This window comes from Blastomyces dermatitidis, assembly GCF_000003525.1.
Source record: "Blastomyces dermatitidis ER-3 genomic scaffold supercont1.2, whole genome shotgun sequence".
NCBI lineage: Eukaryota > Fungi > Ascomycota > Eurotiomycetes > Onygenales > Ajellomycetaceae > Blastomyces > Blastomyces dermatitidis.
Genome location: NW_025544775.1, coordinates 4,908,176 through 4,980,264, shown reverse-complemented (window position 1 = coordinate 4,980,264; position 72,089 = coordinate 4,908,176). Strand labels below are relative to the sequence as shown.

At 30.1% G+C, this 72,089-nt stretch overlaps 3 protein-coding genes and 1 pseudogene across 7 annotated transcripts; 1 reads left to right on the top strand and 3 right to left on the bottom strand.

The window, feature by feature from the left end:
• Positions 1–23,703: 23,703 nt before the first annotated feature.
• Positions 23,704–23,784, top strand: BDCG_16477 (annotated as a pseudogene). The gene has a single exon. The product of its transcript is annotated as a tRNA-OTHER (tRNA).
• Positions 23,785–28,285: 4,501 nt separating this feature from the next.
• On the bottom strand, positions 28,286–31,933 carry BDCG_01910. 3 transcript variants are annotated; one of them, XM_045417455.1, is made up of 16 exons: positions 31,501–31,933; positions 30,930–31,429; positions 30,823–30,863; positions 30,689–30,761; positions 30,421–30,638; positions 30,229–30,365; positions 30,089–30,170; positions 29,828–30,026; positions 29,693–29,781; positions 29,456–29,625; positions 29,302–29,389; positions 29,144–29,191; positions 29,016–29,076; positions 28,938–28,967; positions 28,747–28,853; positions 28,286–28,685 (listed from the first exon to the last, which is right to left on the bottom strand). In XM_045417455.1, the coding sequence occupies exons 2-16, from the start codon at positions 31,144–31,146 to the stop codon at positions 28,617–28,619; spliced, it is 1,629 nt and encodes a 542-aa protein (XP_045279836.1). In that variant the 5' UTR covers positions 31,147–31,429; positions 31,501–31,933; the 3' UTR covers positions 28,286–28,616. The 3 variants fall into 3 exon arrangements, with proteins under 3 accessions (XP_045279836.1, XP_045279837.1, XP_045279838.1); XM_045417456.1 differs by having other exon boundaries at positions 30,930–31,420; positions 31,501–31,855; XM_045417457.1 differs by having other exon boundaries at positions 30,689–30,863; positions 31,501–31,898.
• Positions 31,934–32,064: 131 nt separating this feature from the next.
• BDCG_01909 lies at positions 32,065–34,841 on the bottom strand. Of its 2 annotated transcripts, none has more exons than XM_045417453.1 (5): positions 34,416–34,841; positions 34,026–34,359; positions 33,796–33,970; positions 33,422–33,708; positions 32,065–33,253 (listed from the first exon to the last, which is right to left on the bottom strand). In XM_045417453.1, the coding sequence occupies exons 3-5, from the start codon at positions 33,914–33,916 to the stop codon at positions 33,035–33,037; spliced, it is 627 nt and encodes a 208-aa protein (XP_045274258.1). In that variant the 5' UTR covers positions 33,917–33,970; positions 34,026–34,359; positions 34,416–34,841; the 3' UTR covers positions 32,065–33,034. The 2 variants fall into 2 exon arrangements, with proteins under 2 accessions (XP_045274258.1, XP_045279835.1); XM_045417454.1 differs by having other exon boundaries at positions 33,796–34,359; positions 34,416–34,691; positions 34,754–34,841.
• A 23,239-nt stretch (positions 34,842–58,080) lies between these two features.
• On the bottom strand, positions 58,081–58,755 carry BDCG_16476 (uncharacterized protein; the record flags this gene model as incomplete). Its single annotated transcript, XM_045425704.1, has 3 exons — positions 58,081–58,234; positions 58,475–58,532; positions 58,611–58,755. 3 exons carry the CDS (start codon positions 58,753–58,755, stop codon positions 58,081–58,083), a joined length of 357 nt encoding a protein of 118 aa, XP_045279834.1.
• Positions 58,756–72,089: the final 13,334 nt, after the last annotated feature.

The window sequence follows — 72,089 nt, the reverse complement described above, 5'->3', positions numbered from 1 at the left end:
ACTCTCTTTCACAATATTAATATATTTCAAGAAATATGACAGAGATTAATCAAGATTATTTATTCACTTTTATATATTGATGATATTAAATCTGAGTTAGTACTAAAATTATAACTAAGCTAAGAAATAAGATTATTTTCTCTTATATTAATTCTTCTTACACATATCAGTGATCAGTTATTGAAAATAAATTATCATCTTTCTTAAATTATTATCATGTCTTCTGAATTCACTTCTTTCACTTCTTTTACTTCTATTGAAGATTCACAAACTCTTCAAGAAATCACTATGAATTACAAAGTCTATATTGTTTACAATTCAATACAGAATATTCTTTTTCAATTATAATGAATAATCACTTCATTCTTCACATCTGATTCTAGGTCACAAAATTTATGAAAAACTCAACACAAACATTGAGATGAACTATAGAATAAGTATTAATAGATTGTATTATAGATTACTGAAGAGTCATCTCTCTACTGCAATCACTGTAACTTTATTCAGAAATATTCATTATAAAGTAATCATGACTCTGAAGAAATTTTCTGACATCTGAAGTCATCAGAATGCAGATAATAAAAGAAAAATAATCAGAAAATTACTACTGAGCTGATAAGTTACACTATCATATAATGATTTTTGATAATACTAACTTTCTAATTTGAAGAAAATCATACAAAAATGATCTTATATCAGTACTCTGATTTCATAACTCTTGTCTGATAACTTCTGTGAATAATTACTTTGTATATGTATATCTCTGAATCTTTCTCTTCAATTAATTAAAAACCTTAAATTCTGAATACTTCTTCAAATACTTAATTCAAATCTTCATATTTCATATCAATTCTGTCTTCAGTTCAATCTCAAGACACACTACAAAGTTAATATGAAATATCTAGAATCAGAGTTAAAGAATTATCAAAGAGTGTCTCTCACAGTGAATATATGAACTAGTACACAAAATCTTACATTTATAAGAATTATATATTATTACATTGATAAGAACTGAACTTATTAAGAGACATTAATTGAATTTGAATCATTGATCAGTAGTAATACTGAGAATTATATGATAGAGATATTAATGCCTGTGATTAAAAATAACTACTAAGATATTAGTCTCAGTCTTCTTATAATTACAACTGATAATGCTGTGAATAACTACACTATAATAAAGAGCTTGAAGTAAAAATTGACTTTGTATTTCTGAAATAATAACTAAGATCATATCTTCTATATTACTCATGTGATTCAACTTGTAATGTAAATACTGATAAAGAATCTTAACATTGAGATGAAGAATAATGAGATGACAGATTCTTGAGATAAGAATAAGATGAAAGTAATTACTCAAGTAACTTTTACATTCACTTTACAAAAGATAATATTTTTTGATAATACTTTTTCATATTGCTTTTTGATAATGCTTTTTAATAATACTACTGTTAATTTTGAATAGATTGACTAATAATTTAAATATCACAGATTTAAAATATTACTAATATAATTTGTATCTCTTCTAAATAATAATAACAATTTCATGATATTTAATAAATAAACAAATCAGTCACATCACTGAATATGATACAGAATATTAGAGTACAGTGAAGTTTAATATATGAGATAGCTGTTCAGACTCTTCAATTATGTTAGATGATTAATTATTGAGTGTAATACTCTGATTGAGAAAAGATTCAGATATTGAAACTTTCTGATATGAAGTGAACTCAGTTGAAATATGTGATTGATTTACTGTTTCAGTTTTATAAGATAATAAAGACAGTCTTAATCACTTGTACATCAATACTGCAGTCAGTCTGATAAGTGTATAACAGTTTATTTACTTATCTTGAGAAGCAGTTGAATCACTGAAAAAGAAATTCAGTCTGAGATAATGCTATAGTACAGACTGTTATTACTGTAAGAAATAAACTAGAATATTACTACAGTAAAATTGAACAATCTTTTGCAGAGTACTATACTATAGCAGCTCTACTAAATCTCTTTTATCAAGTTAATATCTACACTTCTCAAGATTGAACAGAGAAGGAATAAGACTTATATATTAAATTAGTTTAAGACTACTATAATATCAACTATCAGAGATTTGAATGAGCAGATATTTAAGATGTGAAGACAGTGAAATACAATTCTCTAGTAAGTAACAATCTTTAATAACACTTTATATCATATAGAACTATAACACTAACTTTGAAACAGAACTTGTATATATTGATTACAATTAAAAATCAGATAAAACTACATACTTGTAAAACTGAATTTAACTTCTATCTTCAAGATAATTTAACAAATTTATGCATCAAATGAATTCTAGAGTTATGAAAAATTATTGAGAGTATATATTCAACTATTGCACTGATAATATATGATATTCTGACAATTTCATTGACAGAGGTGAGAATGAAGTGAAAGTTCAACTCAAGTTGAGATATTTATCACTATTATTGAGAACAATTATAAGAAGAAACAATCAAGAAACTCATGATTGTAAAATATGAAATTATCAGACAGTTTAATACCTCTGATCACAGTATATTAGAGAAGTGTAGTTTTCATAAAAAAGTGAAGCATAAACTTACATAAGAATATATTTAGTTATTTTATAAGTATTATTAATAATTATTATCAAATTCTGATTATATAAGCAATCACTGAATGAACTAAATGAGACTGATTTTAATCTTCAGTCTCAGTTTCATTCTGATTTTGAAAGAATAATCATCTTTCACAGTTTATTCTGAGAAATTACTCCCATTTCACTGTTCTTGAATTAAATCTGGTCATTTTTCACATCATTTCTCTCAGAAATGGTTCATTTTCAGATTTTTTTGAGACTTGATCCTGGTAATACTCACACCAAGAAATGTATGAGACCAGATCAAATGAAATGAAATGTGAAATTCATGGTCCCGGCGGTCAGTCTATATACATCTCATTTCAGAGAAATTGAATGTCATAGTGAATTGACTGCAGCTGAGAAATATACACTATATATAATAGTTTCTTAAGTTGATCTCATAGTATTACAGATTTATTAAGGATTTTGTATGAATATCTGAATCACTCTCAGATCTCTTAAGAGAAATAAATACAAATCTGTGAAAGAAGAAGTTTCATTCAATTATCTGAAATGCTATGTATAAAGAGGCTTTTCTCACACTGACAGAACATGTAATAACATTCTCAGTGCTTATTCAATCATATTATGATAAATCTTTCTACATTGAGACAGACACATCTGAATGAGCTATTGAAGGCACTCTTCTACAGATAAGTAAGAATATCAAGCTGTATCTGATGATATATAATGATAGAAAACTATCAGACACTGAGCTCAATTACTCAGTGTATGAAAAGAAATTACTAGTGATTAAGCATGTGCTGACATTGTGAGATAGATATATTAATAACAGGTATATAACAATGATGATCACAGATCATAAAAGCCTCATCTATCTATAATTAATAATAAAACCTTTTAAATACTTAGTATATTGAATCTCAGAGTTTCAAGTGTATACTCTTTATATTAAAATACTGAAAGAGATCAGACACTGTAATATCTGATACAATAAGTTACAGACCTGATTTCATATGTGAGAGTTCTGTGAATTAAATATAAGAGAAGTTTGTATTAAATATGCTGAGAGAGTGTAAGAAATTGAAATGAGTGAATGCTATGATCTCTTACTTAAAGAATGACAAGATATCAGATAATAAGCATTCTATAAGAGTAGTAGAAGAGATACTTCTAAACTTCAAGCTGAGAAAATTGAAAAATAATGTTATACTTCACTGTGATCTAGAATATATAGAAGCTCTCTATCTAGAATCTTTATTTAGATGTGACTTGATGACTTACATGTATAAGAAATTCAGTCACTTAGAAAGTTCTGAACTCATAAGTATACTTAAATCAAGAGTATACTGATTAAGTATGACTGAGAATATTCAGATGTATACTTATGAGTGCCTGAATTATCAGGTTGTGAAAGAATCTAAGAAAGAATTAGAATATAACAAGTGCAATATCAGATGAAGTATATAATACAACTATTCAAATAATAAGAGATGAATCTCATAGACATATTACTACAAACATCAAATAGAAATTGTTGAATAATCACTGCTATCAATTACACTACTGACTGATCAGTTGTAAAAGCAGTTTCAGAGATAATAGAGAAGATAATAGTGAAGTTTCTATATAATGAGATCTATGTTAAGTATGAAATACTGCATGAGATTCTAACTGATAACAGTGTGAATCTTATGAGAGAAGCAGTGAGACATTTTATGAGCCAGTTACAGATAAGATATTATAGAATAACCTTATATCATTTATGAATAAATGAGAAGATGAAATGCTTGAATGAAATCTTGAGTAACATGCTGACAAAATATCTAGTGAGTAAGTCTATGAGACTATGAGATGAATATCTCAGATAGATGCTATTGATCACATGAATTCAACAGCATGCAGTCTTCAAGTGTTCATCATTCTATCTGTTGTATGAATTGCATCCGCGCATTCTGAAGAATGCTTCAGAAAAGATGAGAGAGAAAACAGCAGTTACAGATACAACAGTCATGAACATAACAGTCACAGACACAACAGTTGTGAACACAGCAGAAATAGCAGTTACAGACACAGTAGTAGCAGTTGCAGATACAACAGTCATGAATGAGAAATCAAGATTGAAAGAGATCAGTCACATACGTGTAAAAGCTAATAAGTTACTTCTGAACTGAGCAATTCAATTGAAAAGAATATGAGACTCACTAGTTAAGAAATCAAGTCTTAAGATAAGAATGTGAGTTCTCATATACAATAAGAGTTCTGAGAAGTTTTAATCTAGATAATTTAAGTCATATAAAATACTCAAATCACATTCTCTGAGAACATATACATTGAAAGAATCAGAGAGACAGATCTTATATAACTTAATAAATAATTCATAACCTATAAAAGTAAAGATACAAGATCTGAGTGAATTATAATCATCTACAGTACTATCATCAGTGTTGAAAAAGAAGAAACTTATAATTGAAAAGTCTTATAAAGTAAGAGAAATTATAGACACTTATGAATCAGATGATCTCACTTATTTTAATCTTTTCATAATTATAAGAAAAGAATGAAAAGCAATGAAGAAATCAGATGAATATCACACTTTAATAAGTGATAAGACTGTAGCTGATCATATGATAACACACTGCAGACAGTGAGTACATCACAGTAAAGAGCAATCTCAAAGTAACAGACTTGTATATGAGTCAGATCACAGAAGAAAAAGAAATTCAGAGTTGAATTCAACTGTTTACATCAGTTTAATTGCAGAGATCACAGAGAATAAACTATCTGAAACATCTGTGAACATGTGAGATCAAGTCATCTCAATCCCTGGAAATGCTCAGAGATCATGTGAGATTAGTTTCAATGAGCTGTTCACTGTAGTAGTCTGAATGAGTGAAGAGAGACAGTATAATGTGTGAGACAGAATTACAAGATGAAAGCTGCTGAACCTAGTTACTGAATGCTGTATCATATAGAGATTGTGTAAGAGTAGTGACTAGCAGACAAAGAAAAAGTGTAAGAAAAGAAAAGAAATAATGAATTGATCATCAACTGTAAGAGTCAGCTGTAAAAGATAAATGTTATTATACACATCTCATTCATTTTTATACATCACATATTAATCTATTTTCAATGTCATATCATCTGAAAAATGCTAAAAACAAAGGAAATCTCAAAACTCAAGATCTGTAAGAAATTTGAGAGCTGTAAGCTGCTCTTGTAACAACACTGTATATGCTTCTAATTTCTCTATCACTCTGTGTACAACATTAATGTCATTTATCACAAGATTGACTGAAATGCCAATATAGAAATGTGTATGTATATGTATATAAAAATTGAAGAAGAGTGCAGAACTCACAGAATCAGAAGTCAGAATAGAAGAGATAGAGATGAAAGAAATGAAATAAGAAGAAGACACAGAATCAGATAAACAATGACAGAAGTCATCTGAGATTAAATGCTTATAACTCAGTATGCACACAATCTTTTCTGCAGAGAAAAGAGAAGAAGTGATAAGAGAAGCTTGAGAGTAAAAGACAGTAATCTCAGCAGTGTTATCATCTTCAATTAAAATGACCTCTGATGCTGGAGTAACTAAGAACTATTATTAGTATATAAAACTGCAAAAGCAGGGATAATAATTACTGAATAAACACTTACTGATCTTAGAATTGTACACACAATTACAACTAGACTGACCGTGTGACCGTGTCTGAGACCAGAATCAAGCTTTACAGTTGTTATATTATCTAAAAGCATTACTTCTGATCATAATTTGTGTTCATTACATTGATCTTAAATCATGTTATTTCAAATATTAAAGATCTCAGATTCACTTTTCAAATAAAAATCTAGTCTCAGATAAAGAATATGTTTGAATTCTTAGTTACATTTTTATTCTGATCTTATTATTGAAAATGATACTAAATGAAATCATGAAATTATTTCTCACTTACATAATATCATAACATAGTGCTCATTTGTTGAAAATTCAATAGAGAGTATTATTAAATATTATTACTTTTCTAAACACAGATCATAATTAATATTATTTTAATTAAAAAAAATATAAAATACAAAAAATAATAAAACAATAAAAAATAAAACAACAAGAAAAAATCACAATAAAAAAACAAGAGAAAGAGAAAGAAAAAAAGAGAAAGAAAAGAGAAAAAAATAAAAATAAAAAGAAAATCAAGATTACAGAGCTGTAGCACTCTTAAAATACTCACTTCTCAGAGTCTTTACAATGTTTATTATCAATTATGTATTTCTTACAGTGAGAGTAACATAATTATAATAAGCTATTATCTTAATATTATCTAATAAATAATCAGTATATATCTATAACAATGTGAATAATTAGAAAATATACACTTAAAAAGTGTGATCAGAATGAACTCTGCTGTTACTTGAATGATATCAAGAACAGAACACTGAAATCAATTATTTCTCTTATCAATTTCACAGATCAGACATGTGAAGATGATCTTGAAAAATATAAGATTCTCTGACTTCTAGTAGAAACAGATCTTACAGAGAGACTCTATTTTCATCATATCAGAGACTGAGTATTATCAAAAAGTATTACTTCAATACATATGTACTTACTACAGTAATTCATTCTCTATACATGTGACTAGACTGGCCGCCGGGATCATGAATTTCACATTTGATTCCATTTGGTCTGGTCCCATACATTTCTTGGCGTGAATCCCGCTGGAACTGGCTATTAAAAAAACATGTAAAGTGACTATATATCAGATCTTAAAATGAAATCATGACTTGAAAAAAATGAGAAAGTAATCTCATTTGATCTCATTTAGTCTCATTCTTGACATAAAGTTACTATTTTTAGACATTTTAAGGTTTTTTTTAGACTATTTTTAATTTTTTAAAAAGTAACACTTTTTGATAACACTCAAATGAGATTTAAAGTCATTTAAAGCAATAAAAATAATTTAAATTGAGAAGTGGAAATCATGGTCTTATTTGGAAAATGTGACAAGAGTAGACAGTAAGTCTCACTGAAACAGTATGAAACTACTATCTAATGTTAAAACCGTGTAATGGGATCTGTCAAATTGGCAATGAGACTATCAAAAATTCTGGTCCTGATCTCAGACACAGTCACACGGTCAGTCTACATGTGACTAGACTGACTGTGTGCCTGTGTCTGAGATCAGAACCAGATTTTTTGATAGTTTCATTATCAATTCAACTGATCCATTACACAGTTTTAACATTAGATAGTAGTTTCATACTATCTCAGTGAGACTTACTGTCTACTCTTATCATATTTTTCAAATGAGATTCTGATTTCTACTTCTTAATTTAAATTATTTTTATTGCTGTAAATGACTTTAAATCTCATTTAATTGTTATCAAAAAGCATTACTTTTTAAAAAGTTAAAAATAGTTTAAAAAAAAACCTTAAAATGTCTAAAAATAGTAACTTTATGCCAAGAATGAGACTAAATGGGATCAAATGAGATCACTTTCTCATTTTTTTCAAGTCATGGTCTCATTTTAAAATCTGATATATAGTCACTTTGCATGTTTTTTTGATAGCCAGTCCCAGCGGGATTCACGCCAAGAAATGTATGAGACCAGATCAAATGAAATCAAATGTGAAATTCATGATCTCAGTGAACAGTCTACATGTGACTGAGAGTTACAGCTTTCTCACACTGCATAGCTCTCTCTGAAATGCTGCTGCTAATTTGTAATTCACACAGTCTCTCAGTTCAGTACACACTGCATATATGCAGCTCTGTGTGCTGAGACTGTGTTGATCATTATGATCTGATGTAATACTCACTTTTCACAGGCCATGTTTCATTTGATTGAGAGAGAAGAGAGAATGTGACTGCTGTTTTATTTAAAGAGAGATAAGTAATTGAATCTGTAGAAGATAATTTGATTTCTTCTGCATTTGAAATTTGATTAGTCTATACTCTTCAATTTGAGAGTTTATGAGAGTGTTTTAATAGTTTTCATATCAGCTTGAAATTAGTGATTGATTGAAGAAGAGAAAAGAGAGAAGAAAAAAATGAGAATAACTTATCTTTATAATATGAAAACAGAGAATCACTGCAATCATTTATTCTAGTAATAAAGATCTGTTTTCTGCATATATCTCTAATATAGATTATATAATAACTGTATACAAAGAATATCAACAGTGAATGTATTGAATGAAAATAATATTACTATACAACACTGTAGCTCTTTCTGTACATCACTGAAAGCTGTTAATATTTTCTTTAAGTGTCTTTATATTTGATAAGTTAGTAATATATTTCAATGCACTCTCTCTTTCATTATTATTATTATTATTATTATTATTATTATCATTATTATCACTATTATCATCATCATTACCATCATTATCATTCTTATTATTATTATTATTATATTATTTCTGATCATCTCTTCTGTCTTCACTTCTCTTCAATACTTACTGAAATCAATTATGTTATCTCTCTTCAAATATTCTGCAGTTCTGCAGACTATCAAGACATGTGAGTACTGTCACAGATTAAAGAAAGAGAAGAAGAAGATGTTTAAGTAAGAGAAAACAGATTATAAGATATATTATAATGTCTTGAAGAGACTCTGTAAGAAAGCAGAATAATAACAATTTTAAGTAATACTTTTGATAGATTTAGACTGAACTAAGTATAGAAATAATAAAGATGATACTGCTCATGAGAGATTGAAGAAGAAGACAGTGAAAAGTTTTATATAGTAGTGATAAGATCAGAAGAAGTTCTGAGAATGATTTAAAACTAAGATAAAAAGAGAGAGAGAGAAGAAGAGTATTACTATAAATAAACAGCAGTAGAAGAAGATTGAGAAAGTATTAAAGTGAGAGATAAAGAAGTCAAAACTGATAAGTTTTTTATTTATTGAGAGATAACAATTTTGAATAATACTTCTGTTCTCTAATTAATTAGCAGAAGCTGACAGAGAAGAAGAGAATTAAGGTCTTATTCAGGTCTTGAATGCAGTTCATAATTCAAAATATTAAGAAGACAGCTCTGCTCTCTGAGTATATAAATCTACTTATCACTGAGATGAAACCTGAGATAGCAGATCAGAAAATACAGGATTTTGAAGTACAGATTGATCTGAATAAAGAGAAGCAGTGAGAACTCTTCTCTGAGAAGATAGTGAAGAGAGATTTTAAGATAATTATCATCTCAGATGAGAAGAAGAAGAAGAAGAAGAAGAATAAGAAGTAAATTATAAAGAATAATAAGAAGAATGAGAAAGAGTAGAAAGATAATAAGTAGAAAAAGTTTTTTTCTTTTTAGTTTAGTTAGTTATAAGTTCATAATTATTAATAAGTGAAATTAATTTTGAGTTTTTAAAAATTATTGTACAAGTTGTAATCAAGTCAGAAATAATATATATATATATATATATTTAACTATCATGATTCATAAATCAATATAATATATAAGTATCAACATTTTTTCAATATTGATATTTATAATATTAATATATTTTTAATAATATTATCTGATAATATAATTTTATAACACTCTCTTTTACAATATTAATATATTTCAAGAAATATGATAGAGATTAATCAAGATTGTTTATTTACTTTTATATATTAATAATATTCAATCTGAGTTAGTACTACAATTATAACTAAGTTAAGAAACAAGATTATTTTCTCCTATATTAATTCTTCTTACACACATCAGTGATCAGTTATTAAAAATAAATTATTATCTTTCTTAAATTATTATTATATCTTCTAAATTCACTTCTTTCACTTCTTTTACTTCTATTGAAGATTCATAAACTCTTCAAGAAATTACTGTAAATTATAAAGTCTATGTTATTTACAATTCAATACAGAATACTCTCTTTCAATTATAATTAATAATTACTTCATTCATCACATCTGATTCCAGGTTACAAAATTTATGAAAAACTCAACACAAATACTAAGATGAATTATAAAATAATTATTAACAGATTGTATTATAGATTACTGAAGAGTCATCTCTCTACTGTAATTACTATAACTTCATTCAGAAATATTTATTATAAACTAATCATAACTCTGAAGAAATTTTCTGACATCTGAAGTCATCAGAATGAAGATAATAAAAGAAAAATAATTAGAAAATTACTACTGAGATGATAAGATACTCTATCAGATAACAATTTTTAATAATACTAATTTTCTAATTTGAAGAAAATTATGTGAAAATAATCATATATTAGTACTCTGATTTCATAACTCTCATCTGATAACTTTCATAAGTAATTACTTTATGTATATATATCTCTGAATCTTTCTCTTTAATCAATTGAAAATTCTGAATTCTGAACACTTCTTCAAATATTAATTCAAATGTTTATATTTGATATTAATTCTGTCTTCACTTCAATCTTGAGATACACTATAAAGTCAATATATAATATCTGGAATCAGAGTTGAAGAATCATTGAAGAGTGTCTCTTACAGTGAATGTATAAACTAGTACAAACAATCTTACATTTATAAGAGTTATATATTATTATATTAATAAGAACTGAACTTATCAAGAGACATTAATTGAATTTGAATCATTAATCAGTAGTTATACTGAGAATTATATAATAGAGATATTAATAACTGTGATTAAAAATAACTATTAAGATATTAGTTTCAGTCTTCTTATAATTATAACTGATAATACTGTGAATAACTATACTATAATGAAGAGCTTAGAATAAAAATTGACTTTGCATTTCTGAAATGATAAATAAGGTTATATTCTCTACATTACTTATATAATTCAACTTGTGATACAAACACTGATAAAGAATCTTAATATTGAGATGAAGAATAATAAGATAACTGATTCTTAAGATGAGAAAGAGATGAAAGTGATTACTCAAGTAACTTTTATATTCACTTTATAAGAGATAATATTTTTTATCAACACTTTTTAATATTATTTTTTAATAATGCTTTTTAATAATACTACTGTTAATTTTGAATAGATTAACTAATAATTTAAACATCACAGATTTGAAATATTATTAATATAATTTGTATCTTTTCTAAATAATAATAATGATTTTACAATATTTAATAAATAAATAAATCAGTCATGTCACTGAATATAATACAGAATATTAGAATATGATAAAGTTTAATATATAAGATAACTGTTCAGACTCTTTAATTATATCAGATAATTGATTATTGAGTGTAACACTCTGATTAGAAAAAGATTCAGATATTAAAACTTTCTAATATAAAGTAAACTCAGTTAAAATATGTGATTGATTTACTGTTTCAGTTTTATAAGATAACAAAGACAGTTTCAATCACTTATATATTAATACTACAGTCAGTCTGATAAGTGTATAACAGTTTATTTACTCATCTTAAGAAGCAGTTGAATCACTTAAAAAGAAATTCAGTCTGAGATGATACTATAGTACAGGCTATTATTACTGTAAGAAATAAACTAGTATATTATTACAGTAAAACTGAACAATCTTTTACAGAGTACTATACTGTAGCAGCTCTACTAGATCTCTCTTATCAAGTTAATATCTACACTTCTTAAGATTGAACAGAGAAGAAATGAGACTTATATATTAGATTAATCTGAGACTACTACAATATCAACTATCAGAGATTTGAATGAGCAGATGTTTGAAATGTGAAGACAGTGAAATACAATTCTCTAGTAAGTAACAATCTTTAATAACACTTTATATTATATAGAACTATAATACTAACTTTGAAACAGAACTTGTATATATTGATTGCAATCAAAAATCAGATAAAACTATATACTTATAAAACCGAATTTGACTGCTATCTTCAAGATGATTTAATAAATTTATGAATCAAATCAATTCTAGAGTTATGAAAAATTGTTGAGAGTATATATTTAACTGTTACACTGATGACATATGATATTCTGACAATTTCATTGACAGAGATGAGAATGAAGTGAAAGTTCAACTCAAGTTGAGATATTTATTACTATCATTGAGAATAATTACAAGAAGAAACAATCAAGAAACTCATTATTGTAAAACATGAAATTATCAGACAGTTTAATATCTCTGATTACAGTATATCAGAGAAGTGTAGTTTTCATGAGAAAGTAAAGAATAAACTTACACAAGAATGTATTTAGTTGTTTTATAAGCATTATCAATAATTGTTATCAAATTCTGATTATATAAGTAATCACTGAATGAACTGAATGAGACTGATTTTGATCTTCAGTCTCAGTTTCATTCTGATTTTGAAAGAATAATCATCTTTCACAGTTTATTCTGAGAAATTACTCTCATTTCACTGTTCTTGAATTAAATCTGGTCATTTTTCACATCATTTCTCTCAGAAATGATTCATTTTCAGATTTTTTTGAGACTTGGTTCTGATGAGACTCACATCAAGAAATGTATAAGATCAGATTAAATGAGATTAAATGTGAAATTCATGATCCCGCCGGCTAGTCTAATTACAACACACATGAGGCTTCTCAGAAAGAGAGAGAGAGACACAGAGAAATACAGAAAGCAGAACACAGTGTCTGAATGACTCATTCTCACAATAGCATCTCAGACAAGATGTACAAGCCTCACACTCACAGATGTAAAAGAGTACAACATTCACATTTCTATTTTTAAAAACATAAATATTCTTCATCTGCACTATGAAGTTGAATAACAGATATCAGAGAATAGACTGATACAGATCTATAATTCTGAAGAAATTCATTAGAGTGAATGTCTCTGTGATATTGAACTTTACAGTCATGAAAAGTTTCTTAATATCTGTGAATATTATAACTTTGTACACAGTAAAACTCATCATAATTTTTTCTAAGAACAGAAAAATCAGTGTTAGAAAGAAAAGATGAAAAAGAAAAAGACTTACAATCTTAATACTGTTAAGAGAGAAAGTGATTCTCTGATATAAATAAATAATTGCTTCATCACAAATATTTAAAATAAATGTAATAATTGACATTCATGACTGAGCTTTAGATAGTTATATTATACACAGTCTTCATACAATAAATTGTTCTAGAAGTTAGTAAGAATGATGAAAGTATATATACTGATAAACATGATTCATTAAGTCTATACAATATCTTCTTGAAATGAGGAGAGCTGATAATGAAAGCAGAGATGACAAAATCAGAAGTACTGAAAGTGAGAATCGCGGGAACAGAGGTAGCAGGAGCGGGAGAATCAGACACAGAGATAAGTGTAGAAGATTGAGAGAAGGCAGTAGAAGAAGAAGTAGCAGAAGAGGCAGAGAAAGACATAGAAGATCTGATTATATATGACACAGAGAATTTCTTCATTATTACAATCTTTAAGTTCTTGATCAATGATTTAATATTGAGTTTACTATCATTGATAAATGCAGATCTGTCAACATGTAAAGATTCTATACAAATAAAAACAAACATATCAGCATCTGCATTCATGCAAAATTGTGTCAGAAAACACAATCAGAAATTCACTGAGAAGAAAAACAGTCAAGAATGTATAAAATAATGAAGAAGATGTATCATTCATGATAATACATTCTGATAATTATTAGAAGATAAATAAGTTCTGATCACATTTTATAATGTATTACACTTACTGCTAACAAACTGCCTGATATGAGCATTACAATGACACTTGTTATGAGAACAGAGAGCTATTGTCAGAAACATGTATAATGTGATAGATAAACAGATAGAAAAGAGTTGAACAGAAGAAGAGATAGAAATCTTAAATGAAATAATAATGACATTCAATGATGATGATAATGAAGAAGATAATTGAAGAATGAAAAAAGTTAGTGAATGAGTGATGTAATATAGTGAAAGTTTCTTTATGAGAATGTACACAGAATGCTAGCTGAATCAGAGATAGATTACAAGATTATGAACACTAGTAACACACTAATTCACATGAAGCTAGAACAGATGTTATGATTACATAAGTGTGACTGAATCTGATGAGAGAGAATGTGATTTAGAAGAATGTATAACTGTCAGATAATAATGCAGCTGCTTCTGAACTTGCTTACAAGTGTAAAGAGGTCATACCAGCCACTAATTAATTTAGTGTATAATATATAAGAAGCCGGCGTACGCCTGTAATCATACGCTGGCTCAAGAAACCTTTGAATCACAAACAAATACTCTGAACATTTAACAGTGCTAAGAGACATTCTAGAAGTATGCTTTAAAAGTGAGCTCTTGAGCTCTAAAAGTGAGTTCACTGAGAGAAGTTACTAAAACAAGTCATTGAGAGAAGTCACTGAGAGAAGTAGACTGATCACTGAGATTATAAATTTCACATTTGATCTCATTTAGTCTCATCTCATACATTTCTTGGCATGAATCCCGCTAAGACTAATCATTAAAAAAACATGCAAAGTGACCATGTATCAAATCTCAAAATGAGATTATAACTTAGAAAAAATAAGAAAGTGATCTTATTTAGTCTTATTTAGTTTCATTCTTAACATAAAATCACTATTTTTAGACATTTTAAAGTTTTTTTAGTCTATTTTTAATTTTTTAAAAAGTAACACTTTTTGATAATGCTTAAATAAGATTTAAAGTTATTTAAAGCAATAAAAATAATTTAAATTGAGAAGTGAAAATCATGATCTCATTTGAAAAATGTGACAAGAGTAGACAGTAAGTCTCACTGAGACAGTATGAAACTACTATCTAATGTTAAAACTGTGTATTGAGATCAGTTGAATTAATAATAAGACTATTAAATATTCTGATTCTAATCTCAGACTAGACTGACTGCTGAGACTATGAATTTCATATTTAATTTCATTCGATCTAATCTCATACATTTCTTGGCATGAATCTCACTGAGACTAGTTATTAAAAAAAATGTAAAGTGACTATATATCAGATCTTAAAATGAAATCATGACTTGAAAAAAATAAGAAACTGATTTCATTTGATCTTATTTAGTTTCATTCTTGACATAAAGTTACTATTTTTAGACATTTTAAGGTTTTTTTTAGTCTATTTTTAATTTTTTAAAAAGTAACACTTTTTGATAATACTCAAATAAGATTTAAAGTCATTTAAAGTAAGAAAAATAATTTAAATTGAGAAGTGAAAATCATAATCTTATTTGAAAAATGTGATAAGAGTTGATAGTAAGTCTCACTGAGACAGTATGAGACTACTATCTAATGTTAAAACCATGTAATGAGATTAGTTGAATTGATAATAAGACTATCAAAAAATCTGGTTCTGGTCTCAGACACGGTCACACGGTCAGTCTATCTCAGACACGGTCACATGATCAGTCTAGAGAGAAGTTACTAAGAGAAGCTATTAAGAGAAGTACTGTACTCTGTAATAGCTGATCTGAGAGAAAGTGTTAAGAGTCTCAGAAGTTAATTCACTCTTCTATCAGTACTATACTGATAATGACTAAGCTTTTTTACCTCAGTAGTTTATAATAATACATCTTTTCTTGTAATTTGAAATTACTTAATTATTTATCATCAATTCTATAATTAATTCTTAATCAATTGTAAAACAATTCTTCTCTTATTTATAATTTTTATATATAAAGAAGACTTTACTAATCTTATTAATAATTATAATTTAATATTAAAATTATTTTTGAATCTGATAATAAATTAAATATTTATAAAATTTACACTTAATTAATTATTAACTGATTTTCAATTAATTATTAATTACTTAAAGATACAGATTAAATCTATTTTCATTACTATAATTAATTAATAATCAATTCAAAATCAATTCAAAATCAATTTAAAATTAATTTAAAATTAATTATTAAATATTTTTATTTTAATATATTTTAAAATTCTGTAAAATATCTCTTTATATTCTATATGAATTTATTTATTTATTTAATTGATTAGTGAATCAGTTATATATACTTTGATTAATTGATAAGCTGAGTGAATAATGAATGAATATGTAAATTAAAAGATTGAAAGTCAATTATCAACTGATTATTACTATATTATATGAGGTCAGAGTCATGATTATATAATAAGGCCAAGTGACGCACTTAGTGAGGTTAAGTTTTCTGTATATATCAATCACTTCATCAGTAGAATGTGAGAATAAGCTTATTAATTAAAATATAAAATGCTGTAATCTGTTGATGATTACTATACCTACTCTAGTCACGTGTCACTTCAACCTATTCATTTAGTGTAACTCGCGTAAATAGATTACACATATATAACATAATAATATTATTCTTCAAGAGGTTATAAAGCTCTTCATAAGCAATAAATAACTGTAATAACATGCTAAATTGACATCTTCATGCATCATTACAAGTGTGTCTAGATGATTTATTAATTAATTAAACTCATGATAAACCTGAGATCAGGTGAAAAGCCTGACTTAACAAAGAATTATATGTTAATATGTAGAAGAAGAAATTTATAAATATCTGAAGCATAAGAAGAATTGAGTATAAGCTTATTAACATCTGTAATGAACTGAAAAGTGACTGTCTCAGAGGTATTTGAGTCAGATAAAATCATCACAGAGAAACAGTCTGATAAGTTTAATAAATATAAAGACTCAGTTAAAGGCATCAGTGAGATATCAGATAATGTGAGAGACTTAAGTAACTGAAATAACAATAGCTCAGTAAATGAGAAGACTTGTATAAGGCTTGAAATTGCAAGACTTCAGCATAAGATTGAGTGAATAAAGATCAGTTAAGGTAAGATTCTTGTAAGTGATGAAATAAGAGTGAATCTGATAGAATATCTTTAATGAAAAGAGAAGATATCTGTTATAATAAAAGTTCTTGAAGAATTCAGAAGCTAAGTAAGACTTATCAAAAGATCAATAGTTCTCACTGAATTCATTAACTACTTAATGTAAAGAGAGAAAATTCTTTTGACTGTAGAATAGTCTGAAATCAATAATATTCTTTAAGATAATAATCTTAATGAGAATGTTACTATGAACATGCAACATTTCTGAAAAGAATACAATCTTTGATTATACAATTACATGTGATCTGTAATTATCTCACAGGCCAAGATTCATTTCACTATACTCAAGAAATTCAAGTTGTCTGCTTATACTCTATAAACTATCATAGAGAATAACTTTTCTGAGAGGCCTGCTATTCACAGAACTTGTCAGTTTGAGAAGCTGATTAGTATGACTGCTAAATTAAAAGACTCAGATCATACTTTCATTGAATATCTGATTGTTATAAGAACTGATTATATCTGTCTAGAATATGAGATTCTGAATGTCATGTTTTTTAACAGACTACTTACAGGAGTCAACAGAGATTGAGCCTCATTCATAAGAAATTGAATGAATTAAATTGACAAAGATAATACTCAATTCTTAGAGAATGATTTTATAAGTCTGTGCTAGACTGGCCGCCGGGACCATGAATTTCACGTTTGATCCCATTTGGTCTGATCCCATACATTTCTTGGCGTGAATCCCGCTGGGACTGGCTATCAAAAAAACATGCAAAGTGACTATATATCAGATTTTAAAATGGAACCATGACTTGAAAAAAATGAGAAAGTGGTCCCATTTGGTCTCATTTAGTCCCATTCTTGGCATAAAGTTACTATTTTTAGACATTTTAAGGTTTTTTTTAGACTATTTTTAATTTTTTAAAAAGTAACGCTTTTTGGTAACACTCAAATGAGATTTAAAGCCATTTAAAGCAATAAAAATAATTTAAATTAAGAAGTGAAAATCATGATCCCATTTGGAAAATGTGACAAGAGTAGACAGTAAGTCCCACTGGGACAGTATGGGACTACTATCTAATGTTAGAACCGTGTAATGGGATCTGTCAAATTGACAATGGGACTATCAAAAATTCTGGTCCTGGTCCCAGACATGGTCACACGGTCAGTCTAGTCTGTGCTGTGATATTCTTTTACAGCTCTCTGCTGTGAATGAAGTAAATACTGATATATCTAGAAATTCTATCAACAACATGCAAGATAAGAATAAGAAGAGCAAGAAGAAGAAGAAGTTCTCTGAGAACAAGGACAAAGATTTCATCAAGCTGGATAGAAAGAGTAATAATACTACTAAAATGTATTATCATTATCAAAAGATTGATCACATTCAAATGAATTGCTGATTGAAATTTCCTGAAAAATCCTCTACTAGCCGCGGTAAGAATAAGAATAAGGATAAGAATGAAACAGGCTCAGTGCCAGTTTATAATGTTGTCAAGTAAGTATTTCATATGACAGAGAGAGTCTATTCTACTGGTCAAACTGGCAAAGATACCTGGGTTCTGAACTCTGAATCTGATGCTCATGCTACACCTTATCAGGATCTCATATCAATAGTATCACAGAAGATTAATATCATATTAAAGATGACTGATAAATCAACAGCTTCTGTAATAGCTATAGAGAAGATGAATATATTAGTTGAAGAAGTGAATCTGCTGCTGCAGAATGTCTGCTATGTTCTCAAGCTGAAGATTAATCTTATAAGTTTTGAAAAGCTCATATATCAGAGTTATATATATAAGTAACTGATCTACAGAAACACTTATTCAATCTTACTAATCTCTTCTGACAAGATATTCAGTTTTACTGCTAAATTAAGTGATAAGAACATATACATTCTGGAAAAATGATCAATAACTAGAGACTTGATTTGATTCATAATACTAAATAATGAATTTAAATCTGTGAAAATTCTACAGTCTGCAGAGAAAAAGGATTTTCTGCTAGTATTACTTAATAAGAATATCAAGATTGTTGAACACATAATGTTACAATAATATTAAAAGCTTGGTCATCTTAACCCTGTGAATATTACTAAATTAGCAACAGATTCATGACTAGAAATGAGAATTAAGAATGAGAGAGCTTTGTCATTCTGTAAGACCTGTGTACAGGTAAAAATGACATATTCAATATTCATATCAATGATGAGAACTATTAAATCTGTAATGAGATTCTTTATGAACCTTGCAGATGGCGGCTGTACACTATATAATGAAGTCAACCTCTCTACTCAGAGAGAAGCTAATTATTGAATGAGTATTACAGATAATGCTACACACTTAGACTGACCGTGTGACCGTGTCTGAGATCAGGACCAGATTTTTTGATAGTCTCATTATCAATTCGACTGATCTCATTACACAGTTTTAACATTAGATAGTAGTCTCATACTGTTTCAGTGAGACTTACTGTCTACTCTTGTCACATTTTTCAAATGAGATCATGATTTTCACTTCTCAATTTAAATTATTTTTATTACTTTAAATGACTTTAAATCTCATTTGAGCATTATCAAAAAGTGTTACTTTTTAAAAAATTACAAATAGTCTAAAAAAAACCTTAAAATGTCTAAAAATAATAACTTTATGCTAAGAATCAGATTAAATGAGATTAAATGAAATCACTTTCTTATTTTTTTCAAGTCATGGTTTCATTTTAAGATCTGATATATAGTCACTTTACATGTTTTTTTAATAGCCAGTCCCAGCGGGATTCACGCCAAGAAATGTATGAGACCAGACCAAATGAAATCAAATGTGAAATTCATGGTCCCGGCGGCCAGTCTATACACACTACAGGTGAATTATTCTTATGATGTCAAAGAGTGAGATCACTGTGTATTTAATGACCTTTATTGATGAAATTGAGACTACTACTCAATGTTGAATTGGAACCCTACACTGAGATGATGAAGAAGAGTTCAAAAGTCAAGAACTTAAGATCTACTATCAGAGTAAAGAAATAGTGTATGAAATAACTATATCTGATATATCACAATTGAATGATTTAGCAGAACATGTGAATTAAATAGTTGCAGAGAAGATAAGAAGCTTGCTATTTAATAGTAAGCTGATAAAAGAGCTCTAGAATGAGACAATACAAGCCACAGTTATAATGATTAACATATCTTCAACATCAATGAAGATATTTGAATGTAAGAAAGAAACATCACTTACATCTTTTAAAGCTTGAACTGAGGTGCAATCTTCTGTTCATTGAATACAGAGATAAGGATGCAAGATCTACAAGAAGAATTTGAAAGTGTTAAATAAGCTCACAGATAGAACTGACAGCAAGAAATGACAGCTGATTGAATATCAATAATTACATCAATATTGTATGTGAGATTCTGTTGCACATTGTCTTGAGATTGCATGAGATGTCATATTTAATGAAGCTCTTGACATGAGTGTAAATACACCTGTAAATACAGTGAGAGACTTCAATACATTGTCTAATGAATTGAACATTCTGAATGTCAGAGAAGAATGACAGTACTACTTACTATAATATCTAATAAAGAAAAAGTCAGATATTTTGAAAATAATTATTAATGAAGACTTAAAGAGTGCAATTAATTCAATCTATCTTTTAGATAATAAGACACAGCTTGCCATGAATAAAGAGTCTGAAGACTCTGTTAATGAGAATGATTCTGTTCTAAGTATTCTGACAGACTGATTAACTACACTGACAGAAGTTAAGAGAAGCTCAGACTGAGACTATTAACATGAGATAATGAAAAAGATGATTAAAATATTTGAATAGAAGATGATATATATTATCATTGAGAAGGCTCTGAAAATGAATATTCTTACAGATAAATAAGTATATGATTGAAAATTCAATAATAAGAGAGAAATTATTCACTTTAGAGCTTGCTGAGTGATTAGAGAGTTCTTACAACAGCAGAGTATTCATTATACAAGAGTGTATACTGCAGTGATATCAGAGTCTACATTACATAGTCTATTCACTATATTAACTGCTAAAGAATGAAAGATTAAATTGATTGACTATATGTCTGCATTTTTGAATAATATATTACCTCAGAATGAGATAATCTATATATAACTACTCACAGATGTTAAACATGATAGAGAAGACTTAATAAGACTACTTCATCAGAGTCTGTATGAAATGAAGCAAGTTGTAAGAATATAATATTTTCTCACAACAGAGTATCTGACTATATTAAAATTCAAGATATTATCTTATAATGATGAATTTCTATATCATTCTGTTTACAAGATCTATCTGATATTATATATTGATAATTATTAAGTGATAGAACATCAAGAACAGTAATTAGACTGAGTATTAAAAGAGATTGTAAAAAGATTTAAGACAAAGAATATTAAAGAGACTAAGTTATATCTTAGAATGAAGATCAAATGTCAGAGAAATAATAATCTAGTGATTACACTGAGCTGTTATATTAAGCAGATTCTTGAAGATTTCAGTATGAATAAGATGAATCCTGCAGAGACCTCAATAATGACAGATATATAACTGAAATTTTCATCTGATGAGAATGATGAATTGAATAATGACTTTACAGCTATGAGATATCATCAAGAATTGAGATTATTACAGTATTTAATCTTAAGCAGTCAGTCAGACCTGATATTCATAATTAACTATCTCTCACATTTTAACTTACATCTGTACAAGGCATGTTGAGCAGTGTTAAAGCATGTTCTATGTTATGTCAAGAAGATAAAAAATTATGACATATTATACAGAAAGAGGATTGATGATGAAGATCTGAGTTCTGTGATATACTGCAATTCAGACTGAGTGAGAGTAGATTCTCAATATAAATTAACTATCAGCTACATTATATTGATTAATGAGTCACTGATCTCATAGCAGTCACAGAGACAGATATCTATCATCAAATCAATCACAGAAGCTGAGTATATTGCAGCTAGCAAGACAGCTTATGAGATAATCTGATTAAATGATATATTATATGACATCAGATTGATGAATGATAAAAAAGTGAAAATATACTTATATCTATAAGTTGATAATAAGACAGCAATTGATCTAGCAAAGAGAGAATTCTTAACATGAAGATCACATCACATCAAGACCAGATATCATATTCTTCATAATTTGATTAAAAAAGAGAAAATCATGATAAAACATGTTAATTCTACAGCAAACATAGTTGACAGCCTCATCAAGTCACTGATGAAGCCTGTATTTGAAGATTTTATCAAAAGAATTAACATTCAGAAAATTGAGAAGAAGAAATGATTGAATAATAATAATAATATGACAGATCAATGAATTTTGTATGTATCTCTTAATTTTTACAGTTATTATCATACAGACGCCTTTTCTAATAAGGAAATCAGGGTCTGATTGATGTAATTAATTATTATTGCATTTTTGAAAGATTTGAGAATGAAGAAGGCTCCGGGTGACGGCTTATAAACCGCGGCGTAGTAAGAAAGAGTCTTAGTGATTACTACACCTACTCTAGTCACGTGCCACCTCAACCTGTTAAAGCTACTATACAAGCTCTAACTCATGTGACTCACATACATATATTTAACTTTCACTAGCTACTAGTTAGATAATAATAATAATCAATTACATTCAATCTCTCTCACAGATTATAAAGCTCTTATACTTCTATAAAGTATTATAATTCTGTAATAATTATATAATATGCTTTTCAAATAGCTGCTTCTTTTATTTAAATATCTTATATTAAATATCTATCAATATGAGATTAATTAACTATAAAGAGACTTTAGAGAATTAAACTACTATATCTGAATTCTTTTCAATCTTAATAATTATAAGAAAATCATTATATAATAATAATAATTAAGATAATAATAATATGACTAGACTGGCCGCTGAAATCATGAATTTCACGTTTGATTCCATTTGATCTGATCTCATACATTTCTTGGCGTGAATCCCGCTGGGACTGACTATTAAAAAAACAGATAAAGTGACTATATATCAGATCTTAAAATGAAACCATAACTTGAAAAAAATGAGAAAGTGATCTCATTTAATTTCATTTAGTTTCATTCTTAGCATAAAGTTACTATTTTTAGACATTTTAAGGTTTTTTTTAGACTATTTTTAATTTTTTAAAAAGTAACACTTTTTGATAACACTCAAATGAGATTTAAAGTCATTTAAAGCAATAAAAATAATTTAAATTGAGAAGTGGAAATCATGATCTCATTTGGAAAATGAAACAAGAGTAGACAGTAAGTCTCACTGGGACAGTATGAGACTACTATCTAATGTTGCCAGCGTGGCCCAGTTGGTAAGACTGGTAACCAAGGCCGCACACATTAGAGGTGCGTGGGTTCGAATCCCACCACTGGCACCTGCCACTTCTTACCCATGAAAGCCCCCATGTAATAGGGGCTGAGCCTAATTAGTAAGGCTTGGTGCGGGGTAGAACTCTCTACTGCAAGCCAAGCCACTAGTTAAGTGAGATCCTGCAAACACCCACCAGGGCTGGCATGAGGTGCCAATGTCCCACTATTCTACTGTGCACCCGTCAAGGTTCTAACAATATAGAGCCAAGCCTAATGTAGTGATTATATACTACTTAAGCAAGTCCCTAACTAGGGCTGTCATCAGAGCCTAGCTTCCCCCAAATACAGGGAATGATTTTGAAAACCACTTGACTAGCAGGCCTAGACGCGCATCTAGGCCCTAGACAGGGCACCCTGATAGGCTCGAGCCTGCAAGCTCACTGCCAAGCCCTAATACTGGCAGGGAGGACTGCAGCATCAAGCCTATGATTAGTCCCTAACACGGGGCGAGGCCACGACAGCTGATTGGTAGGCCTATGGGCATCTAATGGGGCCGAGATCAGCAACTGGAAGCTTGGTGTGTACGCCACCAAGTGGGTGGTGGCAGCCACTAACTAACACCCCTGGAAATTAGTGGCTGGCCCGAGAGGACGGACGCGGTGGTCGGTTAATTATAGGGGGTTAAATGTAATTAGCTTAAGGTGCATCCTGCGGGTGGCTAGCGCCCGTAGTCAATTTTCTTCTTTAAATGTTGAAAAAGTTGATCATGAGAAGTTATCTCTCTGGAGAGAAAAGCTTGAATCTCTTATAGACTTACAAATAAGTGAACTATCAAAAGAGAAAGAATATGAACAGCATTTGAAGAGAATTTCTACAATCAATATAAAAGACTCTATTCTGGTTTATTCAGATGGCTCAAAAAATGAGAACTTGAATAGATTAGACACAGACATTGCTTATACTGAAGATAATATTAATTTTATCTCAGATTTCTGAAATCTAGACTTTGAATGTGAAGTCTTTGATGCTGAACTATTTACAATAGTGAAAGCTTTCAAACTCATTGAAATAAAATCTTATAAAAGAGGAAATTGTTTGAAAGAGATATGAATATTCTCTGATAGTTAAGCTGCTTTAAAAAGACTTAGAAATAGTCAGATTTATAATAATTAAATGAATCTTGAACTGATCTTAAACTCTGTTCTGAAAATTCAAAAGAGAAGAATATCAAAGCTGATAATTCATCTGCACTGAGTTTCTGCTCATATGAATATTCATGATAATGAATTGACTGATTCAGCTGTAAAAAAGAATGCAGAATTAAGCAGATCTATTCAAAAAATTGTGTCCTGATCTTTTATAAAGAGAAAAATAAAAGAATCTTGTTTAAACAAGTGAAATGAAAGCTGACAGAAACAAAAGAAGAGTATACATTATTCAAGATTTGAAACAAAACCCAAGTGAAAATCTTATTCAATTAAATGTAAAAAGAAAATATTCTCATCTATAATACAGCTGAAACTAGAACATGGCTATTTCAAATCTTATATACAAAGATTTGATGATAGATTTAACTCAATAGAATGCTCATTCTGCAATATAATTGAGAATTCTGAGTATATTGTAATACACTGTGCATTATACAATAGTCTCAGAGTCAGATTGAAAGAGAAGTATGATCTAAATCAATTAAATATGAGATTCTTATTCTCAACTGAGACAGGAATTAAATACTTAATAGACTTTCTATCAGAAACTCAAGCAGCTACAAGAAAATGACTAAATTCAGAATTATCTGAGTATGAAGAGGAGGAAATTAATCAGATATAGTCTGTTAAAACAGCTATACACTCTCTTTTAATAATTTGTTTTATTATAGTCTCTCTTTACTTTATCTTTTTCTTTATCTTTTTCTTTCAATTTCTTTCTATCTATCTACTTAATGTGTCTATCTTTGAGACTGTGTTCTTTTTCTCTTTTCTTTTGTCATGATATTGTCAAATAATTTCAAAGTATCAAAAGATGTTAAAACACTGCAATTTGTAAACAGTTTTTGTATTCTGAGCTGGAATTTTCTGATTTTGCATATCTGAAATTGATGAATGTATAATAGTTAACTTTACAGACATAGAAAAAACCCTGAGAACTAAAGTTCTCAGGTAGATGTCATAGTCTCTGACTGCATACATCTATAATTGAAGAATAATAATAATAATAATAACTATCTAATGTTAAAACCATGTAATGGAATCAGTCGAATTGGTAATGAGACTATCAAAAAATCTGGTCCTGGTCCCAGACACAGTCACACGGTCAGTCTAAATATGACTGATGAAGCTACTGTCTTAAGATAATATATTACTTAGATAAATGAAGAACTATATTAAATAAAAGCTTCTAATAATTCTACTACTATAGCTACTATTAATAATAATAATAATTTAAGCTCTGATCTTACTACTTATCTTCAGAATCACAAAGATATTTCTATATTAAGTAAAAATCTTCAAGAATTCTATGAATATATTAAATATTTTTAAAAATCAAATCTTCTTAAATCAGTATTTAATTATCTTATTTAAAAGAAAGAGATTCTGTTTATTATTAAATAATTTTATATAAAAGATATTTTTATTAATAAACTCTTAAAAAATATCTCAAAGAATATGAAATAATTCTAAAAGAAATATAACTTCTAATTATATAATTTTATATAGTTTTCTATTTTTATTAAAGTTAAATCTCTTTTTACTATATCTTAAGATTCTCTAAGTTCTACTACTTTATAAAACATTATAATAATATTCTTTTTAGAATAAATAGAAATTCATAGAGTCTATCTATTTAAAAAATTCAATAATATTAGTATAACTGTTATCTATAATAACTTTAACTACTTATTCATAGAATATCTATTTATAATTTATATTAAGTATATCTATCTTAAATATATTAATATTCTTAACTTTATATTCTTTAATAAGCTTCTTAATAGTTTTATTAAGAAATGATTAATTTTTATCAGAGATTATATAAACTATATAATAAAGAATAATAATATTATATTATTAAAAGATAATTTTCTTAATCTCTGTAGAGATATACTACTTTATCTATTATTAAATAATAAAAATATCAGAAATAATATAAAGAATAATAAAGATATTATTAAGAATATAAAGAATAATAAGAATATTAAGAAGAAATATACTATCTGTAAGATAAAAGAGTAAGATAAATTAAGCTATTAATTTGAATATTTAGAGAAATAATCTATAGATTGAAAGAATAGAAAGAAGATTAATAATAATATTATTATTATATTTATATACTATAATACTAAGTAAGTCTTCTAATAATACTTATGATAACTATCAATATCAATGCTAAAATGATGAAAATACTGATAATAATGCCAGGCCTCAGTGTCTATATAATGCCAGGCCCCAGTGCCTACGATGCCAGGCCCCAGTGCCTATATGATGCCAGGCCCCAGTGCCTACGATGCCAGGCCCCAGTGCCTATATGATGCCAGGCTACAGTGCCTACGATGCCAGGCCCCAGTGTGGCAGTGCCTATATGATGCCGGGCCACCGATTGCCCATATGATGACCTATGCCGATGACCTATGCCGATGACCTATGCCGATGACCTATGCCGATGACCTATGCCGATGACCTATGCCGATGCCTATGACAATGAAAACCACAAAAATAATAAGAATGAGATCCCGCGGCATTAGAACAACTGAGAATAATATCAATACTAAAAGAATAGATTTGAGTGTTCTTCTTATATATTTTTTATATTTTTTCATATATAAAGCTAGTTCTTATAAGAAAACTAGACTCTACTTTTTATAATTAATTTTTATTGTAGATTTAAATGATTTAAGTGCTTTTAACTGTATGAATTAACTGATTTATATAGTATGAAGAGATGTTGAAGCTACTACACAAGTCCTAACCCACATGATCTACACACATATATTTAGCTTTCACTAGCTACTAGTTAGATAACAACAACAACCAATCACATTCAATCTCTCTCACACAACCTATCCATTTAGTGTAACTCGCGTAGATAGATTACACACACACAACACAACAATGTTATCCTCCAAGACCATCGAACCGTGGAATATCCCAGTTCACTACCATAAGCCCGCTGCTCACCAAAACAAGCAGTATCTGTATATTACAGTAAATGAATGCGCTCGGCCATCGTTGACTCAAGTATGAGGTTTTACCTTCTTTTGGACCGGCGCGTACAGGAATTTACGATGATATCCTTGTTTTGTGATATTTTTAGAACGTGAGGAGGCATTCACATAATTTTGTTCCCGCTTAAGAGGATATTGCATCTGACAAGATATGTATGGTTGTTCCCATGTCTCTATTTGGAATGTAGTGAAGGTTGATGCCTTTGTAGCAGCTGGCCTTTAGTTACCTTAGTAAGGGGCTGAGGTCATATATAGTCTGTACGGAGTACGCTAGTTCACACATATGTACTGTACCTCTGAAATTAGTTCAAGGAGAAAAACATTAAAGCAAAGGAAAAGAAACACTCAAATTGTCTTTAAATTAGTTATTAACTTCGTAGCATTCTATTTGTCAAATATCACGCTACATAATCACTATTCGTTTTTGTCAAGGGACAAATTCCAACCAACCATTTCTACGGTTGGAGAAACAAATTCCACATACCTAGTATTGTCATTTAGTTGATTGAGGAAACGAAACTGTCGTTGCTTTGCCTTGTAATTATTTTCGAGTAAAGTATTAAAAAGGAAACTCTCCCTGACAAATTATAGGAGTACAATCATTGGGCTTGTGAGGCCAGGGCCTTCCCGGCATATGTCGTTCCATGCGTTAAACTGAACCATCTGTGCCATCTTCTAATGAGAGGCAAGTTTCTGCATGTTACTTTTCCCTATCTCACGGAGCTTCTTCCCATAGATATAGATCTAGATACAACCGGTTAGCACCCCTGTCCCAAATTATGCGATTCAACTAAGGCAGTCAGACCAATGGCAGAAATGGGACACCCAGACCAAGCGATAAGAACGCAAGGAGCCCTGTTCCCCAGTCAACTCCTAAGGTTTGGAAGAGTCGGGAGCCGAAAAGTGGAAATACTGTATATGATCAGTTTCTGGCGGAGCTTTTTGAAAGTGGGTGTGGCTAATATGATGAAACGCAGCTGTCAGGAAGATACCTACCCCCTGCGAAGACGAAACGGAGGAATGACACTGCGAGAGTTTAGTATATTATCTTAAAATAGAAGGGCCTTATCTTACGTGAGGCTACAGCTGAAGCTGGGAAAGAAAAACAGTCAACAATGTAAAGCTGAATTGCGAGCTGTATATCGAAAATCAGCTAGTGTTCCTGTAAGTCGCAGGTCATTGGATTGTTGTGTTGGCCTTACAAATATGTTCATGGCTCCAGCGGCAAATATTACGAAACCAACTAGAGGCTTAAAATCTGTTAGATCATAGAAGAGACACAAGCGGGAAAGCTGACTGGTAAAATAGGGAGAGCTAACAGTGACTAAACAAGCAAGAAGAATTACAAATAATAACTTACCACGATAAAGTGATATTTGAGCGCAGAAAAGCCATATAAGAATAAACCGGCACCTATCAAAAGGGCACCAGGGAATGCAGGAACCAATCTAATATGCCGTACATGTTAGCTGCTATCCAACATGAAGGGTATTAGAGATCAGTCTAGCACCTACCTAGACTCCGGATCGTAGTGCTTGCTGGGGTGCGTTTGGCGTTCATATATAATTTCATGTGCTTTAACCGTCACAATCAGACCTAGCATATTACCTACCCCCTGAGCTAGGAGGTCGATGCCAACAAACCCAGCAGAGTGGCCGTAACCTTCCCCGAATATCTCTGGAAACTATAACCACGTATTTGATCAGTTTCGGGCACTTCGAGCAAGTTGAAAGTGAGTGATAGTTTCATACTGTTACTATGAGCAGATACACCTCCCCGAATACGAACGCAAAATATAGGGACAGTAAAAATAGAGCGGGATCGACAAGAAGGTATATCACTAGCAAAGTTAGCATATGCTAAATTTTGTGTCGAAAGATACGTACCGGGGCGAATAGCAGATGAGACAAACCATCCCACCCGGTGAGCGGACAAAGTATTCGGGCGCAATTCGATTACAGTATACAAGTCTCTATCTGGGTATAATCGCTTATTTCTCAGAAGCTTCCGCTCAAGCAGTACTGGAAAATATGACTCTTTCATATAAACAAGAGATATGACTTCTAAAGCTGTGGCAGCCATTGCCTGATGTGGTGATATTTAGTATGAAAACAAAAAAGACAGGAACAAAAGCAAGGATGACATACCGGGACCCAACAAGTCCATCTCCAAGACTCTCGTTCAGATATCCAGCCACCACAGGCAGGGCCAGCAACTGGCCCTAAAATTCTAGAGGGCGTTAGAATGGATACATATATTTGCGTCTAACAGAATGAGGGGAATGTACAGTAAGGTGGACATCAAGGCTGAAGCCTTTGCCCGTTCCTTGAGGTCCCAAATATCAGCAAGTACACCACCGAAAACGGCTAATCCACCAGAACCTCCAACCCCCGCAAAGAAACGACACACTGTAAGTTGAGCTGCCTGTTATCCAATTAGCTAACCTCGATGACAACATGCTCTCGGAGGAAGAACATACATTTTGGGCAAATCCACTCCCTAATGAGAAGGTAATGAACAAGATATTGCATGTACGGACGATAATAGTCCTTCCATATATCTCGCTAAGGGGCGCCGCGAATATCGGACCAAGTGCGAATGCCAGAACGAAAATAGAAACTTGGATGGCACCCAGAGTGGGGTTTTTAATACCAAGATCCGCCATGACTAGGAGGAGGGCCGGCGCAAATATAGTGCCTAGTGTTGTAAGATAAAGGTTCATTTAGTAGAGACATGGTTCCGCTTACTAGCAAACGGAGGTAAAAAGCAGTAGGCTCCCATAAGGGCTGTTGTTGTCCACTTCATCTTCCGGCTCCAACTCTATTCAATGTTAAAGAATGCGGGCCATCATCGAATTCCTAGGAGGTACAAGGGTTATTACCCGCGGGTTTTCTTTCGACTCTGGATTTAGAGTGATAAGATCTTAGGGAACTAGGTTAGTCAAACAGCTAAAGAACAGGCGTAATTTCTGACAACGGGCTTGCATACTAGGATCCAATTCGCGTAAATTCACACCATCATAAAATATTTTATCAGGGTTTGCTTCCCGCAACTTCAATTCTTCCTGGTACCTTTCTGTAACCAGCCTTCTTCGAGGGTGATTGGGTTCATTAGGGAGGTCTAGATGACCGCCAGTCTTAAAAATAGTACTGGGGTTATGGGGAGAATCCCGCTTTTCCGTTTCTGGACCGATTGACATTGTCATTGTAAAGAAAGCGAAAAACGAAAAGTGGACTAAGCTGGATGTTCTGGATTGAGAACGGGGGAGAACGGTTTATGGTGGCTTTAGGAGGCGCAATTGACTATTTATCAGCATTCGGAATGGTGCTTCACGGCACCGCCCACAGCAACCCAAGTGAAGGGTCTGGATTGCGTTCGGCCCACATCCCAAGATAAGGAGCGAATTTGCGACTGATGATGGAAGACATTATGCTGGCAAAACCCCGTCACTTGCCATTCAATAGCAGGGAAGCGGAGTCCTGATTGCACTGTGGGAGTTAGCCACCCGACCATCGGATCTAGTACCACGTCGGTGAGATTATCAGGAGTCTCTGCTCACGCGGCTATTTGATGATTGTGGAACAGTCTAAACCCAGCTCCTGATCTCGGTATACTGAATCATCGTATTGACTGTTATTCGTAGGCCGTTCTCTGCGCATGCTCGCTGTCTCAGACCTGCAATCATGATCTCATTCTGTTAATCATCTGTTCATGTTGAGTGAGTTTCATTTGTTATATCCTTTCCAGCAATGTCATATTGGTGTAACAATTGTCAGTAGGAGTGAAAAAGTCTCAACCCCCTATAAAAAGGACCTTTAAGGTCATGAGGATGCTAGAAAAGTTGTGTGTAAAACCGAGGCGTTAGTAAATTTTGCGAGTATGAGCTTCCGAAGGAGCTTTGATCATACACCACTAGTTATATGGATTTCCCGGAGCTAGTCTCAAATCATGTGATATAAAACCGAGTGGTTGATTTAAGCGCGGCACTAAATTAGCGTGCCAACCTTAAAATGGGTGGCTTCACCCATCCATCCTCCACGTGTGGTTGAGGTTCTTAGGTCCAATCAGCCATGATGAAGGCCACGGTCTGCTTTAAATGACAGTTTTGAGATACATATGCTCGGATGACACAAAATAGATATAGAAATTGCCGGACACATAGACCACTCGAATTATGGTCAGGGGTGTAGATGAGGGTCGACGTCGGAGAATTCATGGGGAGACAGTTGAACGGGCGAGTAGCATGCGATATCTCTATTCCAATCTACCCGGAGTCGGAATAAAAAGGCCCTAGGGAACAGGAGTGTGGACGTCTTAACATTGTTCCAAAATCTGGGCAATACATGCACCCAGTCAATTTCTTCCTACTCTCGATCTTTGAGAATATTGGTCAATTCAAGCTCCCTATGAAGCATGACAACAAAAGCAGTCACAAAGGGAGAAATTGCTGAGGCAGCATTAACTACTGCGTGAACCACTTCGAAAGAAAGGTGAACAATATGCAGGACGAAAGGCCCCAATTGCAATGTTCAACCTCCTTCACAACCTCACTTTGGCTTCCACAGCTAGCTGACATGACCTCATATTTCATTCGTTATCGTGTACCTTACTGGATCTCTGAGGAATTTTAGACCTCCTTGCAAACTGCGGTCAGAATCTCGGTCACTGGAATGATCTGACGATTGTTGTCTTTCCTTGTTTGACGTTTGATTCCCTACTACTGCGAAGTTATCTAGTTGCGATCTTGATAGAGAATCATCGCTATTTGAATTTGAGTAGTAGCTGCTCCATTACTTACAAAATCGCTTTGCACGGAATATGTTTTTGAGAGTATAGAGCCAAGTATGGGTTCGATAGATATTGCAATATCTTCGCCCAATTCTCGCTTCTGCCAGTACATATACATAGTTTCTTTCCATCGAGACATGTCTCCAAATAATTGAAGTCACCAATCACCCATTCACCCATTCACCATAAACTATTCAAGTAGCAAGCAAGTTCCTATTTTTAGTTAATGGTGTGCGTATAGTAAGAAATATCCGTATTCAAGACTCGGGAATTTTTGGCGTTCTGGGCTGTTGACGGCCCTTGGACTAGAACTGCAAGTTCCAGAATAGCAGCGCCATAATCGCACCAAGACCCAAGGTCTTAGCGGTTTGGTCGATTGAAAGTGTTGCTCCCACCCCACTGTCGGGAGGAGTATTGTTTGTGGCTGCTGCTGCGCCAATGGGCATCCAGCCGATGCCTGAAGAGTTGGTGCACATATCGGCAGAGAGAAGCTCGACGTCGTCGGCAAAGGTGATATCGGCACACTATCGAAGAGAGGAATTACAGTTAGGTAAGTACTAAGAACGTGTTTCCGCTACTGGCATAAGATGCCATTCTCGTATGAACAAAGTTGAGATGTACGAAAATTAAGTGTACTACACGAGGGAGGAAACCGATGAAAAAGACAGGAAATGATGGCAAAGAAACCATACATTATACAATGCGGACCCCAGTTTCGATAATTGGATAACTTGAACGCTCGCATTGGACCCAGCGGTGATGCCCAACCCTCCTGGAATTTCGATTTTTGGGAAGCAGAATGTGCCATTCCCGGTTTGATTGAACGCGTCAACCAAAGAAATATTGAAGATAACTGACTCGTCAGAACCAAGGCCAAGGTTCACGTAGGTTATGGCCCAGGGGTGGGTAGGATTGAAGAGGAGAGAGCCGCCGTTAACGGGCCATTCCGTTCGGTTGGTTGTCACATTGACACCTCCGCCTACCATCATATTAGAAATATTGGACAAATGGAAATTGAGAAAGGGAACAAGATGATATGGCATCACGGAGAAGTACAGATACGCACATGGTCTCTCCCACTGAGTTGAATAGGAATTACCACGCCAGAAAGGATATTTAACGGAGAAATGAGCAGAGACGAGTTGAAGTAAGAGGGTAAGGGCGAAAGTGAAGCGAGTCAGAGACATATTTGCTTTTCTGGCATTAAATGTGGTCGTTGTTTTCTTGGTGCTCGTTTCTGCCTTTCGAACTTGTTAGGAGAATGCCAATTGATGGAGAATGAAGAGAAACTCCTACTGAGCTACGGGTATCCAGCCTTTTAAGTAAGAATGGCAATTTGCAAGATACCCGTACAAAATGGTCGAGGGGTGAGGCGACCTCAAAAAAACAATGCAACGAAGAAGTAAACCGCAGAACAGAGCAAGCCCTACTACAGCCACATCAACAGTTTCAACCTAAGAATTCAAGAATTGAAACTGAAATATGAAGCTAAAATCGCTTCCAACGTCTTTCAAGTTCCATCATTGGTCCAAAGTCCAGGGGAACCAGGATGAAATGTATGCGAGCGACATAGGCTAAGCCATCGGGTGCGACTTGGCAACGCCATGGATGAGGACAATTGAGCACATTTCTAAGGAGATTGTTCAGCATTGGCCAATTGGTGAGGAGCTGGATCATCTATCTTACAGCTGGTATTTGCAGAGGCCGCCTGTAGGAAGCCATGGAAAATATGAATTCAATCTACTTGTCACCCGCACAATTTTGATGGGATCCGGGACGCTGTAGGTCCTGGGAAGAGGAGATGAAGAAGCAAACAACCCCAGGTGGCCTTTGCTTCGAAGGCGGGATGCTAGTTCGACTTCCTATCCCCTGCCAGACGCTCGGGTGGGCTGTTTGTGCGAAGAGTTGAAGTTCTTCGGCCCCAGGAAAGGAATCCCACGCGAGAAGGTTTGCATCAGAAGACTTTAATCAATCAGATAAGGAACAGGAACAGAAGTTAGAATGCGCGTTCCGAATATACCTACCTTACGGGAAGAACATAGGGTTAATTTACGGTGATTCCAACATTCCACCCGTGTCACGTGTCGCTGATTGTAACACATGTTCCATCATTATATTCAGTGACATGTCGCTGAATATTAAATGTCAAGATAGTGTTGAGACAGTGTAGAACTTTCTAACATCATCATAACACTCTCAGTAACGTGTAATTGACAGATGTTATCATCAGAATACTACTAAGATACTATGAGACACTGTATACTATTCTGTCAGTGAAATCAATATTATTAATCTAGTTATCTATTACTCAGTATAACAGCTGCTAATTATTAACTATCTATTTAAAGAAATAAGATATCTGAATTGTAATACAAATATCTTATTATCTGAGATTTATATATTAAATAACTGTTATATTTATTACTATTCTGTATTAGAATATTATATAATACTGTCTTTTAAACTGTGTGAGAGAGGTTGAATATGATTGATTATTATTTACGGAGTGAAGCGAAGCAAATATATGATGAAAACTCTGATTATTAAAAGTGAAGAATTTTCTTTTTGAGGTTCTTGACATGAATACAGCTCACTGATTGATGTAGAATTAAGCAAAGCATAATTCTATAACATTGCACTATCATATCTAGACTGACCGTGTGACCATGTCTGAGACCAGAATCAAACTTTACAGTTATCACATTGTCTAAAAGTATTACTTTCAATCATGATTTGTATTCATCACATTGATTCTAAATTCTGTTATTTCAAATATTAAAGATCTCAGATTCACTTTTCAAATAAAAATCTAGTCTCAGATAAAGAATATGTTTGAATTCTTAGTCACATTTTCATTCTGATTTTATTATTGAAAATGATATTAAATGAGATTATGAAATCATTTCTCACTTACATAATATCATAATATAGTACTTATTTATTGAAAATTTAACAGAGAGTGTTATCAAATATTATTACTTTTCTAAACACAGATTATAATTAATATCATTTTAATTAAAAAAAAAAATGTATAATATAAAAAATAACAAAAAAACAAAAAATAAAATAATAAGAAAAAATCACAATAAAAAAAAAAAAAAAAAAAAAAAAAAAAAAAAAAAAACCCAGAGAAAGAAAAAAAGAAGAGAAAGAAAAAAAGAGATAGAAAGAGAAAGAAAAATAAAAAAAAAAAGAAAAGAAAAAGAAAAAAATAAAAAAAAAAAAAAAAAAAAAATCAAGATTACAGAACTGCAGTATTCTTAAAATACTCACTTTTCAGAGTCTTTACAATATTTATCACTAACTGTGTATTTCTCACAGTGAGAATAACACAGCTGTAATAAGTTATTATCTTAATATCAGCTAATAAATAATCAGTATATATCTATATAAATATGAATAATTAGAAAATATACACTTAAAAAGTGTGATCAGAGTGAACTCTGCTGTTACTTAAATAATATTAAGAATAGAATACTGAAATTGATGATTTCTCTTATTAATTTCATGAATAAGACATGTGAAGATAATCTTGAAAAATATAAGATTCTCAAACTTCTGATAGAAATGAATCTTACAGAGAGACTCTATTTTCATCATATCAGAGACTGAGTATTATTAAAAAGTATTACTTCAATATATATATACTTACTGCAGTGATTCACTCTCTGTACATATAACTGAGAGTTATGACTTTCTCACACTGTACAGCTCTCTCTGAGATGCTGTCACTGATTTACAACTCACACAGTCTCTCAGTTCAGCATGCACTGTGTATATACAGCTCTGCATGCTGAGGCTGTGTTAATTATTATAGCCTGGCATGATACTCGCTTTTTGCAGGTCATGTTTTATTTGATTGAAGAAAGAAGAGGAAATGTGACTACTGTTTTATTTAAGAGAGAATGAATAATTGAATCTGTAGAAGATAATTTAATTTCTTCTGTATTTGAAATTTGATTAGTCTATACTCTTCAATTTAAGAGTTTCTGAGAGTGTTTTAATAGTTTTCATATCAGCTTGAAATTAGTGATTGATTGAAGAAGAGAAAAGAGAGAAGAAAGAAATAAGAATAACTTATCTTTATAATATAAAAATAGAGAATTGCTGTAATTATTTATTCTAGTAATAAAGATCTGTTTTCTGCATGTATCTCTGATACAGATTATATAATAACTGTATATAAAGAATATCAACAGTGCATGTATTGAATGAAGATGATATTACTATACAACACTGTAGCTGTTTCTGTACATTGCTAAAAGCTGTTAATATTTTCTTTGAGTCTCTTTATATTTGATAAGTTAGTAATATATTTCAATACACTCTCTCTTTCATTATTATTATCATTATTATTATCATTATCATCATCATTATTATCATCATCACTATCATCATCATTATTATTATTATTATCATCATTATTATCATTATTATTATTATTATTATTATCATATCATTTCTGACTGTCTCTTCTACCTTCATCTCTCTTTAATACTCACTGAAATCAATTATATTATCTCTCTTCAAATATTCTGTGATTCTGCAGATCATCAAGATGTGTGAGTACTATCACAGATTGAAGAGAGAGAAGAAGAAGATGTTTAAGTAAGAGAAGACAGATTGTAAGACATGTTATAATACCTTGAAAAGACTCTGTAAGAGAGTAGAATAGTAATAATTTTAAGTAACACTTCTGATAGATTTAGACTGAACTAAGTATAGAAATAATACAGATGATACTATCTGTGAGAGATTGAAGAAGAAGATAGTGAAGAGTCTTATACAGTAGTAATAAAATCAGAAGAAGTTCTGAGAATAATTTGAGATCAAGATAAAGAGAGAAAGAGAGAAGAAGAGTATTACTATAAATAAGTAATAATAGAAGAAGATTAAGAGAGTGTTGAAGTAAAAGATAAAAAAGTCAAAACTGATAAGTTTTTTATTTATTAAGAGATAATAATTTTTAATAATACTTCTATTCTCTAATTGATTAGCAGGAGCTGACAGAGAAGGAGAGAATTGAGATTTTATTCAGATCTTGAATGTGCTTCATGATTCAGAATATTGAGAAGACAGCTCTACTCTCTAAGTATGTCAATCTACTTATCACTGAGATGAAACTTGAGACAGCAGATCAGAAAATGCGGGATTTTGAGATGCAGATTGACCTGACTGAGAGAGAGTAGCAGAAACCCTTCTTTAAGAAGATAGTGAAGAGAGATTTTGAGATGATTATCATCTCAGATGAGAAGAAGAAGAAGAAGAAGAAGAATAAGAAGTAAATTATGAAGAATGATAAGAAGAATGAGAAAGAGAAGAAAGATGATAAGTAAAAAAAGTTTTTTTCTTTTTATATTAGTTAATTATAAGTTCATAATTATTAATAATTGAAATTAATTTTGAGTTTTTAAAAATTATTGTACAAGTTGTAATCAAGTCAGGAACAATATATATATATATATATATATTTAACTATCATGATTCACAAATCACTATAATGTATAAGTATCAACATTTTTTCAACATTGATATTCATAATATTAATATATTTTTAATGATATTATCTGATAATATAATTTAGTAACACTCTCTTTCACAATATTAATATATTTCAAGAAATATGACAGAGATTAATCAAGATTATTTATTTACTTTTATATATCAATGATATTCAATCTGAGTTAGTACTAAAATTATAACTAAGTTAAGAAATAAGATTATTTTCTCTTATATTAATTCTTCTTACACACATCAGTGATCAGTTATTAAAAATAAATTATTATCTTTCTTAAATTATTATCATATCTTCTGAATTCACTTCTTTCACTTCTTTTACTTCTATTGAAGATTCATAAACTCTTCAAGAAATCACTGTGAATCACAAAGTCTATGTTATTTACAATTCAACACAGAATACTCTCTTTTAATTATAATAAATGATTACTTCATTCTTCACATCTGATTCCAGGTCACAAAATTTATGAAAAACTTAACACAAATATTGAGATGAACTATGAAATAATTATTAATAGATTGTATTATAGATTACTGAAGAGTCATCTCTTTACTACAATTACTGCAACTTCATTCAGAAATATTCATTATAAACTGATCATAGCTCTGAAGAAATTTCTCAACATCTGAAGTCATCAGAATACAGACAATAAAAGAAAAATAATCAGAAAATTACTACTGAGCTGATAAGTTACTCTATCAGATAATGATTTTTGATAATACTAACTTTCCAATTTGAAGAAAATCATGTGAAAATGACTCTGTATTAGTACTCTGATTTCACAACTCTTATCTGATAACTTCTGTGAATAATTACTTTATATATATATATCTCTGAATCTTTCTCTTCAATCAATTGAAAACTCTGAATTTCAAACACTTCTTCAAATACTTAATTTAAATCTTCATATTTCATATCAATTCTGTCTTCAGTTCAATCTTGAGACACACTACAAAGTCAATATATAATATCTAGAATCAGAGTTGAAGAATCATTGAAGAGTATCTCTCATAGTAAATGCATGAACTAGTATAAACAATCTTGCATTTATAAGAGTTATATGTTATTATATTGATAAGAACTGAACTTATCAAGAGATATTAATTAAATTTGAATCATTGATCAGTAGTCATACTGAGAATTATATAGTAGAGATATTAATGACTGTGATTAAAAATGACTATTAAGATATTAGTCTCAGTCTTCTTACAATTATAACTGATAATGCTGTGAATAACTATATTATAATAAAGAGCTTGAAGCAAAAATTGACTTTGTATTTCTGAAATGATAAATAAGGTCATATTCTCTGTATTACTTATATGGTTCAACTTGTGATATAAACACTGATAAAGAATCTTAACATTGAGATGAAGAATAATGAGATAACTGATTCTTGAGATGAGAATAAGATAAAAGTGATTACTCAAGTAACTTTTACATTCACTTTGCAAAAGATAATGTTTTTTGATAACACTTTTTAATATTGCTTTTTAATAACACTTTTTAATAACACTACTGTTAATTTTGAATATGTGATTCAAAGGTTGCTTAAGCCAGTGTACGATTACAGGCGTACGCCGGCTTCTTATATATTGTAATATTGTACGCTAATTTAATTAGTGGCTGCTATGGCCCCTTTACACTCGTACGCGTATGCTAGTAGTTCGGAAGCAGCCGCGGTATTATTCAACAGTCATACATTCTTCTGAATCACATCCTCTCTCACCAGATTCAGTCACACTCATGTGATCATGTCATACACTCTAGCTTCATGTGGATTAGCTCATCACTAGCATTTCACAATTGTGTGACCTATCTCTGATTCAGCTAGCATTCTGTGTACACTCTTACAAAGAAACTTTCACTATATTACATCACTCATTCACTAACTTTTCTCATTCTTCAACTATCTTCTTCATTTCATCATCATCAAATGTCACTATCATTCAAGATTTCTATCTCTTCTTCTGTTCAACTCTTTCTATCTGTTCATCTATCACATTGTATATGTTTCTGGCAATGGCTCTCTGTTCTCATAATAAGCATCATTATAGTACTCATACTGAGCAGTTTGTTAGCAGTAAGTATAATATGTTATGAAACATGATCAGAACTTGTTTTTCTTCTAACAATCATCAGAACAATATATTACTATGAATGATGACACATCTTCTTCATCTTCTTCTACACTCTCAACTGTTTCTTCTTCTCAGTGAGTTTCTGATCATGTTTTCTGACATGATTTTGCATGAATGCAGATGCTGATATGTTTGTTTTTATTCACATAGAATTGTTATATATTGACAGATCTGTGTTCATCAATGATAGTGAACTCAGTATTGAATTATTGATCAAGAACTTGAAGAATATGATAATGAAGAAATTATCTGTGTCATGTGTGACTGAGTTATCAGTGTCTTTCTCTGTCTCTTCTGTTACTTCTTTCTCTGCTGCTCTCTCTTAATCTTCTACACTTACTTCTGTGTCTGATTCCCTCACTTCTGCTATCTCTGTTCCTGCAACCTCTACTTCTGCTACTTCTGGTTTTACTGTTTCTGTCTTTCTTACTAGCTCTCTCTGTTTCAAGAAGATGTTGCATAGACTCAGTGAACTATGTTTCTCAGTATATACACTCTCACTCTTCTTACTAATCTCTAGAATAATTTATTATATGAAGATAATATATAAGATGACTATCTGAAGCTCAGTTACAGACACTGATTATTATATTCATTTTAAATATTCATGATAAGAGAATTATTTATTCATATCAGAGAATCATCTCTCTTCTTAACAGTGTTAAGATTGTAAGTCTTTTTCTTTTTATCTTTTCTTTCTGACACTGATTTTTCTGTTCTTAGAGAAAATTGTTATGAGTTTTACTGTGTACAAAGTCATGATATTCACAGATATCAAGAAACTTTTCACAATCATTAAATTCAATATTACAGATATGTTCACTCTAATGAATATCTTCAGTATAATCAATCTGTATCAGTCTATTCTCTGATATTTATCATCTGACTTCATAATGCAGGTGAAGAATATCTGTGTTTTCAGAAATGAGAATGTGAATATCATTCTCTTTTACACTCACAGATGTGAGACTTATACATCTTGTCTGAGATGTCATTGTGAGAATAAGCTGTTCACACACTGTATTCTGCTTTCTGTATTTCTCTGTGTCTCTCTCTCTCTTTCTGAGAAGCCTCATGCATGTTGTAATTATGCATACAATTCTAAGATCAGCAGGTGTTCATTCAGTAATTATTATCCCTGCTTTTGCAATTTTCATATACTAATAATGATTCTTAGTTGCTCTGATGTCAGAGGCCATTCTCATTGAAGATGACAATATCACAGAGACTACTTTCTTTCACTTTTAAGCTTCTTCTGTTGCTTTCTCTTCCTTCTCTGCAGAGAAGGTTGTGCACACACCAGGTTATAAGTGTTCAGTCTCAGGTGGCTCTTACTGTTGTTCATCTGATCCTGCATCTTCTCCTTCTTCTGTTTCTTTCATCTCTGTCTTCTCTGCTCTGACTCCTGGTCCTGCGGGTCCCGCACTCTTCTTCAATTTCTCTATGCATACGCATACACATTTCTATATTGGCATTTCAGTCAATCTTGCAATAAATGACATTAATGTTGTACACAGAGCAGTAGAGAAATCAGAGGCATGTGCAGCATTGTTATAAGAGTGGCTTGCAGCTCTTGAATTCCTTACAGATCTCGAGTTTTGAGATTTCCTTTGTTTTTGATGTTTTTCAGATGATGTTGAAAATAGATTAAATGTGTGACATATGAAAATGAATGAGATGTGTATGATAACATTTATCTTTTACAGCTAACTCTTACAGTTAATGATCAATTCATCATCTCTTTTCTTACACTTTTTCTCTATCTGCTAGTCACTACTCTTACACAATCTCTATATGATACAGTGTTCAGTGACTAGGTTCAGCAGCTTTCAACTTTTTATAATTCTGTCTCACACATTATACTGTCTCTCTTCGCCTGCTCAGATCACTACAGTGAACAGCTCATCAAAACTAATCTCACTCAATCTCTGAGCATTCTCAGAGGTTGAGATGACTTAGTCTTACATGTCTGTGAATGTTTCAGATAGTTCATTCTCTGTGATCTTCATAATTGAACTGATGTAAACAGTTAAATCTAACTCTGAATTTCTTTTTCTTCTACAATCTGACTCATGTGCAAGTCTGCTGCTCTGAGACTGCTCTTTACTGTGTTACACTCACTATCTGCAGTGTATTATTATATGACCAGCTACAGTCTCATTACTTATTGAAGTGTGATATTCACCTGATTTCTTCATTACTTCTCATTCTTTTCTTGTAATTATGAAAAGATTGAAATAAGTGAGATCATCTGATTTATAAGTGTCTATGATTTCTCTTACTTCATGAGGCTTTTCAATTGTAAGTCTCTTCTTTTTCAACACTGATAATAGTGCTGTGAATAATCATAATTCACTCAGATCTTACATCTTTGCTTTCATAAGTTATAAATCATTGATTAAGTTGTGTAAGACTCATCTCTCTGATTCTTTCAATGCATACATTCTCAGAGAATGTGATTTAAGTATCTTATATGACTCAAACCATCTAGATTGAAACTTCTCAGAACTCTCATTGTATACAAGAACTCACATTCTCATCTTGAGACTTGATTTCTTAACAAGTGAGTCTTGTATTCTTTTCAATTGAATTGCTCAGTTCAGGAGTAACTCATTAGCTTTTGCACGTGCATAGCTGATCTCTTTCAATCGTGATTTCACATCTGTGACTGTTGCATCTGCAACTGCTGTTTTCTTTCTCATCTTTTCTGAAGCATTCTCTGAGATGTGTGGATGCAATTCATACAACAGGTAGAATGATGAACACTTGAAGACTGCATGCTGCTGAATTCATGTGACTAATAGCACCTGTTCAAGATATTCATTTCATAGTCTCATAGACTTGCTCACTAGATATTTCATCAGCATGTTGCTCAAGATTTCATTCAAGTGTTTCATCTTTTTATTCATCTGTGAATGATATGATGTTGTTCTACAATGTCTTGTCTGTAACTGGCTCATGAAATGCCTCATCACTTCTCTCATGAGATTCACACTGTTATCAGTTAGAATCTCACGCGGCATTTCATAGTTGACATAGATCTCATTATGTAGAAACTTCATCATCATCTTCTCTGTCATCTCTGAAACTGCTTTCACAACTGGCCAGTCAGTAGTGTAATCAATAGCAGTAATTATTCATCAGTTTTCATTTGATGTTTGTGACAATATGTCTATGAGGTTCATTCTTCATTGTTTAAACAGTTGTATCATACACTTTATCTGATATTGTGCTTTCTCATATTCTAATCCTTTCTTAGATTCTTTCACAACCTGGCAATTCAGGCACTCATGAGCATATGCCTGAATGTTCTCAGCCATGCTTGGCCAGTATACTCTTAATTCAAGTATGCTCATGAGTTCAGAGCTTTCTAAGTGACTGAATTTCTTATACATATGAGCTACTAAGTCATATCTAAATGAAGATTCTAGATAGAGAGCTTCTGTATATTCTAGATCACAGTAAAGCACAACATCATTTTCATTTCCTAATTTCCTCAGCTTGAAGTTTGAAAGCATCTCTTCTACTACTCTTGCAAGACACTTGTCATTCAACATCTTGTCATTCTTCAAGTAAGAGATCATGATATTCACTCATTCTGATTTCTTGCATTCTCTCAGCACATTTAATGCAAACATTTCTTGTGCCTGGTTCATAGAACTCTCACTCATGAAATCAGATCTGTGACTGATTGCATCTGACATCACTGTGTCTGATTCTTTTCAGTATTTGATATAAAGATTATATACTTGAAACTTCAAGATTCAACATGCTAAGCATTTGAAAGATTTTATTATTAATTGTAGATAGATGAGACTTTCATGATTCATGATCACTGTTATTGTATATCTGTTATTGATATATCTATCTCACAACACCAGCATGTGCTTAATCACTAGCAATTTCTTTTCATACACTGAGTAATTAAGCTCAGCATCTGATAGTTTTCTATCATCATACATCATCAGATACAGCTTGCTGTTCTTACTCATCTATAGAAGAGTGTCTTTAATAGCTCATTCAGATACATCTGTCTTGATGTAGAAAGATTTATCACAATCTGATTGAATAAGCACTGAGAATGTTGCTACACATTCTCTCAGTGTGAGAAAAGCCTCTTCACACACAGTATTTCAGATGATTGAATAAAACTTCTTCTTTCACAGATTTGCATCTGTTTCTCTTAAGAGATCTGAGAGTGATACAGATATTCATGCAAAATCCTTGATGAATCTGCAGTAGTATGAGATCAACTTAAGAAACTGTTGTACATAATGTATATTTCTCAGCTACAGTCAATTCACTATAATATTCAATTTCTCTGAGATGAAGTGTATATAGTTATCACTTACTACATATTCTATGAACTTCAACTCTTCTGTTTTAAACACACACTTGATTGATTTGATATAGAGCTTATACTCTGTCAGAGTTATAAGCACTTCATCAAGATACTTCAGATATTTATTATATGAGTTTGAAAAGACTAGAATATTATCAAGATATATGAGACATGAGGTTTCATTCTATTTATGAAGAATCATATTCATCATCATTTGAAAGATGACAGGCACATTTGTCAGATTAAATAACATTGTCAGAAATTTAAACTTCTCTCATTGTGTATTAAACACAGTTCGCGGGACTGACAGTTCATCTACACAGATCTGTCAGTATTCTGAGAGAAGATCAATCTTCAATAGATATTGAGTGTTTTCAACTGTATTCAACTGTTGTTGAATCTGTGACAGTGAATATTCATTCTTGATCATAAGCTTATTGAGTGCTTGATAATTGATACACATTCATCACTTCTCACTCACATTTTTCACAAATAGAACTGGAAAGCTCCACGCGCGTGATGAGAGTCATATAAGATCATATTCTAGAAGGTCTGTGATCTGACACTTCTGTTCTTCAAGATACATTTGTGACAGAGAGTATATATTCTGATTGACTGGTTTTGTATCTCTCATGTCAATCTCATATACAAATCCTCATTCTGACAGTAATTTCAGTGAAAGATCTGTTCAGAAGATCTTTTCATACTTCTTCAGAAGCTTCTTCATACACTTATTCTTTCATATATCTTTTATCTTGATTTTCTTCACTTTCAGGTTCTGTATGATATACAGAATGCTTTCAGATGAGGTCTTGTAAATTATTCTCTTTACTTGTTAATATATAAGCAGATTTAATTCTTCTATATCAGAGATGTGAAATGTCCTTCTCATATCAGTTGATAGAATTGTATGAATCATTTTCTTCCTATCAGTCAATCACATATGACATGTACATCATTGAATCTGTGAATTGAACCTTTGAAATCAATCAAGTCTGAGAATAAGATTGTATTTCACATTCTGCAGCTCTCACACTCAAATATAGCAAGATCATTCTTCAAAGTGCAAGAGAACTCTTACTTTTGCAGATGATATCAGATATTAATTATCAGATAATCTTATGCATTGAGAATTCTTTACTCAGCAGATCTCTTTCAATCTTCAGATTATATAATTATTAATATATTATATAGAAGCTTCTGTGTCTGTTAATACTTTTGCAGTCATCTCTCAATTCTTATTCAAGTGTTCTCTATACATTAACATTTCAGATCTCAAGGCATTGAGATGAGTGTTCACTTCATCATTCTCATCTGCATCTCATTCAGAAGCCTGCTTCTTCTTTATATTTGCAGAATTCAGAGAGTCATCTAACACAGACATCTCTTTCACTTTGAAGACTTTTCATAGAATATCAGTGAGTGTCTTCAAGCTCACTGATTCTGCTAGTTTTTTAACTCTTTTGCTTCTCTTGACTGTGTACACTGAGTGCAATCTTTTATATCATGATTTTAGTGTTCACAGTTGAAGCAAGCTCAATGCTCATAATATCAAGATTTTCACTCAGAGAATTTCTTTTTCAGAGAATTCAGCACTTTAGTGATGATATTCAGATCTAGATTCATCATATCTGAGTGTATAACTTGTATCATAGAAGTCTGATTATCTATTCTCTGCTGAGATATACTCAATTGCAGTATTTTCTATTATAATTGATTCACTTATTTCTATATAATAAGAATGTTGTATACTTTCTTCACTATGTCTGACTGTGAGATTAAGCATTTTCATTCTGCTTTTAACTTAGATGTAAGATCATGAATGAAGATCTGTAAATAGAAAGATGTTAAAAGCTCTTCATTCAATACAAGATAGTATAAGCTGAAGTATATAAAGTATGATATAAGATTACTCACTTGTCTACACTCAGTGAAGTATTCATAATACTTATCTTATATATTCACTTTCTCAAAGTTGTGTAAGATTCATTTGAAAAACTTATTTTATATTTATAAAAATGAATATCACTCTAAGTCTGTGAGATTTATCTTTTCATCAGTCATTTATAATGACTTCACTTTTCTATGTAGAAACACAGCAGATCTTAAGACTTGTTAAAATTCTGTTAACTGTCTGTCTATGAGTTCATATTCAATCTGATAATATGATTACATCTGACTTAGTTAGCTGATTGCAGCATCATTTTTTCAGTTATTATTGAAGCTTAATGACTTCAGCAGATCTTTCAGCTTGATGTATTTCATGCTCAGATTCTCATTCCGCACAGCAGTCTCTGATGATGTATATACTTCTGAAGAGGTTGTGAACAATTATGATGAAATCTCCAGGTTTGATGTAGTCATCTATCTATGTAAATATTCAATCTTCTGCTGCAGGCCTAAGATCTGGTTTTCTCTATTCTTATTAATGATGATGATTGCATCAGTGAAGCTCTTCATAGTGAATACTTGATTTGCAGTGAATGCTAATTATTGTTTGACTTCCACCTCAGTCTGCCACTGCATATACAAGGCCTCAATCTTGTTTAGAATCCTTGTACACATACAGAGCTTCAATTCCAGTTCAGTGGTCTCAGCTGCTTTTCTTACTGCTTCAAGTAAACTCTCTGAGAGGTTCTGCATACCTTCCAGTTCAGGTAGCAGAGAAGAGTGTTGTTCATATCAGCTAGAAAAGGTATTCATTTCAGTGGTTTTCTTGTTAATTGTACAATATCTATCATTATATCACTATATTGCTATATGATTTCTGTTATCATCGTACGACTCCGGTGGTGACCACACCCTCTTTTATCCTTCTTTTGAGTAGGGAGTGAACTTCTTTGAATCTGGTTCATCACTTCCATTCTCTTTCTCACATCTCATCTGTTCATGTCTCATATGTGGCATTTGCCTGAGCATGGAGTTTTTCTTCAACAAGTGAAGCAGTATCAATCAGATGCTCTTTCACTCACTGCTCTTTGTATGCTATCTTTTGAGATGTTCTAGGACCACACAGGCATGATAACTACAAATCACTTCATAGATAGAATTATCACATTCTGAAGGAGCCTGCGCTCCTCACCAGTTTTTAGACATACTATTAGATGTGATTCAAAGATTGCTTAAGCCAGTGTATGATTACAGGCGTACACCGGCTTCTTATATATTGTAATATCATACACTAATTTAATTAGCGGCTGCTATGGCCCCTTTACACTCATACGCGTACGCTAGTAGTTCGGAAGCGGCCGCGGTATTATCCGACGGTCGTATGTTCTTCTGAACCACAAATAGATTGACTAATAATTTAAATATTATAGATTTAAAACATTGCTAATACAATTTATATCTCTTCTAAATAATAATAACAATTTCATGATATTCAATAAATAAACAAATCAGTTATATCACTCAATATAATATAGAATGTTAGAACATAGTGAAGTTTAACATATAAGATAACTATTTAGACTCTTCAATTGTATCAGATGATTGATTATTGAGTACAACACTCTGATCAGAAAAAGATTCAGATATTGAAACTTTCTGATATGAAGTGAACTCAGTTGAAATATGTGATTGATTTACTGTTTCAGTTTTATAAGATAATAAAGACAGTCTTAATCACTTATACATCAATGCTGCAGTCAGTCTGATAAGTATATAACAGTTTATTTACTCATCTTAAGAAGCAGTTGAATCACTTAAAAAGAAATTCAGTCTGAGATAATGCTATAGTGCAGGCTATTGTTGCTGTAAGAGATAAACTGATATATTATTACAGCAAAATAGAACAATCTTTTACAGAGTACTATACTGTAGCAGCTCTACTAGATTTCTCTCATTAAGTTAATATCTACACTTCTCAAGATTGAACAGAGAAGAAATAAGACTCATATATCAAATTAGTCTGAGACTACTACAATGTCAACTATCAGAGATTTGAATGAGCAGATGTTTGAGATGTGAAGACAGTGAAATACAATTCTCTAGTAAGTAATAATCTTTGATAACACTTCATATCATATAGAACTATAATACTAACTTTGAAACAGAACTTACATACATTGATTACAACTGAAAATCAGGTAAAACTACATGCTTGTAAAACTGAATTTGACTGCTATCTTCAAGATGATTCAATGAATTTACACATTAAATCAATTCTAGAGCTATGAAAAATTGTTGAGAGTATATATTCAACTGTTGCACTGATAATGTGTGATATTCTGATAATTTCATTGACAGAGATGAGAATGAAGTGAAAGTTCAACTCAAGTCAAGATATTTATCACTATTACTGAGAACAATTACAAGAAGAAACAATCAAGAAACTCATGATTATAAAATATGGAATTATCAGACAGTTTAATACCTCTGATCACAGTATATCAGAGAAGTGTAGTTTTTATGAGAAAGTGAAGAATAAACTTGCATAAGAATGTATTTAGTTATTTCATAAGTATTATCACTAATCATTATCAAATTCTGATTATATAAGCAATCACTGAATGAACTGAATGAGACTGATTTTGATCTTCAGTCTCAGTCTCATTCTGATTTTGAAAGAATGATTATCTTTCACAGTTTATTCTGGAAAATTACTTTCATTTCACTGTTCTTGAATTAAATCTGGTCATTTTTCACGCCATTTCTCTCAGAAATAGTTCATTTTCAGATTTTTTTGAGGCTTGGTCCTGGTGAGACTCATGTCAAGAAATGTATGAGATCAGATCAAATGAAATCAAATGTGAAATTCATGGTTCTGACGGCCAGTCTAATCATATCATCTACTCTGTACAGATTCTTGAATAGATAATACATCTGATTAATCATCTCTCATAGATTCTCAAGAATGAATAATGTGTCAAAAGCCTGTGTTCACTGCTTGCAAAATCAGTATCTTAATTAATTCATTTCTTTACAGTGTTCTACTACTTTTACAGCTGTCTGTCTTCAATATCACACTTAGAGAACTTAGATATTGTAATCTTCTCTTATTACATCTTTTCTATCACTGATTATCTCTTTACACTGTGTAGAACTGTAAATGAATATATATAGTAAAATCAGATTCTTCTACAGTATCACATCTCTGATCATGTCAAAATCTTACTACAGTTTCACACAGCTCATCACTTTCATACAGATAATTTCATTCATCTCACAGATTATTTAAACTGATTTTCAATCACTCTATAACATTATTCAGATATATTATAGAAAGATTCAATTGATGAATATAAGAACTTCACTTCTATACAAGATCAGCAGATTACTCTTTCTTAATAATAAGATATCACTGAGATATCACTTCAGCTATTCTTACTTATAGAATAAGAGAAGAGTATTTATTCATTATTTATATAGAATAGCTAGATACTGACTCTTCATCAAAGAAGTCAGTGATTCATTTTTCTTCTACTAAAAGATATATAAGAGTTACTGTGTTTCTTATATAATCTTCTTAGTATACTAAGTATTATATCTGTGATATTCTTATAATAACTCTGTAGTCTATGAGCTCACTATTTAAGCAAGATAGTCAAGCTCACTTATACAGCTTTTTAACAACTATCTCTATATAATACTGCTGACTAGTCACTGCTTTAGTTCTGTTATATTATATACAGTTATAGATTCTATGATAAATGAGTCTGAACTCTCTCTATTATTCTAGATATATTAATACTTCATATAATTAATAGTAGTCTCTTAAGTCTGTGAACAGTCTATTGAAACAGATATATTATCAGAGATTAAGTTTTATTACTATAAGATTCATAGTTTTGATGTATCTTCATTAATAGCAGTCTGTAAAAAGAAAACTATTATTCAAAGAGCTTACTGTATTATTAAATGTTATAGAGAACATCTCTTATTAACTTTATTCTTAACTTAATTAAGAAAACAGCTGCAGTCATTATCTTTAATAATTAATTTATCTCTTAGTTCTGCAGATCTCTCTTTAGTCTTTCATCAATTATCTATATTATTATTTAACTTATTCTCAAGTCAATCTTATTTCACTTTACAGATATACTTTTACTACAGTTACAGTTCTATCTCTTCTATTAATAAGCTGTAAAATCAATCTTGCAGAGTCTTCTGTTTTGAGCTTAACTCTGCAATGTCTTTGTACACAGAGACTCATGTGCATTAAGATATTTTTATTTAACTAGTAGCTAGTGAAAGCTAAATATATATATATAAGTTATGTGAGTTAGAGCTTGTATAGTAGCTTCAATATCTCTTCATACTATATAGATCAGTTAATTCACATAGTTAAAAGTACTAAAATTATTTAAATCTATAATAAAAATTAATTATAAAAAGTAAAGTCTAGTTTTCTCATACAAACTAGCTTTATATATGAAAAAATATAAAAAATATATAAGAAGAACACTTAAATTCATTCTTTTAGTATTGATATTATTCTCAGTCATTCTAATATCACAGAATCTCATTCTCATTATTTTTATGATTTTCATCATCATAGGCATAGACATAGATCATCAGTATAGATCATTATATAAGCAATCAGTGGCCCGGCATCATATAGACACTGAGGCCTGACATCATAGACACTGTGACCTGGCATTATATAGATACTGTGGCCTGATATTATATAGACACTGAGGTCTGATATCATAGACACTGTGACCTGGTATTATATAGACACTGAGACCTGATATTATTATCAGTATTTTCATTATTTTAGTATTAATATTGACAGTTATCATGAGTATTATTAAAAGACTTACTCAGTATTATAGTATATAGATATAATAATATTATTATTATTAATCTTCTGTCTATTCTTTCAATTTACAGATTATTTCTCTAAGTATTTAAATTAATAGCTTAATTTATTTTAATCTTTTATTTTATAGATAGTATATTTCTTCTTAATATTCTTATTATTCTTTATATTCTTAATAATATCTTTATTATTCTTTATATCATTTCTGATATTTTTATTATTTAATAATAGATAAAGTAGTATATCTCTGTAGAGATTAAGAAAATTATTATTGAATAATATAATATTATTATTCTTTATTATATAGTTTATATAATCTCTGATAAAAATTAATCACTTCTTAATAAAACTATTAAGAAGCTTATTAAAGAATATAAAGTTAAAAATATTAATATATTTAAAATAAATATACTTAATATAAATTATAAGTAGATATTCTCTAAATAAGTAATTAAAGTTATTATAGATAATAGTTATACTGATATTATTAAATTTCTTAAATAGATAGACTCTGTGAATTTTTACTTATTCTGAAAAGAATACTATTATAATATTTCATAGAGCAGCAGAACTTAGAAAATTTTAAAGTATATTAAAAAGAGATTTAGCTTTAATAGAAATAGAAAACTATATAAAATTATATAGTTAAAAGTTATATTTCTTTTAGAATTATTTCATATTCTTAGAGATATTTTTGAAGAACTTATTAATAAAAATATCTTCTATATAAGATTATTTAATAATAAATAGAATCTCTTTCTTTTAAATGAAGTAATTAGATATTGATTTAAAAAAACCTGATTTTTAAAGATATTTAATATATTTATAAAATTCTTGAAGAACTCTGTTTAGTGTAGAAATATTCTCTTAATTCTAAAGATAAGTAATAAAATTAGAGCTTAAATTATTATTATTATTAATAGTAGCTATAGTAGTAGAATTACTAGAAGCTTTTATTCAATATAGTTCTTTATTTATTTAAATAATATATTATCTCAAGACAGCAGCTTTATTAGTTATATTATTATTATTTGAATTATTATTATTATATAATAATTTTCTCATAGTTATTAAAATTGAAAAGAATTCAGATACAGTAATTTAATTCTCTGAGATTTCTTCATAATTAATTAATCTTATATTGACAGGCATTTAATATAAGATATTTGAATGAAAGAAGCAGCTAATTGAAAAGCTTATTATATGATTATTATATAATTATAATACTTTGTAGAAGTGTAAGAGCTGTATAATCTGTAAGAGAGATTGAATATAATTGATTATTATTATTTAACTATTATTATTATTATTATTCTTTCATTATACTCATATGCAAGCGGAGCTTATGATGAGTCCTTGCATGATGTTAAATACAGGTCAAGTGTTGATTATACAGGAGGAAATACAGGTGTTGAGACTACATCAAGATAACAAGAACATAGGAAATACAAAGAAGTGACAATTAAATACATGCGATAATAACTTCCCAGCCCAGGAACATAGAGCAATTTTATTGAAGCGATTTGTACACCTCTGTATTTATTAGAAACCTGAGGTGCTTGAGTTCCGGATTTAATGTATTCCCTGCGGGTTTCGAACTCACACGCTCTGATTTCCCACGCCAAGGCGCTACCAGATGGCCGCATTAACCATTCAGCCACCGGGGCATTATTATTTAACTAGTAGCTAGTAAAAGCTAAATATATATGTGTTAGTCACGTGAGTTAGAGCTTGTATAGTAGCTTCAACAAACTGCTGAAAGCTTAATAATAGTGTAATTATTAAAATTTACTTATAAAATGAGTAAATTTAGTAGATAATTCTATATAATATAATATAGATAAATAACTGTAAATAAAATTCATTTAACTTCTCTTATTTTATAAATAAATATAATGTAATTTAATTAAGCTCAGCTCTCTAATATTAAATAATATTCTCTTTTATAAGAGAGATTTAGTAAATTGTAAGAATAAGTACTTACAGGCAATTATTCAGATATTTACAGCTTGATATAATATATACTAATAGCTACTAGAAGTATTTACAGTGAAAAGAATAATGTAAAGATTAAATATATAATAGTATTTAAACTGAGTTATAAATAGTAGTTATGCACTTCAGTCTATATAGTTATATATAGTCAAGAGCTACTAACTCTGTTTATTACATAAGAGATAGAAATAGAGATAAAGAATCTGTAAGAAGTGAAATTTCTTATATACTTCTCTCTCTTTAAGACTTTATCTATGAAGTCTTTCACTGACTGATTTCATAGAATTAGACTCAGTACTGTAGTAATACTTACTAAAAACTCTTCATATTTATAAAAAATCTCAGTGAGGAAAAATTTCTTATTATTATAAAGAGAAAAGAGTCTGTCACTTAGTTTCTTATTTTATAAGATTCTTTATAATCTACAGATCTTTCTCTAACTATTATATAGATTTATCTCATATCTTTTATATAAAAGAGTTTCAGTTAACTCTTAATTATTTCTATGAGATTCTTATATAATTATTATATAGATTCATTTCATATCTTTTAATCTGAAGAGTTTCAGTTAATCTTTAATTATTTTTTCATAAGATTCTTATATAAGTGTTATATAGATTTATTCTGCAGATGAATCACTTTCTATAAAATCACTCTTATTAAAGAGAAGTATTTATAAGTAAATCTTTTACTTATTTTTATAAATTATTATTCTTTAACACTGTAGAGTTATAAGAAATTTTTCATTTCTTTATTAACTCTATAGAATTATAGAATTAAGATATTTATAATCTACAATCACTCTTTATAATTATACTTTATTTACTAGAGTGATCTGACTATTCTGTAAGATTACTTAGAGTGTAAATATATCTTTTTAAAGTAGTATAAATATTTCAGATCTGTCTATAAAATTTTATCTTCTTTTCTCTTTTTCTATAACAGCTTTTATTCTTATAAACTGTAAATATTCTCATTTATCTGTGAAGTATTTTACTCAGATAACAGAGAGAGAGTATTTCTATTAATATTTATATACTATTAATTTCAAAAACGTTCTAAAAATTTTTCTAATTTTAATATTTTTATAAATAATGTTTAATTACTGTTAAGCTTCTTGTAAGTATTTCTATAACTTCTCTAATTACTTTCTACTGACTAGACTGATCAGCAGAATCATGAATTTCACATTTAATCTCATTTAATCTGATCTCATACATTTCTTGATATGAGTCTCATCTAGACTGGCCGGCGGGACCATGAATTTCACATTTGATCTCATTTGATCTGCTCTCATACATTTCTTGATGTGAGTCTCACCAGGACCAAGCCTCAAAAAAATCTGAAAATGGACCATTTCTGAGAGAAATGACGTGAAAAATGACCAGATTTAATTCAAGAACAGTGAAATGAGAGTAATTTTTCAGGATAAACTGTGAAAGATGATCATTCTTTCAAAATCAGAATGAGACTGAGACTGAAGATCAAAATCAGTCTCATTCAGTTCATTCAGTGATTGCTTATATAATCAGAATTTGATAATGATTATTGATAACACTTATGAAATAACTAAATACATTCTTGTATAAGTTTATTCTTCACTTTCTTATGAAAACTACACTTCTCTGATATACTGTGATCAGAGGTATTAAACTGTCTGATAATTTTATATTTTACAATCATGAGTTTCTTGATTGTTTCTTCTTGTAATTGTCTCTGATAATAGTGATAAATATCTTAACTTGAGTTGAACTTTCACTTCATTCTCACCTCTGTCAATGAAATTATCAGAATATCATGTGTCATCAGTGCAACAGTTGAATATGTACTCTCAACAATTTTTTATAACTCTAGAATTGATTTGATGTGTAAATTTATCAGATCATCTTGAAAATAGCAGTCAAATTCAGTTTTACAAGCATGTAGTTTTGTCTGATTTTCAGTTGCAATCAATGTATGTAAGTTCTGTTTCAAAGTTAGTATTATAGTTCTATGTGATATGAAGTGTTATCAAAGATCATTACTTACTAGAGAATTGTATTCCACTGTCTTCACATCTCAAACATCTGCTTGTTCAAATCTCTGATAGTTGACATTGTAGTAGTCTCAGGCTAATTTGATATATGAGTCTCATTTCTTCTCTGTTCAATCTTGAGAAGTGTAGATATTAACTTGATGAGAGAAATCTAGTAGAGCTGCTACAGTATAGTACTCTGTAAAAGATTGTTTCATTTTGCTATAGTAATATGCCAGTTTATTCCTTGCAGTAACAATAGCCTGTGCTATAGCATTATCCCAGACTGAATTTGTTTTTGAGTGATTCAACTGCTTCTCAAGATGAGTAAATAAACTATTATACACTCATCAGGCTGACTGCAGCATTGATGTACAAGTGATTGAGACTGTCTTTATTATCTTATAAAACTGAAACAGTAAATCAATTATATATTTCAACTAAGTTCACTTCATATCAGAAAGTTTCAATATCTGAATCTTTTCTCAATCAGAGTGTTGCACTCAATGATCAATCACCTGACACAATTGAAGAGTCTGAACAGTCATCTCATATATTGAACTTCATCATGTTCTAACATTCTGTATCATATTCAGTGATGTGACTGATTTGTTTATTTATTGAATATCATAGAATTGTTGTTATTATTTAGAAGAGGTACAAATCACATTAGCAATGTTTTGAATCTATGATATTTAAATTATTAGTCAATCTATTCAAAATTAACAGTAGTGTTATCAAAAAGCATTATCAAAAAGCAATATCAAAAAGTGTTGTCAAAAAACATTATCTTTTGCAAAGTGAATGCAAAAGTTACTTGAGTAATCACTTTCATCTCATTCTCATCCCAAGAACCAGCCATCTCATTATTCTTTGTCTTAATATTAAGATTCTTTATCAGTGTTTGCATCACAAGTTGAATCACATGAGCAATGCAGAGAATATGACCTTGTTTATCATTTCAGAAATGCAAAGCCAATTTTTGCTTCAAGCTCTTCATCATAGTATAGTTATTTGCAGCATTGTCAGTTGTAATTGTAAGAAGACTGAGACTAATATCTCAATAGTTATTTTTAATCACAGTTATTAATACCTCTGCTATATAATTCCCAGTATGACTACTGATCAATGATTCAAATTCAATTAATGTCTCTTAATAAGTTCAGTTCTCATCAATGTAATAACATGTAACTCTTATAAATGCAAGATGATTTGTACTAGTTCATGCATTCACTGTGAGAGACACTCTTCAATCATTCTTCAACTCTGATTCTAGATGTTGTATATTAACTTTGTAGTGTGTCTCAAGATTGAACTGAAGACAGAATTGATGTGAAATATGAAGATTTGAATTAAGCATTTGAAGAAGTGTTCAGAATTCGGAGTTTTCAATTGATTGAAGAGAAAGATTCAGAGATATACACATGCAAAGTAATTGTTCACAGAAGTTATCAGATGAGAGTTGTAAAATCAGAGTACTGATACAGAGTCATTTTCACATGATTTTCTTCAAATTAGAAAGTTAGTGTTATTAAAAATCATTATCTAATAGAGTAACTTATCAGCTCAGTAGTAATTTTCTGATTATTTTTCTTTTATTGTCTGTATTCTGATGACTTCAGATGTCGAGAAATTTCTTCAGAGCTATGATCAGTTTATAATGAATATTTCTGAATGAAGTTGCAGTGATTGTAGTAAAGAGATAACTCTTCAGTAATCTATAATACAATCTATTGATAATTATTTCATAGTTCATCTCAATATTTGTGTTAAGTTTTTCATAAATTTTGTGACCTGGAATCAGATGTGAAGAATGAAGTAATCATTTATCATAATTAAAAGAGAGTATTCTGTGTTGAATTGTAAATAACATAGACTTTGTGATTCACAGTGATTTCTTGAAGAGTTTGTGAATCTTCAATAGAAGTAAAAGAAGTGAAAGAAGTGAATTCAGAAGACATGATAATAATTTAAGAAAGATGATAATTTATTTTCAATAACTGATCACTGATGTGTGTAAGAAGAATTAATATAAGAGAAAATAATCTTATTTCTTAGCTTAGTTATAATTTTAGTACTAATTCAGATTGAATATTATTAATGTATAAAAGTAAACAAATAATCTTGATTAATCTCTGTCATATTTCTTGAAATATATTAATATTGTGAAAGAGAGTGTTATCAAATTATGTTATCAGATAATATCATTAAAAATATATTAATATTATGAATATCAATGTTGAAAAAATATTGATACTTATACATTATAGTGATTTGTGAATCATGATAGTTAAATATATATATATATATATATCATTCCTGACTTGATTACAACTTGTACAATAATTTTTGAAAACTCAAAATCAATTTTAATTATTAATAATTAAAAACTTAAACTTATAACTAACTAATATAAAAAGAAAAAAATCTACTTCTTCTCTTTCTCATTCTTCTTATCATTCTTTATAATTCACTTCTCATTCTTCTTCTTCTTCTTCTTCTTCTTCTTCTTCTTCTTCTCATCTGAGATGATAATCATCTCAAAATCTCTCTTCACTGTCTTCTCAGAGAAGGGTTTTCACTGCTCTCCCTCAGCCAGGTTAACCTGCATCTCAAAATCCCGCATTTCCTGGTCTGCTGTCTCAGGTTTCATCTCAGTGATAAGCAGATTGACATGCTCAGAGAGCAGAGCTGCCTTCTCAATATTCTGAATCATGAAGTGCATTTGAGACCTGAATAAGGCCTCAATTCTCTTCTTCTCTGTCAGCTCCTGCTAATCAATTAGAGAACAGAAGTGTTATCAAAAATTGTTATCTCTCAATAAAAAACTTATCAGTTTTGACTTCTTTATCTCTTACTTTAATACCTTCTTAATCTTCTTCTATCACTACTTATTTATAGTAACACTCTTCTTCTCTCTCTCTCTCTTCATCTTGATCTCAAATCATTCTCAGAACTTCTTCTGATCTTACTGCTGCTGTATAAGACTCTTCACTATCTTCTTTTTCAATCTCTCATAGACAGTGTCATCTGTATTATTTCTATACTTAGTTCAGTCTAAATCTATCAGAAGTGTTACTTAAAATTATTATCATTCTACTCTCTTACAGAGCCTCTTCAAGGCATTATAATATATCTTGCTATCTGTCTCTCTGCACTTGAACACCTTCTTCTTCTCTCTCTTCAATCTGTGACAGCACTCACGCGCCTTGATGATCCGCAGGACCGCAGAATATTTGAAGAGGAATGACATGATTGGTTTTAATAAGTGTTGAGAGGAAATGAAAGCAGGCAATGATATGATGATGATAATAATGATAATAATGATGATAATGATAATGATAATGATGATGATGATGATAATGATAATAGTGATGATAATAATGATAGTGATAATAATAATAATGATGATGATGATGATGATGATGATGATAATGAAAGAAGAAGTGTATCAGAATATATTATTGACTTATCAAATATAAAGAGACAAAGAAACTATTAACAGCTTTCAGAGATGTACAAAAACAGCTACAGTATTGTATAGCAATATTATCTTCATTCAATGCATGCACTATTGATATTCTTTGTATACATTTATCATATAATCTATATCAGGGATACATGCAGAAAACAGATCTTTATTGCTAGAAAGAATGATTGCAGCAATTCTCTATTTTCATATTATAAAGATAAGTTATTCTCATTTCTTTCTTCTCTCTTTTCTCTTCTTCTTCAACTCACCACTAAGTTCAAGCTGGTATGAAAACTATTAAAACACTCATAGAAACCCTCAAATTGAAGTATATATAAACTAATTAAATTTTAAATGCAGATGAATCAAATTAATTCAATAATACTAATTATTCATTTCTCTCTTAATAAAACAACAGTTGTGTCTTCTCTCCCTCCTTCCAAACAAAACATGGCTCGCGAAAAGCGAGTACCACGCCAGGCCATAATGATCAACACAGCCCCAGCACACAGGGCTGTATACATGCAGTGTGTGCTGAACTGAGAGACTGTGTGAGTTGCAAACTGACAGCAGCATCTCAGAGAGAGCCATGCAGCATGAGAAAGCTGCAACCCTCAGTCATGTGTGCAGAGAGTGAATCACTGCAGTAAGTGTATATGCATTGCATGAAAGTAACACTTTTTAATAATACTCAGTCTCTGATATTATGAAAATAGAGTCTCTCTGTGAGATCTGTTTTTATCAGAAGTTGAGAGATCTTATATTTCTCAAGATCATCTTCACATGCCTTGTCTGTGAAATTGATGAGAGAAATCATCAATTTCAGTGTTCTGTTCTTGATATTATTCAAATGACAGCAGAGTTCACTCTGGCCACACTTTTTAAGTGTATGTTTTCTAATTATTCACATTTATACAGATATATACTGATTATTTATTAGATGATGTTAAGACAATAACTCATTACAGTCATATTACTCTCACTGTGAGAGATATATAATTGATGATAAATATTGCAAAGACTCTGAAAAGTGAGTATTTTGAGAGTGCTGCAGCTCTGTGATCTTGATTTTTTTTATTTTTATTTTTTATTTTTTTCTTTTTCTTTTATTTTTTTTTTTTAATGTGATTTTTTCTTGTATTTGTTTTGTTTTTTGTTTTTTGTTTTTTTTTGTATTTTATGTTTTTTTCATAATTAAAATTATATGAATTATGATCTGTGTTCAGAAAAGTAATAATATTTGATAACACTCTCTATTAAATTTTCAACAAATGAGCACTATGTTATGATATTATGTAAGTAAGAAGTGATTTTATGATCTCATTTAATGTCATTCTCAATAATGAAATCAGAATGAAAATGTGACTAAGAATTCAAATATATTCTTTATTCAGAACTAGATTTTTATTTGAAAAGTGAATCTGAAATCTTTAATATTTGAAATAACATGATTTGAAATCAATGTGATGAACACAAATCATGACCAGAAGTAATGCTTTTAGGCAACATGACAACTGTAAAGTTTGGTCCTGGTCTCAGACACGGTCACACGGTCAGTCTAGTCTCATCAGAATCAAGTCTTAAAAAAATCTGAAAATAAATCATTTCTGAGAGAAATTGTAACATGACGGAACTGAAGCGGTGGCTAGTTAGCAGTATCATGTAGAGATAGTTGTTTGAGAAGCTGTATAAGTAGACTTAACTATCTTGCTTAAATAGTGAGCTCATAGACTACAGAGTTATTATGAGAATATCGCAGATATGATACTTAGTATACTAAGAAGATTGTATAAGACATGCAGTAACTCTCATATATATTTCAGTAAAAGAAAAAAGATGAATTACTGACTTCTTTAATGAGAAGTCAGTATCTAGCTATTCTATATAGATAATAAGTGATTACTCTTCTCTTATTTTATGAGTAAGAATAGCTAAAGTGATATCTCAGTAACATCTTATTATTAAGAAAGAGTAATCTACTGATCTTGTATAGAAGTAAGGTTTTTATATTTATTAATCAGATCTTTCTATAATATATCTGAATAATGTTATAAAGCAGTTGAAAACTGATTTAATCAGAATGAAATTATCTGTATGAAAGTAATAAGCTGTGTGAAACTACAGTGAGATCTTGATATAGTTAGAAGTATAATAATATTCTTCTATTTAAAAGTATAGTCTCTATACTCTTAAGATTATCAGATTAGAAGTTATCTTTATTATATAGTAATAATTATCAACTGATTTGACAGTATATGTACTATGTATAATACAAAGAAATAGATGAGTTTTTCTGCTGACTGTGTAGATCTTCCTTTCTCATCTTCATTCAAATCAATAGATGAGTTTTTCTGCTGACTGTGTAGATCTTTCTTTCTCATCTTCATTCAAATCAAATATGTGATAAGTGAGTTTCTTATATATTAATTTAAAATGTGAAAAATATAGTTAATAAGTGACTTACAGATCTCTTATTATATTTCATTCTATATATAAAATTCTCTATAAAAGTAATATATTTTAGAGATAAAGTTAACAGTAGTGATAGAATTTTTCAAAAAGATTCTTCTCTCTCTGTGAAATATTTTTCTTCTCTCTCTCTCAATTACAATAGTGAGTATATGAGAGTATTATTCTTGAAGAATAATAAAGAACTTATTCTGACATTTTCTAGTGAGTAAATGTCTTTATGATGTGGCTGCAGTCTCTGTGACTGCTAAGAAAGCTAGGTTGAAGATGAAGATGATGTCAATGAGCTGCAGGAGCACTGCTTTCATTGTCATATCTTCTTTCCTTTCTGCATCTCTTGCGGCCGTGGTGGTAGTAGCCGCACTGTGCAGTGAGATGTCATTCCTTCTGCCGGCCGGTGTGTCTGTGTCCAGTCCATCCCCTGCCTCCCTCACCGCCGTTGCAACGCCGCCCCCCCCCCCCTCAGTCAATATGGTGGTGTATGACTCTGTGTGGTCATTCAGAGAGGAACCTGGGAAGAGCTTGATTCTGAGAACAGTGACTCTGAGAAGTCTAATCTGTAGTTCTTCTCCCATGGCACACCTGAGCTCTGCTTGAAATGCTGCTGAGTTAGATCTGCAGAATCCTGCAGTTTCTTTATCTTCTCTCTGTAGAGAGGCTCTGATACAGTCTCTGATCAGCACTGCTACTTGTCTGTGCTGTGTCAAGCAGCTGAAGAAAAGAAGGATTTTATATATCTGTTTCTTCTCTTACTTCTGTTATTTCTATTATATTTATAATAATGACTTCTATCTCTCTATAAGTATTATCTTATAGAAAGATGTTATATCAGCTCTGATAAGAAATTTAGATACTTAAGTAGTACAGAGTAAGAGTTTCAGAGCTTTAAGTATTGATAGATTCTATCAAGACTGAGAAGATCTCTCTTACTTATCTGTAAAAGAAGATAAAAGTATGAATCTCTGAGATGAAAAAACACCTCAGAATGACTGATCTTAAGAAGAGATTAACTGATACTGTTATTAAAAGTACTGTAGAGATTAATCACTGATTAAAGAGAATCTCACTTCAATTAAAACAGATAACTGAGATACTTTATAAGTTAATAAGTTAATATTTTATACATTTCTCATACTCTTCTACAGTGCTGCAGTGCTAACTTCTCAGTAGATAAAGATACTGATACTGAAGACTTTAATAATGAAGAATGAGTTTAATGAGAATGTGATTATTAATGAGTAGACTCTGAGATTCTCTCTTTTTACTTTTTCAGTGAGTTACAGTCTTATTAGATTAGCAGTGATCTGTGAGTTAATTAATATTAATCTTTTTATTAATTTCAAATATCTCTTTCTTTTCTTATTAATTGTCTCAGAAATTTTACACTTATATAATCTTATTAAACTTTTAAAAAACTCTTTAAGAGAAAATAGAAGAAGAGTGTTACAGAGTTTATAAGACACTGACTTATTATTATAAGATTATCTCTAAAAAACTCTTTAAGAAAAATGAGAAGTCTTTAAGCAGTATTTCTTACTTAATATCTCTAATGTATAATAGAGTAATCTCTACTAGCTGTCTTATAACTTACAATCTCTTTCTCAGTATTTTTCAAATGCTTAAACAGTTCTTATAAATTCTCTGATAATGAATAATCTTCTTATTTAATAAGATACTAAAGCTTACTGTAATATATTCACTTATTTAATATTTTCTTTATAAGATATTTAATATTACTCTTAATCTTAATATTATTCAGCTGAGATAGCTCTACTCTGAGATATTACTTATAGTGCTTTAAATAGAAAATGTGAAAAATAAAATGAATTGATTTCAATTCTATGAATAATTTTAACTCATATATCTGCTTACTCATTACTCTTATTACTGAGAAAGATTCTAGTTATCACTCACTGAGCTTCTTATATAGTCTCATTGTCTTGATATTCTTTACTGAAAGTAGTACTTAATTCTCTATTAAAAACTTTATTAGAAGATATTTTTAATTATAGTATTTTATCTACTACTTCTGAGCACAGTGAATGCTTTTCACTATCTTCTTATAAATTTTATTCAAAAGTTTTAATCTTGTTTTTACTTCTGATACTGAGAAATACTCTATTCTCTGTATCTATCTAATATTCTGACTATTTATTTCTCTTTTTAAAACATTATCTGTGATGTCACTGAGTAATGAAGAATTATATTCATAATAAGCATAGAAAGAAGATATCTTTAAGATTGTATTCTTTGTATTATTATATATAAATTTGATGATCAGAAGATGTTTAAGTTAATCATTCTAATAATATAAATAAAATACTCAAAGATACTGTTTTAATATCTGATTCTGATATTCAGTCTGATCATCAGTCTGTGAATGAAATGCAGTACTGAGAAGATGTTTTATTATAAAATAATAGTAAAAAGCTGATTAGTATTTACTGATGAAGAGAGATTCTTAATCTGTTATTAATAATTTCAGAGCATTATAATTATAAATAATGATATTTAAAAACAGATCAGTCAATTCAGAGGCTTTAATCTTTTTATAAGTAGAAATATATCTAATTATCTTCATAAAACAGTCAATAATAATTAAAATTGAGTTATATTCTTTAACTCTTGTTGACTTCAGCAGATCAACTATGAAATTCATTAATAAATTCTATCATAAGCTCTTTGAAACAGGCAGTGATATCAACTCACTGTATTACTTATACTATAAAATCTTTATTCTTTAACAGATATTATAAGTTTTAATATACTCTTTAATATCTATCTGAAGCTTGTTTTAAATATATTTATATTTTAAAAGCTTCTCAGTCTTCTCTAATCTGAAGTGCCCTGCATGAAAATTATTATAATAAATTCTCAATAACTTCTGATACACTGCTCTACTATAAGAGACAAAGACTGAATTATTTAGTAGTAGAAGTTTATATTCTTCTAGTTATCAGTGACTTGATTTCTTAGTAATACTGTTCTGCTCAGAGTCTGTCTCTTTTAAGTTCAAACTGAATTCTTTCTTCTTCAACTTCTAAATTCAAGCTGCAGTAGAGATGTCTTTCTTCTATAATTTATTAATGAATTTTAAAAGTAGTTAGATTGAAAGATTATAAATTATTTCATTCTTTATCAATTTAATAATTGTAAGATATAATACAAGAAACTTATAATCTTCAGTATCAGTTCTCTGTGAGAATTTAGATTCTCTTTCATCTTCTAGACTGAGTTATGCAGCTGTCTCTCTAGTGCTGTTTTCAAGCTTTAGAGAATCTTAATTCTCTGCAGTCAGCTTCTTCTACAGTGATGACAGAGATTCTTTTATAGAATTCTTCTCTACATCAATGATATTATAATCAGGCTATCTAAACAGTGTGTCAGCAGAGTTAAGCTGATCTGAACAGTATCAGATATAGAAATCATACTCTGAAAGCAGCTTCACTCATCTGACTTGACATTCTATCAAGCTCTTTATTATTAAGAAGTAATGCAGATTTATATGATCAGTGAGAACTTACACTGAGTACTTACTATTCTGAAGATAATATTATCAGATCTTAAAGAATTTGACAATTGTTAACATCTTCTGATTATAAGTATCATATCTTCTCTGTATAAGTAATAACTTCTTGAAGAAGAAGATCACTGATCTTTATTCACAGTGTCTTATAGACTCTATGAAAAAGTCTTCTCTCACAGATAATTTATTATCTGTTTTCTCAGAAATAATTATTCTCTGATTCTTTAAATATTGAAAGATCTTTAGTGTCAACTGTGAAAAGATTTCACAGATCTCATTCTCAGATATATCAGTCTCACACTGACTGAGTAAGTCAGGATTAAAGTGATTCAGTATTGTGATATCTATAAAAGCTTGTTTCAATTCTGTAAATACCTGCACAGTGTCTTGAGTGAGAATAAATAATCTCATTTTTCTGTCTTTTATACTTCTCTTTAACAGATCTGTAAGAGAGACAGTAATCTGTGAATATACATAGATAAATCATCTATAGAAATTCACAAATTCTAGAAACATCTGCATCTCACAGTATATTCACAGTATTAGTCAGTTCTTAATAATGAAGACTCAGCTTCTGTTCATTGAAATGCCATTCATCTCAATAATATAATCTAAGAAATCAATCTTCTTCATGTAGAATGAGTATTTTTCAGTGTTTGTATAGAGTTGATACTGTCTCAAGCAACTCAATACTTCTTGAATATGAATATCATATTCTTTCTCTGATTTTAAGAAGATTAAAATGTCATTCAGATATACTATGCAGAAGAAATCAACAAGGCCTTACAGTGTCTTATTTATATAGATCTGAAAGATAGCTGAAGTGTTATAAAGATTAAAAGATAAAACAAGATATTCAAAATTGCTGTACTTGATATGAAAAGCTATTTTTTAAATATTGTCTTTGTTAACTCTGATTCTATAATAGATATTCTGTATATCAATCTTTGAGAATACTCTTACTTCAGATAATTGATCAATCATCTTGTTAATTAATGATAATGAATAGTGATTCTTAACTGTCATCTTATTAAGATCTCTATAGTCTATACATAGATGTAGTCTATCATTCTTCTTAAGTATAAAGAGTATAGATGTCTCTGTCAGACTCTTTGATAAATGTATTCAGTTCTTTGATTATGCTTCTTTAAGATATTTACACAGAATATTCAATTTCTTTACAGACAAGTTGTAAAGAGGTCTGTACAGTGTCATTACACTGTCTTCAAGATAAATCTTATATCACATCTTAATATTAGAAAACTTCACTGCTTCTCTTTCTGAAAAGACATTCTTAAAATCTGTAAAGAGATGTTATATATATCTGTCTTCAATGATGAATACTGCTGTTAATCTTGCAGTGAGAGTGATGACTTCTTCACCTGTTTTCAAGTCTCAATCATCTGCTATGTAGTATATTGACTCTATCTTTTTCTCAAGATTCTTCTGATGAAACTCTTCAGATTTCTCTATTACTGTCTCTTTATCAGTGAGATGATACTATCACATCTAAGTGACTCAGGCAATGAGAGGATTGTTTTCTCTCAATTATAAAAGATCTAGAATGACATTCACGTCTATGATATTAACTGCATGGAGAAGCAGACTGCTCTTCTTGAAGATTTCTTCTGAGTCTGTAATCACACACTTTGCTTGAATTATGTCAAAACAGTGGTATTTTATTTCATTCATAAATTTCATATGATCTGACAGATCTATCTTCTTTCAATTCTTCATCAAAGAAAAGAAATAGAATATGAAGTTAATATTTATTCTGAAGTGAAGTAGATATCTCACTGATATCTTCTTATTCAGAGTATATATTGTGATTGTAATATAAACTCAGAGATGTGAGAATTATTAATTCTTCATTTCTTTCTCTTCTTTATCTTTCATGAATACATTTGTTAGAAGAGAAGTTAACTTTGAGAAGATATCTTCTCAGTTTCTTCTCTTCTTCAGCTTCTTACAATCACTGATATAGTGATTATCAGCTTCACAGTTAAAACAGAGATCTTTATCAAATCTTTTTTAATATTTCTTCACAGTGAGTGAAGAATTAGAATACTTGAAATTCTTCTTTACTTTCTTCACACTGAAGCTGTCACAGACTCACAGTGCTGTTTAGATTCTGTTATTAATTACTTAGAAGAAATCTTATTAGTCTTTTTCTCAGAGAATTGATTATTTAAATAGATCTGAGAAGCCAGGTTGACAAGCTCAGTATAATTTGTTGATAAACTCTGATATTATAATATCATTGTTCACATCTTATGAGTCAGCTTTGTAAGATAAAGCTGTATTTTTAATTGATTCAAATCATCAGTCAATTTCTCTCAATATTCTTCAAATCTTGTATTGAAATCAGAAGAATTCTTATTATCTTATTAATATAATAAGTTCAATCACTGCACTGTCATGAAGCTGCAGTTACAGTGATCTTCAATTTAATTCAGTAGAAAGTTCTTGAATTCTTCTCAAGTTATAACAGTATTAATACACTCAAGCTCTCTCTTCTTGATAACTCAAGTAGTTGCAGAGATGTCTTTAAGGAGATAAGTGATATATATTACTTATATCTTATAAGTATTATACTGGCTCAGATTAAGGTGGAATTTCTGTTTAAGAATACAGATAAAGCTGTGAAATTCAGATAAGATGTTTCTCTTATATCTTGATCAATCTTCAACCTTAATCTCTCTATCTTTATAATAGATGTAGATGTGTAGGGGCTGCGGCAGTGGCAGAGCGGTTGAAGAGCTCATGTTAAAATGTACAGCAGGTTCAGAAATCTCAGATTTCTGCCAGAGTAGAGATGTATGCACTCTAGAGAATAATGCAGTGTTTCTCTCAGAGAATAAGATCAGGTTGGTCCCAGCACAGGTGCATGAGATCATATCAGCCTGTTAGAGCTTGACTGATTCAAATGTGTAATCAGGTTGAGTGATTTGAATTGTAATATGACAGAATTAAAGCAGTGACTAGTCAGCAGTGTCATGTAGAGATAGTTGTTTGAGAAGCTGTATGAGTGAGCTTGACTATCTTGCTTGAATAGTGAGCTTGTAGACTACAGAATTATTGCAAGAATATCACAGATATGATACTTAGTATACTAAGAAGATTGTATAAGACATGCAGTAACTCTCATATATATTTCAGTAGAAGAAAAAAGACAAATTACTGACTTCTTTGATAAGAAGCCAGTATCTAGCTATTCTATATAGACAATGAGCAGTTACCCTTCTCTCATTTCATGAGTGAGAATAGTCAGAGTGATATCTCAGCAGCATCTCATTGTCAAGAAAGAGTAATCTGCTGACCTTGTATAGAAGTGAGATTCTTATATTTATCAATCAGATCTTTCTATGATATATCTGAATAATGTTATAGAGCGGTTGAAAACCGGTTCAGTCAGAATGAAATCATCTGCATGGAAGCGATGAGCCGTGTGAAACCGCAGCAGGGCCTTGGCGCGGCCGGGAGCGTGACAGAAATGATGTGAAAAATGATCAGATTTAATTCAAGAACAGTGAAATAAGAGTAATTTCTCAGAATAAACTGTGAAAGATAATAATTCTTTCAAAATCAGAATGAGACTGAGACTGAAGATCAAAATCAGTCTCATTCAGTTCATTCAGTGATTGCTTATATAATCAGAATTTGATAATGATTATTGATAATACTTATAAAATAACTAAATACATTCTTGTATAAGTTTATTCTTCACTTTCTCATGAAAACTACACTTCTCTGATATACTGTAATCAGAGGTATTAAACTGTCTGATAATTGTATGTTTTATAATTATGAGTTTCTTCATTGTTTCTTCTGATAATTGTTTCTGATAATAGTAATAAATATCTTGACTTGAGTTGAACTTTCACTTCATTCTCATCTCTGTCAATGAAATTATCAGAATATCATATACTATCAGTGCAATAGTTGAATATATACTCTCAATAATTTTTCATAACTCTAGAATTGATTTGATGTGTAAATTCATTGAATTATCTTGAAGATAGCAGTCAAATTCAGTTTTATAAGTATGTAGTTTTACCTGATTTTCAGTTGTAATCAATATATGCAAGTTCTGTTTCAAAGTTAGTATTATAGTCTTATATAATATGAAGTGTTATGAAAGATTATTACTCACTAGAGAATTGTATTTCACTGTCTTCATATCTTGAATATCTGCTTATTCAAATATCTGATAGTTGATATTATAGTAGTCTTGAGCTAATTTAATATATAAGTCTCATTTCTTCTCTATTCAATCTTGAGAAGTGTAGATATTAACTCAATAGAAGAGATCTAGTAGAGCTACTACAGTATAGTACTCTGTAAAAGATTGTTCAGTTTTACTGTAGTAATATATCAGTTTATCTCTTACAGTAATAATAGTCTGTACTATAGCAGTATCTCAGACTGAATTTCTTTTTAAGTGATTCAACTGCTTCTTAAAATAAGTAAATAAACTGTTATACATTTATCAGACTAACTGCAGTATTGATGTATAAGTGATTGAGACTGTCTTCATTATCTTATAAAACTGAAACAGTAAATTAATTATATATTTCAACTGAGTTCAATTAATATTAGAAAGTTTTAATATTTAAATCTTTTTCTGATCAGAGTGTTACACTTAATAATTAATTATCTGATATAATTGAAGAGTCTGAATAATCATCTTATATATTGAACTTTGCTGTATTCTAATATTCTATATTATATAAAGTAATATGACTGATTTATTTATTTATTGAATATCATAAAATTATTATTATTATTTAGAGAAGATACAAATTATATTAGCAATGTTTTAAATCTATAATATTTAAATTATTAATCAATCTATTCAAAATTAACAGTAGTATTATTAAAAAGCATTATTAAAAAGTAATATTAAAAAGTATTATTAAAAAATATTATCTTTTATAAAGTAAATGTAAAAGTTACTTGAGTTATCACTTTCATCTTATTCTCATCTCAAGAATCAGTCATCTAATTGTTCTTCATCTCAATGTTAAGATTCTTTATCAGTGTTTATATCACAAGTTAAATCATATAAGTAATATGAAGAATATGACCTTATTTATCATTTCAGAAATACAAAGTCAATTTTTGCTCTAAGCTCTTTATCATAGTATAGTTATTCACAGTATTATCAGTTATAATTATAAGAAGACTGAGACTAATATCTTAATAGTCATTTTTAATCACAGTTATTAATATCTCTATTATATAATTCTCAGTATAACTACTGATTAATAATTCAAATTCAATTAATATCTCTTAATAAGTTCAGTTCTCATCAATATAATAACATATAACTCTTATAAATATAAGATTATTTATACTAGTTCATGTATTCACTGTGAGAGACACTCTTTAATGATTTTTGAACTCTGATTCTAGATATTATATATTGACTTTGTAGTATATCTTGAGATTGAACTGAAGACAGAATCAATATAAAATATAAAGATTTGAATTAAGTATTTAAAGAAGTGTTCAGAATTCAGGATTTTCAATTGATTAAAGAGAAATAATCACAGATATATATATACAAAGTAATTATTCATAAAAGTTATCAGATAAGAGTTATGAAATCAGAGTACTAGTATATGATTATTTTCACATGATTTTCTTCAAATTAGAAAGTTAGTATTATTAAAAATTGTTATCTGATAGAGTAACTTATTAGCTCAGTAGTAATTTTCTGATTATTTTTCTTTTATTATCTGCATTCTGATGACTTCAGATGTCAGAAAATTTCTTTAGAGTTGTAAGAGATCTATGATGAATGTTTCTGAATAAAGTTACAGTGATTGTAGTAGAGAGATGACTCTTCAGTAATCTACAATACAATCTGTTAATAATTATTTCATAGTTTATCTTGATATTTGTGTTGAGTTTTTCATAAATTTCATGACCTGGAATCAGATATGAAGAATAGAGTGATTATTTATTATAATTGAAAGAGAGTATTCTGTGTTGAATTGTAAATAATATAAACTTTGTAATTTATAGTGATTTCTTGAAGAGTTTATAAATCTTCAATAGAAGTAAAAGAAGTGAAAGAAGTGAATTCAGAAGATATAATAATAATTTAAGAAAGATAATAATTTATTTTCAATAACTGATCACTGATATGTGTAAGAAGAATTAATATAAGAGAAAATAATCTTATTTCTTAACTTAGTTATAATTTTAGTACTAACTCAGATTGAATATTATCAATATATAAAAGTAAATAAATAATCTTAATTAATCTCAGTCATATTTCTTGAAATATATTAATATAGTGAAAGAGAGTGTTATCAAATTGTATTACTAGATAATATTGTTAAAAATATATTAATATTATGAATATCAATGTTGAAAAAATGTTGATACTTATATATTATATTGATTTATAAATCATAATAGTTAAATATATATATATATATATATTATTTCTGACTTGATTACAACTTGTACAATAATTTTTGAAAACTCAAAATTAATTTTAATTATTAATAATTATGAACTTATAACTAACTAATATAAAAAGAAAAAAACTTTTTCTACTTCTTCTCTTTCTCATTCTTCTTATTATTCTTTATAATTTACTTCTTATTCTTCTTCTTCTTCTTCTGCTTCTTCTTCTTATCTGAGATGATAATCATTTCAAAATCTCTCTTCACTATCTTCTCAGAGAAGAGTTCTCACTGCTTCTTCTCAGCCAGGTCAATCTACAATTCAAAATCCTGCATTTCCTGGTCTGCTGTCTCAGGTTTCATCTCAGTGATAAGCAGATTAACATGCTCAGAGAGCAGAGCTGTCTTCTTAATATTCTGAATTATGAAGTGCATTCAAGATCTGAATAAGACCTTAATTCTCTTCTTCTCTGTCAGCTTCTGCTAATTAATTAGAGAACAGAAGTGTTATCAAAAATTATTATCTCTTAATAAATAAAATACTTATCAGTTTTGACTTCTTTATCTTCTACTTCAATACTCTCTCAATGTTCTTTTATTATTACTTATTTACAGTAATACTCTTCTTCTCTCTCTCTCTCTTTATCTTGAACTTAAATCATTCTCAGAACTTCTTCTGATCATATCACTACTGTATAAAA

Coding starts and splice junctions, on each gene's coding strand:
- BDCG_01910 (XM_045417455.1), bottom strand. CDS start 31,146: ATGACAATGTCAATCGGTCCAGAAACGGAAAAGCGGGATTCTCCCCAT. Junction 29,077..29,143: donor CTGGAGCCATGAACATATTT/GTAAGGCCAACA, acceptor TTCGATATACAG/CTCGCAATTCAGCTTTACAT. Junction 28,686..28,746: donor GTGTCCCATTTCTGCCATTG/GTCTGACTGCCT, acceptor GGTTGTATCTAG/ATCTATATCTATGGGAAGAA.
- BDCG_01909 (XM_045417453.1), bottom strand. CDS start 33,916: ATGTCTCTGACTCGCTTCACTTTCGCCCTTACCCTCTTACTTCAACTC. Junction 33,709..33,795: donor AACTCAGTGGGAGAGACCAT/GTGCGTATCTGT, acceptor ATATGATGGTAG/GCGGAGGTGTCAATGTGACA. Junction 33,254..33,421: donor TGGGGTCCGCATTGTATAAT/GTATGGTTTCTT, acceptor TCTCTTCGATAG/TGTGCCGATATCACCTTTGC.